We start from the raw sequence: 60,948 nt of genomic DNA on the forward strand, positions 1-60,948 counted from the left end.
TTTACCGCAGCAGATCTATCAGCCCATGACGATGCTGGTAAGAGTAACCACCTTCCAGCACCCAGCTCCCGGCTCCCGTCTCCACACCAAGAACATCCTCCACCTCTTGTCTGCCATTGTTTTAACTGGGGTAGATACAGAAAGTGGATTAGATAGAATTAGAGGGATATTAGCCAAACGCCAATGTCAAATCAACATAAATTTATTATCAAAGTGCATATGCATTGGCATATACTTCCTCAAGATTAATTTTCTTGCAGGCAGTTCCAGGAAAATGAAGAAATACAATAGAATTTGTGACAAATTATACATTTAACAAGGACTGACAAGCAATCAATGTGCAAAAGAAGACAAATAGTGCAAATAAAAAATAAATAATACTGAGAACGTGATTTGTAGAGCCTTTGAAAGTGAGACTGTAGGTTGTGGAATCAGTTGAGGGGGTGAAGTTATCCACTCTGGTTCATTGGTCTGATGGTTGTAGGGTATTAACTGTTTCTCTCTCGGAAAGGTCAGTACTGCGCTGTACCTCTATATAAATAAATAATGCCCACAACTCACTAACCCTCATTGTACATCTTTGGAATGGGGGAGGGAAACTGGAGCACTCGGAGGAATCCCACGGGATCGCAGGGACAACATACAAACTTGTTACGCTACCATGCTGCCACCCACCCCACACTACCATGCCGACCCCCCTCTGCTACCTTTCACACACAACGTTTTTATTCAAGGGCAGTTTTAAGTGATCTGGAAGTTAGGGCCAGATCTGCTGTGTGTTTTAGTTATTTAAGGTAACATTGGCTTTTGGTCCAATTTAAACATTATCATAGTAGAGGAACCTTCTGACCCGACTGGTGTTCTATGCTCAACTTGCTTTGGACCAGCTCCTCTCTAGTCAACTCTTATTAACATCTTAATTTTCAAGATGTACCTGAAAGGCTGCTGCCTGCTCTCTGCAGCATGTGGTTTCTGAACAATGTGTTGCAAAACCACGACAATGAGCTACGATTCCATTGGCTCAAACAGATGCTTGTAATTAGGAGACAACCAGTAAGGGCCCAGCTGTGGCTGAACCCTCCTGACCTGTGGTGAAGTCAAAGAGGAAAGCAGTTGGTGTGTGTGGAGTGTCTGGGTACAATGTTGATGGTCACTCTACTGCTTCTGGCTGGTTTAGTTCATTCAGATGGCAAGTAACTGGTGGTTCTTCTTTCTGTGACCGTGTTTTGCTTTGAAGTGGCTGTTTACTTGTGGAATGCTTTCTGAGCAGTAACTGAGGGAGAATTGTTAGTTGTGCATGCAACAAGTCAAAGAGGTAGCACTTTGCTCAGTAAATGTGTTGCTTGTACTCTCTGGGAGGATGTGGCTTCTGCTACAGTTTGAGTACAAGGGTGATATTTGGGATGGTATGCAAATGTAGGCTAGACTGAGCAACTTCTTCCAACAGTCTCTTGAGGACAAATGTTGTATCCAATTTACATGCAGCTTCTAAAGGCATTAAATAAAAACCTATGCTTTTTAAGGTAATAATGTCTTGAGACTGCCCTGCTTGCCTCTGTAAATAATCTTTAGTGTGGGGAAAATGATTTTTTTATATGAGGGAGAGATCTGGGGAGTATGTTGTGGCTGTTTTATTTATTTTTGTTATTTGGGGATCCAGCCCTACAAATTTCTGCTGCCCTATTACATGTATGTGACCAATTAACCAACTAGCCCTGTGTGTCTTTAGAATGTGGGAGGGAACCCATGTGCTTGTGGGGAGAATACACAAACTCTTTACAGACGATATTGGGAATTGAACCTGGGTTGCTGGTGCTGTGATAGCAGATGGAATTAGTTTAAATGGATGCTTATTGGCCAACATAACTAGCGTGGGCTACAGGACTTGATAGCGCTCTTCTCCCATCTCTCACTGCCCTGGATAATGGGACAAGGTGTCACAATTAGTTCAATTCAGTATGAGCTCCTTGTAATATTAGAAAAGTAGTGAAGTTTATTATTGTGCTTTTCCCCCCAATTCCATTTCATTTCAAGTTTAATTATCATCCAACCATGCATGAATACTCCTGAATACAGTCAAATGAGACAGTGTTACTCGGGTCAAGATGCAAAAGCACAGTACTGTACTGACAATAACACACAGCACAAAGCACGCTTGCCATGTATGAGATAAAGATACAGCCACTTAATAAAAGAGTCCAAACTCAAGCCATCCAACACCACTGAAATCTGCAGATGACCATACATCTGCTTCTGCTGAGTGAATACTGGGGGGGGGGGATGGGCAGCACCAATCCCACCCTGGACACTGCACCACACTGCCCCCGGTTGAGTGCATGTGTGTCTGTGTATACTATTAACTTTAATAGAAAATACACTTTGGAAAATGACACATTTTAATAACAATGTTGTATGGGATGTCATAACTTTAGCAGAAGAAATAAGTGTAGACTATTTTCTAAATGGAAAGAAAAGTCTAAAATCTGAGGTGCAAAGGGACTTAGGAGTCCTCATGTAGAATGCCCTAAAGGCTGAGTCAGTGGTGAGGAAGGCAAATGCAATGTTGGCATTCATTTTGAGAGGAGTAGAATGTAAAAGCAAGGATGTAATGCTGAAGCTTTATAAAGCACTGGTGAGGCCTCACTTGGGAGTATTGTGAGCAGTTTTGTGTTCCTTATCTAAGAAAGGATGTGCTGATATTGGAGATAGTTCAATGAAGCTTCACAAAAATGATTCTGGGATTGAAAGTCTTGTCATATGAGGAGTATTTGATGGCCCAGGGCCTCTACTGTTTGGAATTCAGAAGAATGGGGGGGTAACCTCATTGAAACAGATCAAATCATAAAAGGTCTTGATGGAGAGGGTGCTTCCTACGGTTGGGGAGTCTAAGACAAGATGACACAGCCTCAGAATAGAGGTGTGTCCTTTTGGAATAGATGAGGGGAATTTCTTTAGCAAGAGTAGTAAATTGTGAAATTTGTTGCCACAGACAGCTGCGGAGGCCAAGTCATATTTAAGGCGGAGGTTGATTGCTTCTTGATTAGTCAGGGCATTAAAGGATACTGGGAGAAGGCAGGAGACTGAGGCTGAGGGGAGGAAGTGGTTCAGCCATAACAAAATGGCAGAGCAGACTCGATGGGCCAAGGGCCTAATAGTTGAATGGGTGCAAGATAATAAATGGGATTAGTTTAAATAGATGATTATTGGCCGACACTGGTGGTGTGGGCTAAAGGGCCTATTCCTGTACTGTCTGACCATATCATGAAAGAGTTCTCCCACCCCATACTGCACTGGATCCTGAGCAAGGTGTTACCAATCAAGGACTTGCACCATTGAGCAGGAATCCTATAGCCTGGTGAAAAACTGTGTGAAGCAAAAAGAGCTGAGATTATGTCCAGAGGTAGAAGGAAGAAAGACATTGGTGTGTGAGGAGGCAAGTGTGGTGAATAAGCAGAGGCACTGAGCCATGCATTTGGTTATAGTGACTCATCAGTAAGTTCTATAATCTCTCTGGGTGCTTCCTGACACATTGTACTTTGTTTCTTTCTTATTGTCACCCCCACATCAATTTGACACAGTTCCTCCTTTAACTACAAATGTCTGTTATTTTAATCTATACCAGCATTCTTTAATCTTTATTTCAGTGGTGTTTACACTGTTTGTTCTGGAACTTAATCTAACTGCCTACAACATGAATGCTGTGGTCATAGAGAGGAAGTGGAATATCTAAGTAAAGTTTCACATAGTTTCACCCATCAACTGAGTGTTGCAATGCACTATTCAGATTGCTTGCTTGGATATATCCATTTGGTGTTGTGTTCCCATTTAATAGCACCATCCAAATCAGATGATTTTTGGCAACATGTTTCCGACTGTTTTGGCACTTTTATGAACCTTGCTGTTGCTCAGTAACACAAACACAATGCTGGAGGAGCTCAACAGGTCAGGCAGCATCTGTGGAGAGGAAGATACAGAGCTGTTTATTATCTCCCGGTGCTGCCTAACCTGCTCAGCTGCTCCAGCACTTGTGTGCTCCTCTGGATTTACAGCATCTGCAGAATCTCTTGTGTTTATGATTTACTGCATCGTGGGCAACTTGGCAGAGTGCCATTTGGCCCAAGTTCTAATACATGTACATGAAGTTGATGCTTGATCTGAGCTTGCCATAGATGACTTGCAGAAGAAGGCGAAAGGCTGTAGTGATACAATGATTCCAGCTCTTTAGGACCAGCGGTAGGCTGATCCAAGTCGCAGCTCTCTCAAGCCTCCAGGGTGAACCAGATGAAACATAAATGTTGCTCTTCCACTGCTCTCTCAGGCAGTACATTCCAAGTACTTGCTACTCTCTGGGTGAAGATGGTCCCTCCCCCCCCTTTCAGATCCCCTCTAACCACTTGCCCTAAATCTATCACCTCTAGCTTCATTATCTTTGAGGGAAATTTTTCCTGCAGCTTAACTTGTCCTTAGCCTTCATTTCATATTTCAGTTGCGTCCCCTTCCAATCTCCTCTGTATGCACTTACAGACAGACATAGCCACTCTCCAGTCTGTCCTCATAAATGAACTCTTCTATCCCAGGCAAATATCACAATGAATCTCCTCTGCACCCTCTCCAGCACTGTCACATCCCTTCTATAATGGGTTGACCAGAAATGCACATGGTCCTCTAACCGAGATCTGATCAATGTCTTACAAAGTCGGAGCAGGGTGTCCCTGTTTTTGTACTCAATGCCCCCTCCCCATTAATAAAGTATCCCAGTTGCTGTCTTAACCATATAATCACCTTGACCTATGAACTCCAAGGTCCGGCTGTTCCTCTATATTCCCCAAGACCCGACAATCTGTGGTATATGTCCTGGTCTCATTCGGGTTCCCAAAATACATTGTTGCACATTGAAAAAGATTGAACTCCATCTGCCATTGTTTTTTGATATCCCATTTCACCAACACATCAATATCACCTCATGGCCTTGGACTGCCCTCCACTCTGTCAGCAACTCCACCAGTCTTCGTGTCATCAGAAAACTTGCTAACCATGACCCCTAATTCCCTATCCATGTTATTTGTACTGTGGATTCTGATTAACTGGGACACATCTGGATCAGTAAATTTTAGTCTAATTAGCCAAAAGTTTTGTGGAAATAATTAATAGGTATAACAAAAGACAAACTGAGTATTAAATTAGGTATTTAAATGAAATACAGAACAAATTCGAACACTATCAATATTACTATAGCACGATAAAAGGCCTTGCTGAACTTGATGTCAACTGCTTAGTTCTGTCATTCTATTTTAATGTTACAAAACCATAAGACATAGGAGCAGAGTTCGGCCATGCAACTCAAGTTTTTTTTTTGCTTCTCCAATCCATCATGGCTGATTTATTAACCCTGTCAACCCCATTCTCCTGATAACCTTTGGTGCCTTTACTAATCAAGAACCTACAAGTCTTCACTATAAATCTACCCAAAGATTTGACCTCTGCAGCTGTCTGTGGTAATGAATTCCACAGAGTTGCCACCCTCTGGCTGAGCAAATCCCTCTTCATCTCTGTTGCAGAGAGATGTCCTTCTATTGAGGCTGTGCCTCTGGTCCTGAATTCTCCCACTCTTGCAAACGCCCTCTCCTCAACCACTAAATCTAGGCCTTTTAATATTCAATAGGTTTCAAAGAGTGAGATGTGAATTTATATCCGCATGTGCGGGTGTGTGTCAGTGGCCATGATTAGTGCAAAGAAACTCGAGCCTCGAGCAAAGAGTGGAAAATCACGTTATTTGTGAATTCTTGCTTGAGGTTTGAATTTTTGCTAAACTGAAAATGAACTGTTTTAGTGTCACAGCGAGGATAGTATCCTGAATTCAGGGCAAGGGTTCGAGCGAAACTTGTACTGCACAGATCAGAGGCTCTTTGTACCCACACTGGAAAGAGGGTATCTAATGCTTGCTGTTTTTTTTTAAACTGGAGATGCTGAAATTGAAAACAAAAATTGCTGGAAAAACCATAGACCATAAGACTCTAAGACAAAGGAGCAGAATCAGTTCCAATGAGTTTGCTCTGCCATTCCATCATGGCTGATTTATTATCCCTCTCAACCTCACTCTCCTGCCTTCTCGTAACCTTTGATGCCCTTACTAATTGAGAGCCTATAAACCTCTGCTTTAAATATACTCGATGACTTGGCCTCCACAGCTGCCGATGTCAGTGAATTACACAAATTCACCACCCTCTGGCTAAACGAATTCCTCCTTATCTATTCTAAAGGGACATCCTTCTATTCTGTGGCTGTACCCTCACTATAGGAAACATCCTTTCCACACCCACTCTATTGAGACCTTTCAATCTTCAATAGGTTTCAATGAGATGAAATACTCAGCAGAACAGTCAGCATCTGAGGGAAGAGGAAACAGTCAATGTTTCAAGTTGATGCAGACAGCAGTTAGCCCAATTGCCTTACAGTGGCAGAGATCACTGATCAGGATGCGATTCCCACCACTGCCTGTAAGGCGTTCTGTACGCTCTCCCAGTGACTATGTGGATTTCCTCTGGGTGCTACAGTTTCTTTCCACATTGCAAAGACAAATGGTTAGTGTTAGTGAGTTGTGGGCATGTTTTCTTGCCACCAGAAGTATGGTGACACTTGCAGGCTACCTGGTACAATCATTACTGAAATAATTTGATGAAAAATAATACAGTTCACTGTTTCAATGTGTATGTGACAAATCTTTCTCTTTGCACAGTTCAAAGTAAACTTATTATCAAGCTATCTATACAGAATACAACTGTGATTTGTCCTTCCACAGGCAGCCACGAAACAAACAAACACCATGGAACCCATTCAAGAAAACATCAAATGCCCAGCATGCACGGTAATGTAGTGGTTAGCACAACACCTTACGGTACAGGTGACTGGTTCAAATCCCACCACTGCCTGTAAGGAATTGTACAATCTTCCCATGACCATGTGGGTTTCCTCCGGGTGCTCTGGTTTCCTCCCACAGTCCAAAGACTAACTGGTTGGTAGGCTAATTGGTCATTGTAAATTGTCCCCTGATTAGGGTAGGGTTAAATTGGGGAATTTAACATGAACTTCAAAGTCCCCCAAAATGAGTCCACAGCCTTGTTGATCAATCCTAACAACTTGGATCCCAAGGCTCTTGCACTTTCCTCCAATTAGCATCTAGCAAGGAGGAGGGAAAACCAGTCAAACACAGGCATATGGCACCAAAAACCCACCAGTCCTCTGCTCTCATCCTAGTCAACTTCAACCTTGCTCGATGCCTCAAGTGGAAAGACACAGTGGAGTCAGTGATGGCTTTGCGCCTTGTCCCCAGGCTACCAGTCCTCCAGGCCACATACTTAGCTCCAAACCTCATTGAACTCCCCTGGAGACAGTAAAGCACCAGAACGCTCAATCAGCACCAAAACACACCATCAAAATGTAAATTCTGGGTTCCAATCATGCACAGCCTAGTCATAGAATCATACCTGGAGGAAGAGGTAGCTTCTGTGTAATCTGCTGAATATTTCCAACATTTTCTGTTGGTGATATCTAAGCTCTGATATCTGATGCAGTCATTTAATGATAAAGGGACTTTAGCAATCCCACTGGCATGCAGATCCTTCCTCCTCTCACTGCCGTTGTTTCTTGCAATGTTTCAGATGAACCAGGAGCCCCAAAAGATATCGACAAGGATAACCCAGGAGTTCAAAATGCCACCATATTAGCAATCTATGACTACAACAACCGATCAAATGACATCTACCTGTATAAAGTCCGGAAGATACAAAGAGCACAGATACAGGTAAGAAGGATCATGTTCAGATGTTAAGGGCTGTGGTTTTCTACTACATCCCTAACAATCCAATGGAAGACAGCCAGGCCATTCAAGCCATTAATCCAAGACTGCCCAAAAAGTTTTGTTTTGTTTGTTTTTTTTTATTTTTGCTTCCTTTTCTCGGCTCTTACTTGTGTTCTTGCGTTCACCCAGGCACCATTTGGTTTGCCTCCACTGCTAAGTACTTTATTTCCTTTTGTCCCTCTCAATCCTTGCACTTTGTTTATTGACTATCTCTGCCATGGAAAGTGGGTCTTCATGTTCACCCTGTCAGACTTTTTGTAGATCTCTCCTCCATCTTCTGTCTCCTCTTTCTTCCAAAGAAAACTAATTTCTCCAGGAGTCAAGGTTTTGCAACTCTTCCCAACTCAGAAGGCTTGGACCCTCCTTCAGTGAGTTGAAGCAAGGTTGCTGAGTCAGTCTTCCAGAACACCCAGGAATCCGTAGACCAATTCTCACTCCTCAAACCAATACACACAATCCAGAAATTTGCAGCCACACCACATTGATCCAATTTAAAGATATTGTTTCTTAACCTAAGATATTTAGCATGAAATAGCATCAACCTCAAAACAATATGCAGATCTAGACTAAGAATCCAAAGATGTAGTGAATTTAGTTTTTCCTTTGAGCCATGAGAATAGCAAATCTAGGTATTAATTCCATCCTTTGCCTCTCAGTTGTTTAGAGTAAATCCAGTCCATTAAGTGTGTCCCAAGGAGATACTTAAAAGGGGAATTCACTTTTTTTTGTTTTGTAGGTTGTTGCAGGACTTAAGTACATTCTGCACATTGAGATTGGAAGAACAGTTTGTCGCAAAGGAAAGCCATACAACTTCAAATTCTGCTCCTTTCAAACAAGCCCACCATTGATTAAGGTAAAACAACCTAGCTTTATTTTCTTAAGCAACACACAATGCTGGAAGAACTTGGCAAGTCAGGCAATGAATAAACATTTTTGGGGGGGGGCCTAGACCCTTCAACAGGACTGGAAATGAAGGGGAAGATGCCAGCATTTTAAAAAGGTGGAAATGGGAGGGGGGGGGATGAAGTAAGAGACTAATAAGTGATGGGTAGAAAAGGTAAAAGGGTTGGAGCAGAAGAAATCTGATAGGAGAGTGGACCATGGGAGAAAGGGAAGAAGGGCATAAGGGGGGTGATGGGCAGGTAAAGAGAAGAGATTTAGAGGCCAGAGTGGGGAATAGAAGGGGGAAGGAGAAATCAATGTTCATGCCATCAGGTTGGATGCTACCTAATTGGAATATGAGGTGTTCCTCCTCCACCCTGAGAGTGTGTCATGTGGCAGAAGAGGTCATGGATTGCCATGTCAGAACAGGAATGGTTGACCACTGGCAAATCCTGCTTTTTGCAGGTGGAGCAGAGGTACTCAACAAAGCAGTTCTCCAATTTGCATTGGGTCTCAATGTGGAGAAGGCCACATTGGAAACACTGGATACATAGACTTTTTTTTTCTTTGTGGTTGGAACATAGCTCTGAAACTTACACGTCCCTACATAATCAGACCATTTTTGCTCTAGCCTTTACCATATCCCTACATAAAACAGGAGTGCAGCACAAGAACAGACCCTTCATCCCAAGATGTTTTCCCAAACTAACTAAACTAATGGAATCTAATTAAGGTAAATCCCACTACCTGCACATGGTTCTTGTCCCTCTGTTCTCTGGACACTCATATGCCTCTTAAAGGCTTCTTCCACATCAGAAGAGCCTCCAGCACCTCTGGCAGTAAATTCCAACTACCCCTTACTTTGTTTAAAATAGAACTACCCTGCATACCTCCTCTGAACTTCCTCCTGCTCTGTTACTGGACATGTTGACCCTGGGGAAACACAGAAAATAATCCTCCTTGTAACACATGCCCTCTAATCTCGGCTGCATCCTGGTGAACCTCTTTTGCGCCTTCTCCAAAGCCTCTACAGCCTTCCAAATATCAGCACGGTTTCATTAAGGGGAAGTATTTCTTAAATCTGTTGGAATTTTTTTGAGGAAGTGACAGGTAGAATAGACACAGGAGAGTCAGTGGGTGTTGTGTACTTGGATGTTCAGGCCTTTGACAAGAAGCCACACGAGGCTGCCAAACAAGAGAATAACAGTAAAGGTACTAGCATAGATAGAAGGTTGGCTAGCAGAAGGTACATTGGGAATAAAGGGGAACTTTCCTGGTTGGCTGCTAGTCAGGTCACTTTTTATTGTCATTTTGACCATAACTGCTGGTACAGTACACAGTAAAAATGAGACAACGTTTTTCAGGACAGTGGTGCTACATGAAACAATACAAAAACTACACAACTATGTAAAACAACACAAAACTACACTAGACTACAGACCTACCCAGGACTGCACAAAGTGCACAAAACAGTGCAGGCATTACAATAAATAATAAGCAAGACAATAGGCACAGTAGAGGGCAGTAGGCTGGTGTCAGTCCACGCTCTGGGTATTGAGGCAACACACATCAAAGTTGCTGGTGAACGCAGCAGGCCAGGCAGCATCTCTAGGAAGAGGTACAGTCGACGTTTCAGGCCGAGACCCTTCGTCAGGACTAACTGAAGGAAGAGTGAATAAGGGATTTGAAAGTTGGAGGGGAAGGGGGAGATCCAAAATGATAGAAGAAGAGAGAAAGGAGAGGGATGGAGCCAAGAGCTGGACAGGTGATAGGCAAAAGGGGATACGAGAGGATCATGGGACAGGAGGTCCGGGAAGAAAGACTGGGGGGGGGGGGGGGGACCCAGAGGATGGGCAAGAGGTATATTCAGAGGGACAGAGGGAGAAAAAGGAGAGTGAGAGAAAGAATGTGTGCATAAAAATAAGTAACAGATGGGGTACGAGGGGGAGGTGGGGCCTAGCGGAAGTTAGAGAAGTCGTTGTTCATGCCATCAGGTTGGAGGCTACCCAGACGGAATATAAGGTGTTGTTCCTCCAACCTGAATGGTGGTAAGGGAGGAAGTGTAAGGGCATGTGTAGCACTTGTTCCGCTTACACGGATAAGTGCCACGAGGGAGATCAGTGGGGAGGGATTGGGGGGGACGAATGGACAAGGGAGTTGTGTAGGGAGCGATCTCTGCGGAATGCAGAGAGAGGGGGGGAGGGAAAGATGTGCTTAGTGGTGGGATCCCGTTGGAGGTGGCGGAAGTTACGGAGAATAATATGTTGGACCCGGAGGCTGGTGAGGTGGTAGGTGAGGACCAGGGGAACCCTATTCCTAGTGGGGTGGCGGGAGGATGGTTGCTACATCGACGACTGCATTGGCGCTGCTTCCTGCATGCATGCAGAACTCGTTGACTTTATTAACTTTGCCTCCAACTTTCACCCTGCCCTCAAGTTTACCTGGTCCATTTCCAACACCTCCCTCCCCTTTCTAGATCTTTCTGTCTCTGTCTCTGGAGACAGCTTATCCACTGATGTCTACTATAAGCCTACTGACTCTCTCAGCTATCTGGACTATTCCTCTTCTCACCCTGTCTCTTGCAAAAACGCCATCCCCTTCTTGCAATTCCTCCGTCTCCGCCGCATCTGCTGTCAGGATGAGGCTTTTCATTCTAGGACGAGGGAGATGTCTTCATTTTTTAAAGAAAGGGGCTTCCCTTCCTCCACTATCAACTCTGCTCTTAAACGCATCTCCTCCATTTCACATACATCTGCTCTCACTCCATCCTCCCGCCACCCCACTAGGAATAGGGTTCCCCTGGTCCTCACCTACCACCCCACCAGCCTCCGGGTCCAACATATTATTCTCCGTAACCACTAAGCACATCTTTCCCTCCCCCCCCCCCCCCCGCATTCCGCAGGGATCGCTCCCTACACAACTCCCTTGTCCATTCGTCCCCCCCCATCCCTCCCCACAGATCTCCCTCCTGGCACTTATCCGTGTAAGCGGAACAAGTGCTACACATGCCCTTACACTTCCTCCCTTACCACCATTCAGGGCCCCAAACAGTCCTTCCAGGTGAGGCAACACTTCACCTGTGAGTCGACGGGGGTGATATACTGCGTCCGGTGCTCCCGATGTGACCTTTTATATATTGGTGAGACTCGACTCAGACTGGGAGACCGCTTTGCTGAATATCTACGCTCTGTCCGCCAGAGAAAGCAGGATCTCCCAGTGGCCACACATTTTAATTCCACATCCCATTCCCATTCTGACATGTCTATCCACGGCCTCCTCTACTGTAAAGATGAAGCCACACTCAGGTTGGAGGAACAACACCTTATATTCCGTCTGGGTAGCCTCCAACCTGATGGCATGAACATCGACTTCTCTAACTTCCGCTAGGCCCCACCTCCCCCTCGTACCCCATCTGCTACTTATTTTTATGCACACATTCTTTCTCTCACTCTCCTTTTTCTCCCTCTGTCCCTCTGAATATACCTCTTGCCCATCCTCTGGGCCTCCCCCCCTTGTCTTTCTTCCTGGACCTCCTGTCCCATGATCCTCTCGTATCCCCTTTTGCCAATCACCTGTCCAGCTCTTGGCTCCATCCCTCCCCCTCCTGTCTTCTCCTATCATTTTGGATCTCCCCCTCCCCCTCCAACTTTCAAATCCCTTACTCACTCTTCCTTCAGTTAGTCCTGATGAAGGGTCTCAGCCTGAAACGTCGACTGTACCTCTTCCTAGAGATGCTGCCTGGCCTGCTGCGTTCACCAGCAACTTTGATGTGCGTTGCTTGAATTTCCAGCATCTGCAGAATTCCTGTTGTCTGGGTATTGAGGAGTCTGATGGCTTGGGGGAAGAAAGTGTTACATAGTCTGGTTGTGAGAGCCCGAACACTTCGGTGCCTTTTGCCAGATGGCAGGAGGGAGAAGAGTTTGTATGACGGGTGCATGGGGTCCTTCATAATGCAGTTTGCTTTACAGATGCAGCGTGTGGTGTAAATGTCTGTAATGGCGGGAAGAGAGACCCCGATGATCTTCTCAGCTGACCTCACTATCCGCTGCAGGGTCTTGAGATCCGAGATGGTGCTAGTGACTAGTGGTGTTCTGCAGGGGCCAGTGTGGGGACCATTTCTTTTCACCTTATGTCAATGATTGGGATAATGGAATTGATGGCTTTGTAGCCAAGTCTGCAGATACAAAGATAGGTGGGGGCCGGGTAGCGTTGCAGGGAGCCTGTGTTGTGATGTATGTCTTGTGGTCTTAATAGGGTGGCCTTAAATTTTTTTTTTTTTTTTGAAAAACACATACTAACTCAGCCGGTCTAGCGAATGGCAACACAAGCCTATCGCTGCTTTTTTTCCATTGAATTTGTGCTTAGCAAGTAATCACTAACCCTGGAAAATGTTGGCAACCTTTCCCTTTTTTTTGTGACACCATCTTTTGGCACCGAGCTCCAAGTTAAAGAGCGAATGTTCTTGGATCAGGAACAGATCTCTACTCTGCAGAAGTTTTGATAAGAGATTTCTCCTGTGAGAAGCTCCTGGCCTCCAGCCAGCAGATTCCAATTGTTGCCAAGCTGGAGGAAATCTTTAACACCGTTGAAACCAAGAGCGACTGATTTTTAAATTCACTTCACTTCCATCTGTTTCCCTTCATTTAAACTCAGTGTGCCTAAACATTAGCATTTCCGCCTTATTGAACTTTGCAAAAATAATATCTAAAGGGCCAACCATTCAAGGCAGCAATGGGAAGGACTCTTGTCCAAGAGTTGTGGAGACTCCACACAATATAATTATGATGGATATCAATAAATCATTTTTTTTTGGATTTTGGAGGAATTGAGGGAATATAGGATTAGTACCAGAAAGTGGAATTAAGGTAGAAGATCTATGTGAATGGAAGTGCAGACACAAGGGACCAAATGTTTCAGTTTCTGCTTTATTTCAACTACTAAAATCAATTTTTATGATTCAGTCAATTAATGGCCCCATTTACCTTTTAAGTGACTGCAAAAAAAAATATATTCTTTCATGAGGAACCTTTTGAACACTAATTTGCTTATACTGTTCTCTACTATAAATTTCTGTGCCAATTCCTTTTAAACATGCAATCATCTTAGTGAATTGTTTATTCACTCTATGCACGATCATCAGTAACTTTCCCAAAGCTGGTCTCTAAATGTTAATGACAACAAAACTGAATTATTTGTAATGCTTTGATGTTGCTACCCTGCCTTTCTTACCTTCCCATTGTGTTTTAAAGGATCCAATAATGTTGCTTTTAAAGTTTATCAATCTCTACTTTCTGTATCTGAATCCCATGTCTCCATAAGAGATAGGAACAGAATCATGTCATTCAGCCCATCAAGACTGCTCCACCTTTCAATTGTGACTGATCTATTGTTTCTCTCAATCCCATTCTCCTGCCTTCTCCCCAAAACTTTTGATAGTCTTGCCAATCAAGAACCTATCAAACTTTGCTTTAAATATACCCAGTGACTTGGCCTCCACAGCCATCTGTGGTAATGAATTCCACAGGGTCATCATCCTCTGGCTGGGGGAGAAATCCCCTCATCTCTGTAAAGGGATTCCTTCTATTCTGAGGCTATGTCCTCTGGTTCCAAACTCTCTTGCTACTTGTTTCTATTCTTTTGACCATCTTGTATGTTCTGGCCTTTTATTCTCTGAAAAACTATTAGTTGACAATCTTGCTATAGAAAGCTGTGATGGTAAATGGGGACAAAATTAAAGTTTGGAGTTCAGTCTAGAGCATTGGAATGGGGTTGGGGAAGGAAGGTGAAGGGAAATGGGAATTTTTAATACCTGGTGTGTTAGATTTAAAAGGTAATGCCTGTATTCAATTATAATATATCAGAAGTACTACATATGCAGTGCCACCAGGATCATCAAGGACCCCTCCAACTTTCCCACAATCTGTTTGACCTCCTGCCATCCAGCAGAAAGTACTGCAACATGAGAACCAGAACTGTCAGACCGGATAATGGCTTCTTCCCCCAGCCTTTTGGCTTCTTTACACTCTGTTGTCACCCATCACACATGTACACCCCATATGAATATCATGCCCTCCCGCTGCACAACTCTTAGACCCACTCTCATCCTGCACTGGTCACTTTACATCTTTGTCATTCTTCAGGCCCTGCCGCTTGGGGACCTGTGCTAATTTTATTTTGCGACTGCATGTGCTGGATCGTAACTGTATGTGCTGTGTGTGATTATATTTTTCCCCTTTAGCCCCAGAAAAAATGTTTCATTTAGCTCTATACAAGTGCATGGTTGAATGACATTAAACTTTATCTTGAATACAGAGGCCATTTCACCCACCTCATCAGATCCCACCAGACCAACTCCCTCATTTCCTCTTCCCTGTCGCTTGCTCTCTACCTCACCTGTCTACTTCTCTATACTTCATGCTCCTGCACTTCCCAGGGGTAATTCAGACAAATAGCTAATCAGCATGGCTTTGGGGTGTGAGACAAAACAGTTTCTGAAAGAAAGCCACATGATCATGGAGAGAATATGAGTTGATCCCAAGGTGCGAATCAAACCCAGGTCCCAGGAATCAATACAACCGTACTAACTGCTGTGACGCTGCTCTTAATGAAACCAGATTTGGGGGGGAGGGGGGGAATACTTAAAAGGGATTTGTACACTCAGTGGCCACTTGATTAGGTACTTCCTGTAGTGTATGTCTTCTGGATCACTTCAAGGTTCAAAATTCAGATGCTCTTCTGCACACTACTGAAACACATGTTTATTTGAGTTACTGTCTCCTTCATGTCAGCTTGAACCAAACTGGCCATTCTCCTCTCACCTCTCATTAATGAGGTGTTTTCATCCACAGAACTGCCACTCACTGGATTTCTTCTTTTACATCATTGTCATTTCTAGAGACTATTGTACATGAAAATCCCTGGAGATCAGCAGTTTGAGATGCTCAAATCTTCCCATCTGGCACCAATAATCATTCCACGGTTGAAGTCACATGGATCACATTTCTTCCTCATTCTGGTGTTTGGTCTGAACAACAACTGAACCTCGACCATGTCTGCATTGAGCTACTGCCACACAGTTGGCTGATTAAATACCTGCATTAACAAGCAGGTGTACAGGATACTTAATAGTGGCAACTGAGTGTGTACCTGAAGTAACACAAGATGCAGAATAATGGGGAGGGGATAGCTGGCAGTTGTCATTTCTAACATTATTGCTGCTTTCTGCAGTTTATAATTCCTTGTTAGACATGGGATCCAGGGAAGTTTGGCCAGGTGGATTCAGAATTTGCTTGCCTGCAGAAGGCAGAGGCTGGTGATGGAGGGAGTACATTCAGATTGGAGGATTGTGACTAGTGGTGTCCCACAAGGATCTGTTCTGGGACCTCTACTTTGTGTGATTTTTATTAACGACCTGGATGTGGGGGTAGAAGGGTGGGTTGTCAAGTTTGCAGATGACACAAAGGTTGGTGGTGTTGTAGATAGTGTAGAGGATTGTCAAAGATTGCAGAGGGATTGCAGAGGATGCAGAAGTGGGCTGAGAAGTGGCAGATGGAGTTCAACCGGGAGAAGTGTGAGGTGGTACACTTTGGAAGTACAAACTCCAAGGCAGAGTACAAAGTAAATGGCAGGATACTTGGTAGTGTGGAGGAGCAGAGGGATCTCGGGGTACATGTCCACAGATCCCTGAAAGTTGCCTCACAGGTGGATAGGGTAGTTAAGGAAAGCTTATGGGGTGTTAGCTTTCATAAGTCGAGGGATAGAGTTTAAGAGTCGTGATGTAATGATGCAGCTCTATAAAACTCTGATTAGGCCACACTTGGAGTACTGTGTCCAGTTCTGGTCACCTCACTATAGGAAGGATGCGGAAGCATTGGAAAGGGTACAGAGGAGATTTACCAGGATGCTGCCTGGTTTAGAAAGTATGCATTATGATCAGAGATTAAGGGAGCTAGGGCTTTGCTCTTTGGAGAGGGGGAGGATGAGAGAAGACATGATAGAGGTGTACAAGATAATAAGAGGAATAGGGTGGATAGCCAGTGCCTCTTCCCCAGGGCACCACTGCTCAATACAAGAGGACATTTCTTTAAGGTAAGGGGTGGGAAGTTCAAGGGGGATATTAGAGGAAGGTTTTTTACTCAGAGTGGTTGGTGTGTGGAATGCACTGCCTGAGTCAGTGGTGGAGGCAGATACACTAGTGAAGTTTAAGAGACTACTAGACAGGTATATGGAGGAATTTAAGGTGAGGGCTTGTATGGGAGGCAGGGTTTGAGGGTCAGCAGAACATTGTGGGCCGAAGGGCCTGTACTGTGCTGTACTATTCTATGTTCTAAGTTCCTGTGAGGTGGATGTGTACACAATTAATACATACATTTTTGTTCTTACTAACTCGTGTCACTTCTCTTTCAGACACTGGCTTGTCGCTTTGATGTATGGGTTATTCCATGGAGACACATTTGGAATGTGATCCTAAATAACTGCCAATAAAATTTGCTGGATCCATTTTTCTCTCCTAGTCCACTACATTTCAAATTTCCAGAATGGCAATGGCACTTTCCTCTAATCACACTGTAATTGCTATAGAAAATATGCAGATCAAAGATGATTCAGCTTTCTCCAGGGTAGAGGAAGAGTCCAGCTATTACGGTAATTTGTCTGCAACCTGGAGTTTAACTGCTAGTAACATTGGTGGCACAACTTTCACAATTGTATTCTCTTTCAAAGATACTGAGTGTCTTGTTTCAAATGTATTACCATCCTAAAATTAAATCTGCATTTATGTAGCACCTCTTTTATTCTTGTGCAATGATGTGAATAGCCACTGATTATAATATAGGGTATACAGCAGTTTGCGTAAAAGATATGATGAGATTTTGTATATAGCAGTTAAAATACATGTGGGGAACAGACAACTGAACAAAAACTTGCACCTATCCTTTTCAAAACAGTAATATATGCACCTAGGAGATCTGATTCCAAGGGTGGAACCTTGCACAATGCATTTTCTTCTGTGAAATTAGATTAGATTTCCAGTTTGAGGATTAAACTGCCAACCTCCTGCCTCCAAAGTAAAACTATCACCTATCATGCCATACCTAATGGTCAATAGAAGGTTATCAGCTAGAGTCTATAAATAAGAGTACAGACACAAGTAGAGAGATGTAGCTCTTGTAAAACTATGGCCTAATAGCTCTATAATCCTGTTACAGTTCTGGGGGAGGGGTAGTAAAAAAAACTTGTTTAAGAATCAATTACAAGAATGAGGAAACTAGTGAAAGCAGACTGGACCTTGGCTTTTATATTAAGAGGCACATTTTCAAAGCAAGAAGTCATGCACCTTCATACAACATTGGTTCAGCACAATTGGAGTGTTGTTCAGAAGGACAGTAAGAATTTCAGAATGATAATCACTGACAATGAAGTAAAAGTAATTGAAAACTAATATGCAAATACAATGAGAGGTTAAAATCTAGAAAATTGGAGGTTGCAAGTAATAAAGGATAATTCAATATACACCAGGTTGAAAAAATTGCAGGGCTGTAGGGAGAAGCAAGAGGCATATGTTCAGCTGGAATGCTCTTGCTTTTGAAAATGGACCTTAATTACAGTCATTCCTCAATATACAAGTGTTTTGTTCATCTAATGGGCTAGGCAAAATGCATTTTGGGTATTTCAATACACCAGGTTCCAGAGCAAAATGTGATGCACTTTATTATAACAAAAATATCTTGATAAATGTTAAGACATGCAGTCAAAAGAGCCATAGTGTTATGAATCAAGAAAAGTGTAGATATACTGGAGAAGGAGGAATTGTATCTTCTCCTAGAAATGGGAAATGAAGGGAATTTGAAACCCAGACAATTGATAGAGAGAACAGGCAATAACTGTCATAGAAAAGTACAGTGCAGAAAAGGGCTTTCAGCCCATCCGGTGCATGCTGAGCCATTTAAAATGCCTACTTCCTGCACCAGGACTATAGCCTACCATCCATGTATCTATCCAAATTTAATTGTTGAAATCAAGCTTGCATGCACTACCTGAGCTAACAGGTCATTCTACTCTCTCATGACCCTCTGAGTGAAGAATGTTCCCCTCCTGTTCCCCTTAAACTTTTCAGTTTTGACCATTAACCCATGACTCTAGTTGTAGTCCCACCCACCCTCAGTGCAAAAAGCCTGCTTGCATTTACCCTATTCTGACCCCTCACTTTGAACACCTCTATCAAATCTCTCAATCTTCTATGTTCCAAGGAATAAAGTCCTAACCTGTTCAATCTTTCCTTATAACTCAGGTGTTCCAGACCGGGCAACATCCTTGTAAGTTTTCTGTTCTCTTTCAACCTTATTTACATCTTTCCAAATTAGGCTTCACCAATGTCCTGTACAACTTCAACATAACATCCTATCTCCTGTAATCAATATTTTGACTTATAAAGGCCAATGTGCCAAAAGCTTTCTTTACCACCCTATCTACCTGTGACACCACTTTCAATGAATGATGGACCTCTACTTGTTCTACTGCACTCCTCAGTGCCCTACCACTCACTGTGTAAGACCTATCCTGTTTTGTCCTACCGAAGTGCAACACCTCGCACTTGCCTGTATTAAATTCCATCTGCCATTTTTCAGCCCATTTTCCAGCTGGTCCAGACCCTGCTACAAGCTTTGATGGTCTTCCTCCCTGTCTACTGCACCCCTAATCATGCTGTCATCCACAAATTTGCTCATCTAGTTAACTACATTATCATCCAGATTGTTGATATACATGACAAAAACAACAGAGCCAGCATTGATCCCTGCAGCACTCCACTAGTCACAAACCTCCGGTCAGAGAGGCAACCATCTATTGCCACTCTCTGGCTTCTCCCACAAAGCCAGTGTCTAATCCAATTTATTACCTCATCTTGAATGCCAAGTGACTGAATCTTCTTGACAAACCTCCAATGTGAGACCTTGTTAAATGCATTGCTAAAGTCCACTCAGACAACATCCAACATTCCTGGTAACTTCCTCAAAAAACTTTGAGATTGGTTAGACATAATCTCCCATGCACAAAGTTGTGCTGACTATCCCTAATCGGTCCGTGTCTATCCAAATATTCACATATCAGGTCCCTTTGAATACCTTCCAAAAACTTTCCCATTCCTGCTGTCAGGCACACCAGCCTACAATTTCCTGGTTTATTTTGAAACCTTTCTTAAACAGTGGAAGAACATAGGCTATCCTCCAATCCCCTGCTGCTAAGATGATTTAAATATCTCTGCTGGGGCCCCAGCAATTTCTGCATTTCCTTCCTGTAGGGTCCAGGGTTAAGCCTGATTTATACTTCTGTGTCAAATCGACGCTGTAGGTACGGCGTCGCCGCAAACCCTACACAGAGCCTACGTGGATCCCTACGCCGTAGCCTGACGCGCACCTCTCCCAAAATGTAACTACGCGTCGGGGCAACGCAAACCGCAACAACTGTGATTGGTCTGCTTGGTAGCATCGCATTTCCTCCTACACTGCAATAGCTTCCCACTGGGCAACTGAAAGGCAGGGAAGGAACTCTGGCTGCAATGCTTTCCATAAAGCTTTACAGACCTCTGAAATTATGGAGGACACAATTGTTGAGCGACGCAGACACACCAACGCACAAGTATAAATGTTCACAACGCGCGTAGGCCACTTGCGTAGGTTACGGGGTCAAGTTGACACAGAAGTATAAATCAGGCTGTAGTTACATTTTGGGAGAGGTGCGCATCAGGCTATGGCGTAGGGATCCACGTGGGCTCTGCGTAGGGTTCACGGCGGCGCCGTACCTACAGCGTCGCTTTGACACAGAAGTATAAATCAGGCTTTACACCTCATCAGGCCCTGGGGATTTATCTCAACACCGAACATTGCCTCTTCTAATCTGTATAGAGTTCATGAAGTTGATGCTGTTTTGCCTTGCTTCTATAGGCTCTATATCCATCTCCTGAGGCAGGTGCAAAAAGTGCAGTTAACATCTCCCCCATTTCGTCTGGCTCCACACATTCTGATCCACCAGAGGGCCAATTTTGACCTTTGCTATTCTTTTGTTCTTAATGTATCTGTAGAAGCCCTTGGGTTTCTCCTTCACTTTGTTTGCTAAGAAACCCATGCTGCCTTTTAGCCCTCCTGATTTCTTTGCGTTCTCTTGCATTTCTTATACTCCATAAGCACCTCATTTGTTTCTACCTACAATGCACCTTTTTTTCTTAACCAGGGTCTCAATATCTCTTGAAAATCCAGGTTCCCTACACCTGTTATCTAACCTTTCATTCTGAAAGGCACTTACAAGCTTTGTACCCTCAAAATTTCACTTTTGAAGGCCTCCCATTTATCATACACATTTGCCAGAAAACAGCCTGTCTTTGCACAGAGATTGTTCCTGATACCATCAAAATTGGCCTTTCTCCGATTTAGAATCTCAACCCATGGACCAGACCTATCTTTTTGCATAATTACTTTATCATTAATAGCATTGTGATCACTAGGAGCAGTTTTCTCCTACACAAACTTCTGTCACCTGCCCAGTCACATTCCCCAATAGCAGATCATGTATCACACACTCTCTCAGGACTTTTACATACTGATTAAGAAAACTTTCCTGAACACATTTGACAAACTCTCTCCCTTCTAGTCCTTTTACAGTATGTGAGACACAGTCAATACATGGAAAGTTAAAATCACCTACTATGACAACCTTTTGTTTCTTGCAACATTCTGCAATCTCTCTGGAAATTTGTTCCTCTAATTCACTGGGATTGTTAGGTGGCCTGGGTAGTCCCCATTAACATGATCATACCTTTCTTATTACTCAGTTCCACCTATAAAGCTTCACTAGATGAGTTCTCCAGTCCATCCTAGCTGAGCATTACCATGACATTTCCCTTAACTAGTAACGCCACCCCTCTTCCTTTAATCCTGTAACCAAGTCTTACTAATGATAAGTCATAATTCCAGGTGTTGATCCATTCCCTGAGCTCATCTGCCTTTCCTACGCTACTACTTGCATTGAAATATACGCAGTTCAAGACATTCATCGCACCATGCTCAACTTTTTGCTTCCTAACTTTGTCTGAGGTCTTAACATCTGTCTCCACAACCTCTCCACTATCTGTTCTGGCATTCACATTCCCATCCCCCTGCAGCTAGTTTTAGCACCTCCCCCCATAGCAAACCTTCCTGCTCAGATATTAGTTCCTTTCCAGTTCGGGTGCAAACTGTCTCTTCAGAACAGGTCCCACCTTCCCTGGAAGAGAGCCCAATGATTGAAAAATCTGATGCCTTAGCCACATGTAAAACTGTATAACACAAAATAATCTGCAGATGCTGGGATCAAAGCAACACTCACAACACACTGGAGTTACTCAGCAGGTCGGGCAGCATCCATGAAAACGATGAGTCGACGTTTTGGGCCAGAACCCTTCGTCAGGACTGAAGAGGAAAGGGGCAGAGGCCCTACCCCACCTTCCTTATAGGGCCTCTGGGAATTAAATGCAGCATCTCCAAGTATGCGGATGACACGAAGCTGGGCGGCAGTGTTTGCTGTGAGGAGGATGCAGGGTGACTTGGATGGGTTAGGTGAGTGGGTAAATTCATGGCAGATGCAGTTTAATATGGATAAATGTGAGGTTATCCACTTTGGTGGCAAAAACAGGAAAACAGATTATTATCTGAATGGTGGCCGATTAGGAAAAGGGGAGGTGCAATGAGACCTGGGTGTCATGAGACACGAGTCATTGAAAATGGGCATGCAGGTACAGCAGGCAGTGAAAAAGGCGAATGGTATGCTGGCATTCATAGTCATAGTCATACTTTATTGATCCCGGGGGTGGGGGGGGGGCAATGGTTTTCATTACAGTTACACCATAAATAATAAATAGTAATAGAACCATAAATAGCTAAATAGTAATATGTAAATTATGCCAGTAAATTATGAAATAAATCCAGGACCAGCCTATCGGCACAGGGTGTCTGACCCTCCAAGGGAGGAGTTGTAAAGTTTGATGGCCACAGGCAGGAATGACTTCCTATGATGCTCTATGCTGCATCTTGGAAGAATGAGTCTCTGGCTGAATGTACTCCTGTGCCCACCCAGTACATTATGTAGTGGATGGGAGACATTGACTAAGATGGCATGCAATTTAGACAGCATCCTCTTTTCAGACACCACCGTGAGAGAGCAAGGGGATTCGAGTACAGGAGCAGGGAGGTACTACTGCAGTTGTACAAGGCCTTGGTGAGACCACACCTGGAGTACTGTGTGCAGTTTTGGTCCCCTAATCTGAGGAAAGACATTCTTGGCATAGAGGGAGTACAAAGAAGGTTCACCAGATTGATTCCTGGGATGGCAGGACTTTGATATGATGAAAGACTGGATCGGCTGGGCTTATACTCATTAGAATTTAGAAGATTGAGGGGGGATCTTACTGAAACGTATAAAATCCTAAAGGGATTGGACAGGCTAGATGAAGGAAGATTGTTCCTGATGTTGGGGAAGTCCAGAACGAAGGGTCACAGTTTGAGGATAAAGGGGAAGCCTTTTAGGACTGAGATTAGGAAAAACTTCTTCACACAGAGAGTGGTGAATCTGTGGAATTCTCTGCCACAGGAAACAGTTGAGGCCAGTTCATTGGCTATATTTAAGAGGGAGTTAGATATGGCCCTTGTGGCTAAAGGGATCAGGGGTATGGAGAGAAGGCAGGTACTGGGTTCTGAGTTGGATGATCAGCCATGATCATACTGAATGGTGGTGCAGGCTCAAAGGGCTGAATGGCCTACTCCTGCACCTATTTTCTATGTTTCTTCCCCCTTCCCTTCTAAGTCACAGAGACAGAGGCTATGACTTTCCTCTGCTAGGTTATTCCCCACTCCCCCCACCCCAATAGTATCCAAAATGGTATATCTGATACTGAGGGGGATGGCCACAGGGATACTCTGCACTAGCTGTTTAACCTGATTTCCCCTTCCAGTCACCAGGTTTCCTGTGTCCTTTACCTTGGATGTAACAACCTCTCTATGTGCCCTATTATTCACACCTTCGGCTTCATGAATGATCTGGAGTTCATCCAGTTCCAGCTCCAACTTATTAACACAGAGTTAGAAGCTGCAGCTGGATGCACTTCTCGCAGATTGTAAGGGACACTGAACGTCTCCCTGCTTTCCCACACCCCACAAGAGGAGCATTCCAGTAACCTGCCTGGCATCTCTATTGTTCCTAACTGAGCAACTGTAAAGAAAGAAAAGCTATAAACTGTAAGTGAGGGGGAAAAAACTCTAACTAAAGCTTTTTCCTTTTGCCTCCTCTGACTGAAGTCATTCTGCAGTGAAGCCGCTGCGAAGAGTTAAAGCCACAGAATCTCCATTCTAACTCTGACCGTTCCAACAATGACCGGTCTGCTGTCCCTGCCTTACTTTAATTTGTTCTTGTCAATCAATCCCATACATCGATTGGTGCTGCTCAAAGCTCCAAACTGTCGCGAGTCACAAGCTTTTTCACTCGATTGGCAAACCTGAGTTACATTTTCACTGGCTTCAGATGGGCACTGCTCAAACTATCTAGAACCAGTGAATAGAGAATGATGGCAAAAAGCCAAACCACTGATAGAATTCAAGCAACATCTGTGGAGTCTGTTTTGCATCGAAACCCCAATCAGGCCTTAAAATATGGGATGATAGTGACTGATAACGAAGCAAAATTAAATCAAAACTAATGTGAAAACAGTGAAAAAGGATGGAAGCACATTGGTTTAAATCTGGAGAATTGAAGGTTACAAGGAGTAGAAGGGTAATTCAATTGACACCTAGTTGAAAAGCTGCAAGGCTTTGGGGAAAGGGGAGGGGCATAGGGTCAGCTGGATTGCTCTGCATAGAGTTGGCATGGACAGATGGACCACCTGTGCTCAAAAATGCTTTTTCACACAGGATTAGATAATACTCCTGTGAAATTCTGCAGGGGAACGCTCTTCTACCTTGTAATGTTGATACCATGCCCTAGAGAGTGGTCTTGGGCAGTTGCAAGGAAAACACTTCACCCACTCAACATTCTGAATTTGAGTGAAGCCAAATGACTGAAAGTGACCAGAAACACATCCTTCCCCAAACACTGCATCCTTGCAATTCCTGATCTTGGTACAGAATTCCAGTAAATGTGCAGTGCAGACCATATTTCTGCACAAATATTAACAATTCTCTAAATGTATTTCTACACCAATGAACACAGAAAAGTGAAAAATGAAACTTCTCCATTCAGTTCAGTCTACTGTTTTAATGAGCAATGTGGCGTGTACATGCCATAGTCTTACAAATTTACAAGCTTGGAACATTTGAATAGAAGTACAATTCTGCAACGTCCCATCATAGAAAGACATACTTGAGAATGCAATTCATATCATTTGGGAATACAATTAGTGAATACTTCTGAGTTTTAACCTGCTATTTATACAATTACAAAATTTGAAATGAATGGAATTAAGCAAAATAAATTCAGATCTACAGTGCACGTGGCAACCTTTTCACAATAGTTTACACAGTTTAATTATATTAGCAATTCACTTTCCATTCATCCTTCTGTGCATATGACCTGCTGTACTTTAAGGGACACAAGTTTCAAAATATTTTCAGCATAATTTCTAAAATAGTTGTTGAAAAGGCTGCTGGTCTGCCGTTGACCTAATGGTGCCTACATGAGCAATTGTTCTGAATCACTTGCAAAGCTAGAACATTCAACTGCCCAACTATCTGGGATCTGAGGGAGACAGATTTATGCATCTGAAATGCTGCTGAATGCTACAATTATGAAGGCAGTGAGTGGGCAAAAGTTTGGAGAAAGGAAAAATGACCATTCAGCTCATTAAACGTGTGATATGATCTACCACTTGGCAAGAGGGTAGAAATTACTCCATAGCTATGCCATACCCTAATTAGATCACACAAAGACAATTCTGGAAATCATGTCCTGGGAAGGAATTGTTGACCTTGGAATATCGAAATGATACCTGGATTCCAACCTTTACATAACACAAGGGTTGTATTCCTTTTTGAACTTTTTATTTCACTATGATAAGGATTTTTTTTCCCTTCTCTCTTTCTTTACCAAGCAGCTTCAATCTTGGTAGTGGGTTTAGATTTTTTGTCTATATAATAAAATTATCATATTTAATTTAATTTACATGAATATAGAGTAATGAGGTTGCAAGTGTGATTCAAATATGTATTGGTATTATTTTATCTTTTTTTTGACTTATATACTACTTGTACTCTATATTCTTTATGTTGTAATAAATAAAAATATCGAAAAAAAAGTTGGTCTTCAGAATATCCCAAAGTCCACAATGTTCATGAAGTAATTTCATCAATTAGTTTATTTGACTATACCTACTTTTTAAAAGATACAATTCCATTTTTAGTATTTTTTTTAAAGCCCATCAGCTCAGAGAAATACAAGAACCTTTCCTCTTCACCTGCCTTTAACAATTAGCAAAGGAAGTCTAATCTTCAAAAGGACAAAATAAATCGTGAACACTTACACATTTTATGATCTTTAAAGCAGGACGACCCTCTCAAATATGTTGGTTTAAAATCAGCTGGCAGGTGGTCTAAATTGGCAGCTGCATAATGACCAAGAAAGATATATTTTGTACTGTGTTAAGGGAATATTAAACCTCATTGATATTCAGCTGACAGAAGGAAGGGGAGTAGTAGGAACCCAGGTACAGGTACCCATTGTGCTCACTGGCCTCAGAAACTGAAGGCACAACCACTCCGTGGGGATCATGAAAGCTCCTCCTGACAGATCCATCCTCATTCAGTTCCAGTACGAGGCCATACTTGGGTATAAACTTCATAATAATCTCTTGACTAACCAGCTGAAGACAAAAAAAAAAAAAAAAATTCTGTAACCATTCAAAAAATTTGAGAATAAAAGACACTGGCATCTCCTTCACAAAAGGGCTTTAAATCGTATACTGGTGTTAAGGATCTAAACAGTAAATAAATTAAACAACATTACATGGTCAATCACCCTGGAAGGTAAGTAAAAGGTGCAGAAAGTACAGTTCAGCATATTTGTATTTTATGAGACCTTCCTCTATCTAACTTGCCATACTTCCAAATTTCAAGACAAGAGACTGCAGATATGGAAATCTGGAGCACAAACTGGGTGGATTTCAGCCCAAAAGTTCCCCAGCAGATTGATTGTTACTACAATTATTTTAACTTTGTACAACTCTGATCACTTCTTTGGAAGCAGTCAGTGGTCATTCAATTATTTTTGGAGATGTACTGAGGTCATGAAAATCACTTACAAAATTTTATTGAAAATCAGATGCTATACAGGGTTTCTACCAACTTGGATTAAACCAATTGGGCCATATACTCCAGGAATAGGCAGGTCTGATCAATGTTCACAGATGTGCATCCTAGACAGAGCAGTCATATTAGACTACATCATTCACCTAACCCTAGCCAAAGATTGTGCACGGTACTGGGAGAAACAAGACACATTGCCCAGAAATCATTTTCCAGGAATCTTGAATAGTGAATCAAGACGCAGAGGTGTCAATTAGGTAAATTGATTAATAGATTAATCAGAAAGAGTGATAGATTAGGTTATCACCCTGGTCTAAATGTGCTGAGAGGAGTGCACACAAATAACTTGGAAAACAAGCAGGATTTCAGGACAACATAGCATAATCTTTTATACTACACCAATTTTTTTTTTTTTTTTTTATATACTCCAGTCACTAGAGTGAGAATCAAATCCGCAATACCCCTCAAAATACAAGAATGCTACCATAGAGATCAAGAATTTAGGAATTTACAGGTGCACAAAACTCTAGATTAACACGATTTAAGAATACTACATTCAGGCCCCACCACCGTATCTCAGAGGAAAATCACTCAATGGAAGATTCATGGAAAAAGATAAAAATGATTCGAAGTAAAAAGGTAAGATGATTTAAAGATACTTTAATTCAAAGAAAAGCAACTGCCACTGAATCTCACACCATACATTACCCAAAAGCCCTCAACAGTTATAGACCAGGCTAGTTAACATTGAAAGGTATGCCCACCTGTTAACATTAAAGTTAAAGTTAAAGTCTGTCCCAAGCCTTGTGGCCCATCAGGCTGGTGCTTATGCCAGTTTCTGTGGCGTGAAGCAACTGAGAGTACGAGACTCCCCCCCCCCAGATAGAATGCCAGTCTATCGCAAGGTTACCCCTTAACATAGAGGGGTGCAATGTTGTTAGAGGCTGCAGGCCATCAGAACTAAAGTAATATGCCTCACTGAATTTATCCAAGCAATGCACTGAGAAGGCACTTAGTTTTAAATAAAGTAAAAATCAAGATCAAGAAGAGTTCACATGAATCATCTGCCAGGTTTGGCAATTAAAATTAAGTGCAATATAAATGAATATGCAAATGCAAGGGAGTAAAGGCAGTGGATGTCTTCTTACTGGCTTCCATATAGATAACAAAATACTTAAATAAGATGGACTACAAAATTCCGTGGCACTACAAAAACATAACAAACTGAAGTAACATTGCTGCATTCTTATCCTATTATCATATTTTGATCTATTATTGACTTGCCTTGCAAATCATTTTAGCCAATGAATTTCTTACCTTCAAAATTAAATTCTTAAGCCAAGGCCTAGGAGCGAGGAAATCCAGTATAGAAAATCCAGGATTAGGTCGTGGCACAACTATGCCTACCCAATAGCCTCCTGAACTACTTGGTCTGATATTATCAGGGAGACCAGGAAGATTGTCAAAGAATATGTCATGTCCCCCTTTTCTCAGTCCAGAGATATGATATCTGGAAAGGATATAGAATACAAGTATCAGTACACAGCACCATCTCAGCAGTGCCAACAATGAGTCAGCTTGCAGCACAACGCAAAAAAACAAGAGCAGGAGTAGGCCACCAGGCACCTCAGGTCTGCTCTACCGAAACTGATTATCTAGCCTCAACTCTTCTGTGCCAGTTCTCTGGAGCCCTCAGTTCCTTGATCTTTCAAACATAAGTGCCAGTAGTTGACTATCACATCCCTCCCTATCATTATTAGTGTCTAATGAGGTGCCACCTCAAGAGAACAGTGCCCAGAGATCTCTATCATCTGAGCCATGCCATCTTCTTACAGCTACCATCAGGCAAGAAGTATAGAAGCCTGAGATTTCACACCATCAACTGCTTTTCTTAAATCATACGAGTTCTTGAATTTCAATCCTACTTCAGTATAGCAACCCTATGACTACTTTGAACCACAATGGACTTTGTTTTTATTTGTTCTAGTTGTTTCTTTTCTTGTAATTTATGTGTAATTGTGGCGGCACAGTAGCATGGGCAGTTGGCACATTCACATGATGATACCAACGATCACCAATTAAGGTATGATTCCTGACACTGTAGGGAGTTTGGATATTCTCCCCATGTCTGTGTGGTTTTCCTCTAGGTGGCCCAGTTTTCTCCCACATTCCAAGTATGTACAGCAAGGGTTGGTGAGTTATGGTGTTGGCAGAAGTATGGCGACAGTTGCGGCCTGCCACCAGTGTAATCCTCAGACTGCATCGGTCATTATATTTAAAGTTTAGCATAGATATAACTCTGCCTGCTCTCTAAGGTCTGGAGGATTTTCATCTGTCTTAAGCTTGGGTGAGATGGAATAGATCAAATGTAAAGATATTTGCACTTAAGTGTGAAGATGTCTATACCATCCAGCTACAAGTATTATTGATGGAAATTTTTTTTTTTTTTTTTTTTTTTTTTTTACATATCCTGATTGCCTTGTGGGTTTCGATTGATTGGGAAGCGTCAGAAATTCCCCCAAGAGCAAGTGTCCAATATTTTTGAACCCAAGTTTTTCATCCAGATTTTGGCCTGTTTTAAGAAGCAGATGGAGAAAGTGATATTTAGTCATCATTCTTCAGCCATTATGATGCATCCCAAACCTGGTGGATCTATTGGCCTTTGACTGCTTGTCTATTTCAAATGCAAACAAACACTGAAAAGGAAAGATAATCAGGCATCAAAGCTGATAACATGTCAAACTGATGAAATAAAAATATTATTATTTATACCTACAGCAGATTACACTCGATAGACACTGAATCCATTAATGTCTTTCGAATTTTTATTAGGCCAACAAGCTAAACGTAGGGTAGATGACAAATCCAAAGCAGTTTGGCTCCAGTTACTATCTCCACGAATCAGCTCTTCAAAAAAAGTAATCTGGACTAAAAATCTAACAATGATTGACAGAAAATGTTGTGAAGTGTATGATGTTCAATACCATGAACCTTTGACGTCATTGCACCCCAATCCAGTGATCTTGTCCACAAACATTATCATTTTTTCCCACCTTCTAATTCTGGCCATGGTGGTCTCAGAAACCAGAACATAATCCTCAGCAGGGGAGAGTTGTACTCCATTTGCAAGCCTCAGGTCATCCATTAAAACCTCCACTTGCTGAGTTACTGTGTCATATTCCATCAATCTGCAAACAGAACAGGTGTCACCAATAAGAACAGTTTAACAATTTGAAATACTGTAAAAGGCTAAATCTACATTACTTTTCACATAAGGCTATTTGTTCTGCTTGCATCACAGACAAAATTGGGAGTAAATTGTGCATTTGACCAATTTTGAGTTAGAAAGACATAGTTTTACAACTCACTACACCCATCACACTCACTTATTCAAAGCCCATTTATTAGCAATTTTCTGTGGCCTACAATGCCCTTTCAATTCAAGTGCTTGTCCAACCATTTCTTAAGTGCTGTGAGAATACACTTCTACATCTTCTCAGGCATATTCCAACACTCTCTTGAAAAATTCCTCCACAGGTTCCTTCTAAATCTCTTGCTCCTCACTTAATATTTCTAACCAATTGCTATCTATACTTTGTAAATTTTGTATAAGTTTTAAAGATATCATTAAACTGGAAAGACTACAGAAAATATTTACAGGAATGCAATCAGGTGTTAAGGGCCTACTTTATAGGGAGGGGTTGCACTGGCTAGGACATGATATGAATACATAGGGTGAACGCAGACTTCTCCCCTAGGGAAGAATATACAGATTCAAGGATAGAGTGAAAGAATTAAAAGGGACTAGAGGCGCAACATCATTATGCAGATTGTGGTGAGTATATGGAATAAGCTGCCAGAGGAAGTGCACAAACAATAACTTATTTAAAAGACAGTTCTATAAGTATTTGGATATGAGGGGTTTAGGAGGAATATGAGGCCAACACAAGCAATGGGACTAGCTTGGTGGGCACCCACGGTCAGTATGGACGAGTTAGGCCAAAGAATCTGTTTCCATGCTGTGTTATTCCAATTCCACCCCTACCAGGGTGCTCTTTCAGAAACTTCTAGTCTACGGAAAACAAACAGCCTATCCCGCCCATCTATATCAAGAAACATGCTGGTGAATCACCTTTACATCTTCTCCAGTGCTATTGTGTCCTTAGTTTGGTGACTGAAGCTGTGTGCAATATTTCAGCTAAGGCTCATTCAATATTTTATGAAGTTGCAAAGTCAATGTTTTATAAAGTTGCACCAAGGTTCCCTGTTTTCACACTCTACACCTTGGCTAAGGAAGACAACTCTCTATGCCTTCTTCACCACCCCATCTATCTCATTGCTACCTTCACAGATCTTTGGACTTGTATATTAAAGTCACTTTGCTCCTCAATACTCCCTAGGAACCTACCCCCAAAATGTATCACCTCATAATTAACAGACTAAATTTCACATGACATTGCTCTACCCATTTCACCAGCTGACTATTATATCTGAAGACTATTCGCTTCACTATCAACAATTCATTTAATTGGAAACTTAATCATATCTCACATATTCACATCCAAGTTGTTACCTGGATTCTTTCTGCCTCCTGTTACCAAGCCAATTTAGGACCCAACACCATCATTCTTTGAATCCCATGGGTTCCAATATTTTGGACCTGCCTTCTACATGGGGCCTTGTCAAAAGGCTGTACAGAAGTCTATGTAAGCAACATAAACCCCACTCCCCTTCCAAAGTTACCACTTCAAACAAAAACTATTAGTCAGAAAAAATCTTGGGCCAAATATCCTGACCATTTGGCATCTTTCTGTGTAGGTTAATTCTAATAAATTTGCCTACTGATGTTAGACTAACTGGCCTATAATTTCCCATCTTACCTTTGCTGCTCTTACTGAAATTCACTGAAGAAATAGCATGTCCTGTGGATAAATTTCCAAAAGGCATTTGACAAGGTGCCACATCAAAAGTCCTTAATTACTTGGTAAAACACAAACACTTAACAGACTAAAACTACAGTTTCAAAATTAAAGATTAAATTCTAGACATAGTACCAGAATAAAATCAAAGTGCATCTTCCATTGGTTTCTTGGTGTAATACCAAGAGCAAACAAAGAAAGACAGAATCAGAAAATATAGTTACAAGAACAGAAACCGAAATGAATGAGGCTGCAAAAGCAGAGGGTGTGAGACAGAGAAGTCAGTTGGTGGAGTACTCCAGCTGAATGCTGCTTTCCTAGTTTCTGGTCTACACAAAAAAGACTTTACAACATGCATGTTGACCAAATACACATACAATAACCAAAGGTAGAGGATGAAACTAAACATAGTAGAGCTCAAAGCTGAGGGTTTTGACAGTATTTGCAAGGGCACAGACCTGCAACACTTGCAGGCAAAGTTTCTGCAAGAAAAGGAAGCACATTTAGATTGAAGGTGGTGGACTCAAAACTGCCTATGTCAGCTGATAAATACAATGTCTAATGTGGTAATGAATTATACTGAAAGGTTGCAAGTTTCAATCACTGGCCCATGGAATACAAATCTCTGTGCTGATGATGATTGGGAGGTGGGGGAAAAGGAGAAAGATTAGGTCCAAATTCTGGATATTCATCTTCCCACTGACAAAAGATCACCTGGGGATCAGATTATAGTTAATTCAATTTATTGGCAATTACTGCAACTATAAAAAGAGCTTTCATCTAGTACTTGCAACACACATCAAAGTTGCTGGTGAACGCAGCAGGCCAGACAGCATCTGTAGGAAGAGGTGCAGTCGACGTTTCAGGCCGAGACCCTTCGTCAGGACTAACTGAAGGAAGAGTGAGTAAGGGATTTGAAAGTTGGAGGGGGAGGAGGAGATCCAAAATGATAGGAGAAGACAGGAGGGGGAGAGATAGAGCCAAGAGCTGGACAGGTGATTGGCAAAAGGGGATACGAGAGGATCATGGGACAGGAGGTCCAGGAAGAAAGACAAGGGGGGGGGACCCAGAGGATGGGCAAGAGGTATATTCAGAGAGACAGAGGGAGAAAAAGGAGAGTGAGAGAAAGAATGTGTGCATAAAAACGAGTAACAGATGGGGTACGAGGGGGAGGTGGGGCCTTAGCGGAAGTTAGAGAAGTCGATGTTCATGCCATCAGGTTGGAGGCTACCCAGACAGAATATAAGGTGTTGTTCCTCCAACCTGAGTGTGGCTTCATCTTTACAGTAGAGGAGGCCGTGGATAGACATGTCAGAATGGGAATGGGATGTGGAATTAAAATGTGTGGCCACTGGGAGATCCTGCTTTCTCTGGCGGACAGAGCGTAGATCTTCAGCAAAGCAGTCTCCCAGTCTGCGTCGGGTCTCGCCAATATATAAAAGGCCACATCGGGAGCACCGGACGCAGTATATCACCCCAGTCGACTCACAGGTGAAGTGTTGCCTCACCTGGAAGGACTGTTTGGGGCCCTGAATGGTGGTAAGGGAGGAAGTGTAAGGGCATGTGTAGCACTTGTTCCGCTTACACGGATAAGTGCCAGGAGGGAGATCAGTGGGGAGGGATGGGGGGGACAAATGGACAAGGGAGTCCTCTGGGTTTCCCCCCCCCCCCCCCCATCTTTCTTCCTGGACCTCCTGTCCCATGATCCTCTCGTATCCCCTTTTGCCTATCACCTGTCCAGCTCTTGGCTCCATCCCTCCCCTTCCTGTCTTCTCCTATCATTTTGGATCTCCCCCTCCAACTTTCAAATCCCTTATTCACTCTTCCTTCAGTTAGTCCTGACGAAGGGTCTCAGCCTGAAACGTCGACTGCACCTCTTCCTAGAAATGCTGCCTGGCCTGCTGCGTTCACCAGCAACTTTGATGTGTGTTGCTTGAATTTCCAGCATCTGCAGAATTCCTGTTGTTTTCGTCTAATACTTGCTGGTTTATGCACACCACTGGATGCTTCATCCAGGAGAGAGAACTAAAAAGAAAAAAGGTGCTAAAGTCAACTAGCTATGAAAATAATTCCAAATTAGCCACAAAACTTTCATACGAACTTTAGAGTACTCACCGCCCGTCAGCTGTACCCTCCATCACAAGATATCTGTTGTCTCTCCTCTGCCATTTGCTGCTAGAATCTGTAAAGTAGATCTTTCTACCATCTTGAGTGATGCTGAGGTCATTCACAAATGCCATCCTTTTACCCTGTATAACTTTCTGGGCAGAGACCAACATCTTCACTTCACCTGCAAATTGTTTTATACAATACCCAAAATGAGAAGTATAGTGTACAATAAATACCTTTGGCCATGTGTTTTCCCTTGTGACGCACAGCTGGCAGAATGTACCTATCATTTGTCTTCGGAAAGTACATTGCCTTTCAGCTGACAAAGCACTGCAATCTTTTATTTTGATTCAGCACCATCTGGTGGCAGGATCAAGACTCAATACTGGAATTGCACAGGCCCGCAGCAGAAAATCAAAGCCAAAGTAAATTTATTATCAAAGTGTGTGTGTGTGTGTGTGTGTGATATATGTCACCATATACATTCTAACTTGAGATTAATTTTCTTGCAAGCATTTACAGGAAAATAAAGAAATGCAAAATAATTTATGAAAAAAAACAAATCAGCACACCAAGCAACTAAATTGTAGGTCCTTTAAAGTTCTTTCATGCCCAACCCCACAAGACTTTAATGTTTTGAACTGTATCATTCATTTTGCATCTCAGAGCTAAAATTAACCCAATTTCTGCTCTTTATAATGTTCTACCGATAGGAAACTTGGCCAGCAAGACCTGAATACTGCATCATTTACATTTATAAACATTTTCTAGAACTTTCAACTTCCTCTCATTTCTGCCCTGCACCTATACCAGATTGTGCACTGTTCAGATAGGAACACAAGGGGAACTAAAGAGAAATTCAAAAGGACCCTCCTGTGATACAACCACCCAATCAGAGGAAATGGTGATAATTTGTGCATTTTCCTTCATTCCATCCTTATTGGAGAGATTTCTACTGGAGGAGTGTATAAAAACAATTCATTAGTTATTGACTCCACATTGAAAGGTTAAAGCAAGCAACTCAAACTGTCATTTCATTTTCATTATTGGCTTGAAAGCTTCCCTCATCCTATTTACAGAGGGGTACAATGGCTTATCTTCTTCACTCCTCCAAAAACAATGATGAACACCTCTCTTCTTTGCTCCCCAGATAAAAGAGAGAAACTGAGGAAGCCCAGGCTGGTGAGTCTACTCTGCAGACACACAAGAGAGCATGGAAACAGGCCCCTTCAGCCTAATTCATCTATGCTGACCAATATGCTCACCAAATTAGTCCCTCATGCTTGCATTTGGCCCATATAGTTCCAAATCCCTCCTAATCATGTACTTTTCCAAGTATCTTCTGAATGTTGTACTGTACCTACCTGAATCCCTCTCAGGTAGCTCAATCTAGATACGCCACCCTCTGCTTGAAGATGCCCTTCAATTTCCTTTTAAATCTTTCACCTCTCCTGTTAAAGCTATGTTTCCTACTTTTAGTTCTCACTCCCTGGGAAAGAATATAGATTGTCTATTCCTATGCCCCTCAAATGGATTGAGTAACAAAGTTTCAGCTGTAGCAGCTTCGCCTCCTAGACTAATACCTCCAGGACCAGGCAGCGCTATTGGGTATTTCCTTCACATCATGACACTGGATTTCAGAAACATACAGGATTCCAACAAATAAACAATTCTCAGGCTTCTAGCCGGGTACAGGTATCGATTATAACTGATGTTTCGATCCCTGATGAAGATGGCAGAGTTTGTCATCAAAAAAATTCAAAGGTGGACTCAGAACCTCCTTGAAATATGCCACATCCCTACTTGACTCCTGTGAATCCTGATCCATAACTGTTCAAAGTGAATAAGGAACATGTGAGATGGCATTGAGACAGCCTCCCAGCATAAATAGCAGAAACAATGTACCACCTCAAACAACCCACCATTTAACTGCCTCATTTGTGAGGGAATTTGAGTCCCACATTGCCTTTAGTCACCTGAGGACCCACAGAAATAGAAAGGAAACATGCCATTCTCAGTCTGAAGAGAACCACCCAAGGAAGGTGCCAGCACACGTCATGATTAAAAAAAAAATACAGACACCTCATCTCATTTGTTTTTCCAAAGTACATAGGCTAATCTCTGGAGTAATGAAAGTAAACAAGGCGCATAACCTGTATGTACATAAAATTATGTTGGACCTGCAATTTTATGTTCAGTTATATTGACAGTAAATAATCTACCTGTGACTGGATTAACTTCAAACAGCCCATAGTAAGCATCTGCCACAAACAGAGTGCCATTTGGGCCAAGTCGGATGCCCAAAGGTCTTCCACATGTTGGTTCATCTTCCCATGTTCCTAGGTGTAAGACATAGGTACCAGTAGTGTCAAGAATGGTTGCATGTCAATTAGAAGCCAAAGTAGCAGCAAGGGTATTGAAGAGAGTTTTTAAAAAAACTAATGTACCATGGGAAAAGCAAATTGTAATTATATAAATCACCTGAACATTTAAGACTTGGAATTTGCATGTATGTTTAAAAAAAATCTTGCTAAAGATGATGTTACTGCAGAAATATCTAAAAATCTATCCATATGTCATATCAAGAAAATCTTACCACAAGGCAGTTTGCCAATTCTGGCCAGGGTGTGTATTTTTCCATCACTTATTTTCAGAATCCGGCCATCAGCTGTTCCAGTGAATATCACATCTGCAGAGATCCCACACAGAATTCAGTTCACTAAATAGTATCCTAGAAAAACAAGCTGGATCAAATTTTCAGCTTTAATTTTTCAGAAACAGAAAGCATGCATTGTATATTTTTCACGTCTTTGGAAGTCCTAGAGTTATTTAGAAGTAATTGTGCACTTTTAAAGTGTAGGGAAAGCTTTGCTGCCCATTCATATTCCAAAAAGTTCTCACAAGAAGCAAAGTGATCACAACTAGATAATTTTCCCAGAGTGTTTTTGGTTAGAAAGTAAGTTATTGTCTTAGTCAACCAAGAATAAGTGAACTCTTCAAACTTTGCCAAAGGAATTTTTATATCAACCGGCGTGGTTAGGTATGGCTTAACAATTTAAGAGCCCATCGTATTACAGGAAAGACACTACCCTGGATAAAAGCAGTGGCTGATTGGCAGGAGGCAAAGAATGGGAATAAAGGGAGCATTTTCTAATTGACTGCTGTTGACTAGTGGTGTTACACAGAGGTCTGTGTTGGGACTGCTTCTTTTCTACATCATAGGTCAATGACTTGGATGATAGAATTGATGGCTTTGTTGCAAAGTTTGCAGACAATACAAAGATAGGTGGAGGAGTTGGTAGTTTTGATGAAATAGAGAGGGGAAGGACTTAAGACAAATTAAGAGAATGGACAAAGAAATGGCCGATGGAATATAGTGTCAGGAAGTGTACAGTCATGCACTTTGGTAGAAGAAATAAAGTGGTAGACTATTTTCTAAATGGAGAGAAAATTCAAAAATCTGAGGCACAAAGGGACTTGGGAGTCCTTCTGCAAGATTTCCTAAAGGTTAATTTGCAAGTTGAGTCAGCAGTGAGGAAGGCTAATGCAATATTAGCATTTATTTCAAGAGGACTAGAATATAACAGCAAGGATGTAATGTTGAGGCTTTATAAAGCACTGGCGAGGCCTCACTTGGAGTATTATCAGTAGCTCTGGACCCCTCGTCTTGGAAAGCATGTGATGACACTGGAGAGGGTTCAAAGGAGGTTCACATAAATTATTCCAGGATTGAATGGCTTGTCATATGAAGCACATTTGATGACTCTGGGCCTGTATTCAGTGAAATTCACAAGAATGAGGGATGACCTCATTGAAACCTATCAAATGTTGCAAGGCCTCAAAAGAGTGGATGTGGAGAGGACGTTTCCTATGGTGGGAGAGTCTAGGACAAAAGGATACAGTCTCAGAATAGAGGCTGTGGAGGCCAAGTCTTTACATTTATTTAAGGCAGACGTTGATATATTCTTAATTGGTCAGAGCATGAAGGGATACTGGGAGAAGGTAGGAGATTGGGGCTGGGAAGGAAAATGGATTAGCCATGATGAAATAGCGAAGCAGACTCATTGGGGCAAATGGCCTAACTCTGCTCCTATATCTTATGGTCTTAACTCATGCATTAGACAGTACCCTTGGCACTGCAACTCCAGGGTCTGCATGAAGTGTGTACACAGTCTTTGAATAGGATTCAAACCAATAAGGATGTGAGAACATCAACTAATGAGTCAAAATTAAGATATGGGCTCTCTTATCCTCAACTTTAAAAATATTCTACATTTAACAAGTACAAGTTTGTACAAGACATGATGTATATGGTGGAAATGAATCCCAAACCTAAGGAAATATTTTTAAATGTGAAGGATGATAAGCAGAATTGGATAGAAAAGGGTAAAATAAAATAAACTGAGAAAAAAAATACAAAGAATGTTGCGAATTCAATAAAATGTGGGTTAATGCCTTCAAGGAAATTCACATCGTTATCTAGTTCTATATTATGTACATTTAATGAAACTTACATTTTATGTCCAGTTGCAAAGGAAAATAGGAGAGGTCTAAGCAGTATAATTCACATCTCAAATAAGCTTATAGAGTCAAAGTACAGAAACAGGGTATCAGCCCACCACAATCATGCTGACTATCAAGTATCTATTCTAACATCACCTACTCGTAATCTGTATACCTCTGCACCTAGGTGATTCAAGAGCTCATCTAGATACTCCATAAATGTCGTGAGAATACCTACCTCCACCATCCATACAGGCAGTTTCTTTCCAATTTGAACAGCCATAGTGAAATAAATTTTCTTCGTTTCCCTCTAAACCTCTTACCCTGAATCTATACCCTGTAGTTTATAGACAGTTCCTTTGTAATGAAGTTGGCTTCCCAAAAATTTTCCTTCCCTGTAACTTACTAACCTTAACTTTTGACAAATGGATTTAGAACTGGACATTAAATCCTGTCTATAATATGCTACTTCAGCCACCAAGTTGACCTTTGCAAAATTTATTCCAAATTTCTGTTAAGCAAGCTGCTAGAAAGAAAAGTCAGAGTAACACAGGCTCCAAACCTTTTCCGTTATGAACGAAGTAAAAATTAATCCGATAAAAATGATGCCCTGTAATGTGCAACACCTTATATTTAAGCAATCTATGTGGTGAATAGTTAATACAAGTGAAATCTAATCAACATTTTAAGAATTTGCAGGTTCATTAATCGCTTATTACCCCAGCTTTAAAAAATCCATATTCAATTTAGACAAACACCAAAAGGAGAAATGTGAAAAGGAAAAGGCTATGAAGAGAGAAAAGGGGAGCTCTGAATTGACATTGAGGTGAATAGTGGCTTATTGTACTTCAGGAGTCAAAGAAATATGATTCCCAAGGCTGAGATATGATTCTAATTTTAATTATGTATTTGATATAGAACACAGAACAGTATAGCATGGCCCATTGGACTATGATGTTGTGCTGACCCTCTAACCTACTCCAAGATCCCCATCCCTCCAACATACCCATCCATTTTCTTTTCATCCACCTGCCTTTCTAAAAGATTTTTTTTTTAAAATAAAATGTCCAATCTAGTGGTCACCAACCAGTCGATCGCAATCAACCGGTCGATCTCTGAGACTTTCCCAGTAGATCCCGAAAAAAATGAAAAATAAATACACAAATACATTATGCCTGATAAACCTTTTGATGCAAAAAGCAAATTTTACCCCTAGAGCACATATGTGAGTTGTTTCTAGCCCACACTTAGTTGCTTTCCTTGGTTATTGTGTTTCTCTATTTTCCACTGCCCAGTGTCATGCATCACATGTGCGCTGACATCAAGTGACTTATTGCTGGTGTCTGTCAAATTTCCATGGAGCATGGGAGAGCTTTGTTTATCTTAAACATAAACAAACAAACAGGCAAACTGTCCAATGGCGAAAGAAAACAACACGTGTGGATAAAAATGACTCACTTATATATTCATGATTTAACTAAAATTTGATCAGCTTTAATTGGTTTTGGCTCTATTATGCTGCTATTTATATTACGTCAGTTATGCAAAAGTTTGATCAGTTGTACTGCTCTTTCTTTCTCTCCAATTTTTTGCCTTTGATAGCGTGAATTTACGTTTAGCATTTCGGATAGTGTGCTAGTAATTAGCATTAATTTTAGTTTTTACTGAAAAGTTAGCGCCTCTCGCTCTCTTTGATTTAGCTGTTGTATTTTTTTTCAGCATAGCTTGTGCTGCATCAAAGTGACCGATTAGATAAGAGTACAGACTGTCGCAAACATCAATATACGGCACTCGCTGGTGATATCCTGCAAGGTAGGTAGCTAGCATGGCGGAGGCTCCACGAAAGGCGGCGAAAACGTACAAATTCCATCCAGAATGGGAAAAATAATTTCTATTTATCTTGGTGAAAGACAAGTGTGTATGTATGTTGTGCCATCAGACACAAGCACTGACTAAAAGAGGGAATCTGGAGTGGCACCACAACACCAACCACCAGAAATTTAAAGACACCTACCCCCCAAAGAGCGCAATCCATGCCAGGAAAGCTGAAGAGCTGAAATCGTGGTTCAAGGCCCAGCAATCATTTTTCACAAAACATGCTGCTCAAAATAAGGCTGCTATTGAAGCATCATTTCGTGTAAGTCACCTTTTGGCTGAACACAAGAAGCCTTTTACAGACGGTGATTTATTCAAGGAAGCAATGGCCATTACTGCAGAGACTGTTTTTAATGACTTTAAAAACAAAAACGACATCAAAACCGCAATACATAATATACCGCTTGGCCCTGCAACAGTGACAAGGAGGGTGCAGTCACTGTCAGAGGACGTGGATGGACAAGTGTTAAAGGACTTGTCACTGTGAATATTTTTCACTACAGTTCGATGAATCCCTGAATGTAATGCAAACAGCTCAGCTTGTTGTATTTGCCAGAATGGCTTTCCAGGATTTTACAACAAAGGAGGACTTTCTCACTCTTTTGCAATTAAAGGAGAGAACGAGAGATGAGGATATTTACAATGAGTTTAAAAAAATACGTCTGTGAAAATGACATCCCCATTCATAAACTGGAGGCAATTACTACTGATGGAACCCCAGCAATGCGCGGTGTGGGCGTTGGTTTTATAGCACTGTGCTGTAATGACCCAGATTTTCCCCGACTTCCTGAATTATCACTGTGTGATTCATCAGCAAGCCTTGGCTGGGAAGGTAGTGGACTTTTCTCATGTAATGACACTGGTGGTCCAACTGATAAACTTGATTCGAGCAAAAGCGCTTCAGCACCGCTTATTCAAGGCGTTATTGGATAAGCTCGATGCCGCTTACGGAGACATAATTCTTCATGCTGATGTTCGGTGCTTGAGTCACGGCAAAGTGCTGCAACGACTTGTTGACTTGCTGCCTGAGATAAAGACTTTTCTGTCCAAAAGAAACGAGAAGCACAAGGAACTGTCAGGTGATGCGTGGCTACTGGATTTAGGGTTTCTGACAGACCTAATGGCTAAATTAAACGCACTTAACGAGTTCATGGGAAAAGACCGACACCAGCCCCCCCATGATAAGCGCAGTAAATGCGTTTAAGGCCAAGCTCAGTATTTGGATTTCAAATTTAAAGAACGGGAGGCTGACACACTTTCCCAGCTTGGAGAAAATGTTACAGGCCATCAAGGAAAAAAATGCTTTTCGCCCTGAGCAGTACTGTGCTTACCTAGACAAACTGGCAATAGTTTGATCGGCGTTTTGGGGTGTTAAACGTCATGAAAGATATTGCTGCATCTATTTCAAACCCATTTCTGCCCATCGATATAGAACAGGTAGCAGCCAAATTCCAGCAAGTATTTGGTGCGCCAAGTGATATCGAAATGGAAATAACTGATCTGCAAAATGATATCAAGCTTAAAACAAGATCAAGGGATGGTGACTTTTGGGGGCTTGTCAGCAGGGAGAAGTTTCCTCATCTCACCACATGTGCACTAAAAGTCAGTGCCTACTTCGGGTCAACTTATCTGTGTGAAATTGCATTTTCACAGATGAAAGTTATTAAATCTAAGTACAGGAGCTGTCTTACTGACAGACACCTCACACACTGTCTCAGACTGGCTGTCTGTAGTTATGAGCTAAATTTCAGGGAACTAGCAATAAGTATTCAGCCCGTCATCACACTGAGTGCAACAGTCAATTTTTATTCATTATTTTTTGTGTTGAAATAAAACTAAATAATGAAACTTAGAAATAAAGGTGTGAAGTATTGTAATATTCTTAAACAAAGACAGCTATGGCCTGTTTGATATGCTAGTTACAGTGTTTTCTTGGTTGAACTAATTTGAAAGTTTGACAAAAGCATTTTATGTAATTCAAATACAATTAGCCCAAATAAAAGGTTTCAAGTTGGAAGTACAATCTGAGCTGTTTTTTCTCTAAGCGATTTAGTAGGTTGATCTTGCCTTTCACTAAGGCCGAGGTAGGGGATCTTGGGCTTAAGAAGGTTGGCAACCACTACTCTAATCTATCTGCCTCTACCACCGGCCCTGGCAGCATGTTTCATGTCCCTACCACTGTGTGAAAAACCTACCTCTGTCATTCCCCCATACTTTCCTCCAATCACCTTAAAATTATGCCCTCTCATATTAGCCATTGGTCCTGGGGGAAAAGGCACTACTGTCCACTATCTATGCGTCTTATCATTTTTTACACCTCTAACAAGTCACCTCTCATCCTCCTTTGCTCCAAAGGGGGAAAACCCTAGCTTGCTCAACCTATCTTCATGTATGCCCTCTTGTCCTGGCAGCATCCTGGTAAATCTACTTTGCACCCTCTCTTAAGCTTCCACATCATTCTCATAATAAGGCGACCACAACTGTATACAGTATCCAAGTGTGGTCTGACCAGTTTTATACAGCTGCAACATTAACTTGTGGTTCTTGACCTCAATCCCCCAACTAATAAAGGCTAACACACCATACATCTTCTGCAGTAAATCATATTTTAATCAGCATTAGATTTTTAAAAAACTCAAGTTCTGCTCATCTAAAGACTCATGGAATATCAAACCAGAGCCAGAGAGGTGCAAGATGAAAACAAGACGTTCAACCCAAAAAAGCATACTGACCATCATCACTAATCCCACAACTTCCAGATTCTACCATCTACCTGCACACCAAGGAAAACTTACAGGGACCAACAAACCAGCCAACCCAAATGTCTTTGGAATGTTGGAAGAAATTAGAGCACCAAAAGTAAACCAACTTGGTCACAGGGAGAAAATATACTTGCTAGTTTAAGCAACACACACACACAAAATGCTGGAGGAAAACAGCTCAAGCAACATCTATGGAAAAGAGTGCAATCAACGTTTCAAGCCGAAACCCCCACAGATGGATAACTTGCAGAAATGGCCTTTTCTGACGCACATGGAAAGCTTGTTACCTAATTAAAGTATTTTGACACCGAGTCAGGAAGATTGCAATATGTCTCGGCAGATAAGGATGTGGATGCTCAAACTTACATGGGCCTCATTATAACTGTGCAGGCACAGATGCAAGGGTCAGTATACGAATGGGATAGTGAATTAAAATGGTAGGTAGCTGGAAACACGGGGTCACACCCACACATTAAATGCCACTCGTTCCACATTTAGTTTCTTCAACCTACAGGAGACCACATTGTAAACAAAGTATGCAGTACACTACACTGGAAGAAGTACTTTACCTGTAAAGACCATTTGATTTAATGCTTGGTAGGAAGGAAAAATGAAATGATAAGTGATGCAAATTAGCAATCACATGGGAAGAAAGTGCCACAAAATAGAATGGTCAGTGGAGATGAAAGCGTGAACCAGAGTTGCAAAGGGAATGATCTTTTCCAGATGCTGAAGGGGGAATTGCACAACAAGTGGCAAAACCCTTGAAGAACTGTCAGACATTATGAAGGATGATCTGTTGAACATGGAGGCTAGTGAAATGGAACTTACAAACTAGGGGAACTTTGTTCTTGCTCTACCCAGGAGAGAGGGTGAGAGATGAGGTCCAGAAAATAGATGAGATACAGTCAAGAATTCTGTTCCTGATGGTAGAGGGAAGCCACCGATCAGGTCTATCACAGATACTGCCTGATTTACTTTGTTTTTCCAGCATTTTGTTTCAGATTTCCCACCTTTGCAGTCTCCTAATAGTAATTTAGAGATCATATTCTTTAACTTTAAAAGTCAAGTATTTTTTTCTTCAAAAATCTCCTCATATATGAATATTCAAGGCTGGTCCATACCTCCAAGAACTGTAATTGATTCTGGTCCAATAAGCTGCCCCTCATACAAGCATTCAGCTTCTCTCAATTTAAGATTTGCTTCCAAAGGACCAATCAGCAGAGGAGGCTCCTTATAACTGAAGGTGAGAGGGGATGAAAATAAAATTAAAAAGATCAACACTTTGAAGTCAGATTACTTCAGGAACAAAGAGACTAAAATGGATGGAATCCTCTATAAATCTGGAAATTATAATCAGAAAATTATTAAAATGTAAATTTATAAATAGCTAGGAACAGCCATTTACAAACATTTACAAACAGCAGACTCTTATAAATTGCAGTGGTAGAACTCCCAGTGTTGTATGTAATCTAAATCTGTGACATCAATTACTGGAAACTACTTTTAAGCTATTTTCTTGAAATTTATGCAATTACATAGTCAACAATATACTTATTTTATCTATTAGATCTTAGGAAGCATTGATTGCAGAAATTGATCACTGCTAAGATTATAGTCTATTATTAATTGAATTTATTAAGAGTAATTTTAAGGAAAAGCAGAATTGCTGAGCAAGTTGATCCTTACCTGAAAGTCTGGGAATTTATTGGAGACTGCAGCAGCAATGCTGCCAACAATAACGGAACCACGAGCATCACAACTAGAGTTGTCAAGGTTATTCTGAAAACTTTCCCACTATATGCACTGAAAAATAAACATTCTGTAATTTGTAATGCTCATTATAAATTGTAGGACAGGAGAATAATTTTCATTACTTTTGTGAGCAACCTGCCAGTGTCAAAGCATGCTTCCTTTACAACACATAAGCCACCAACATTTGGAGTGTCAAATCTGCAGAATGAGGTCAATTGGTACAAAAGTACATGAGATGCTCTGCAGATGGCAACGACAGTCCAAACATTTTAAATGGAAAACAAAATGTATTGTGCTCACGATCTTCTACTAGCAAAGGGCTCAGAAAGTCAGATGTGGAACTTTCAGCCTTACCATCTTCAGGTTGACATAGGAAGGGGAAAGAGAGGCATATGAGCAAGCCTACATTGGGATGTACATACATTTCAACCTGGCCTTATAAAACATGAATTCAACTGACTTAATCAATCAAATGACTAAAGTTTTGAACAAGGTAATCCCACTAGGGACTGAGGCAACAGAGGACAAAATCCACAATTACAAAGAAAGAAATCTTAGTAGTAATTGTATTTATGCTGGACTCGGAAAGGAACAATGTACAGTAAGTGCTGGAAACCCTCTGCCATAACATTCATGCGACTTTTCCCAACCCCACCATCTCCAAAAATTTTAATCTAGATGAAACTAAAATGTATATGTTTCCCTTAATGCTGCCATATTTGATAAGGATTCGCTATACAAATCTAAACAGATCTACTAATATATTTTTGTTTAAAAAAAGATAAATATTAAATACTATTATACCATTCCCTTCCCCCTCTTACAGTCTAACGGGATCAAAGATAACTTGTTTCCACGCTGTTGTTAAGGGTTATGAAGTGACTGAGATTAATGTAGGAAGCGCAGATTATCACACAGACGAAGCAAAAGATGCCCAGTATGTTCAGGCATGTGGATAATTATGAGGCGGTACACACTGAATAGTGTTTCTGCATGCTTCCAATACGTGAACTCATGGCTCTCAATAGCATTTTGAATTTCTCTGATTAGTCATGAGCCAGGGATTCCTGACAATTAGTGAGGCAGCTGCACATTTTTCCTTAGCAAGCTTTGAATACATCATTGATTCCTTATCTCTGACTACTTGGTAATTTCATCTTGTGACACAGCTTAAAAAAAAATAATCACTTCCAGCACACCAGCTCAGAGTCTACTTTGCAGCTTTTCTGGTGATGAATCTGTACATTTTGCAAATGACTAACCAATGAACAAATGGAACACTGGCCACATGCAGGGCAAACATGTACTAAAAAAGCAGCAAATATTATTTCTAAACATTGCTGCTATATTTAACTTTTGTAGGTGTGGAGATTGAAAATTAATCTTAAATTATTAAATAAGTATCATTTTAATAATACATCATGATAGTGACAAAAACTGAAACTACAATTTATGTGTATTAGGCTGTATTCACTGCTCAGGCAAGATCAAAAGCTGATTCACTGAATCTCCAGTTACTTACTGTTTTATTTCTATCTGATTCCAATTTGCTCATCCCTGATGTTTCTCACTGTTGCAATAAAGTTTGATTATGAAAGCTCAAGAACATCTCTAATTCCAATTACGCCTATTGTAGGCTCTGAGACACAATATGGAAAGCCAATGTCCAAATTCCCTTCTCCATCTCCACACACCCCCCCCCCGCCAATAATAGAATTATTACCAGTGCCTGCTATTTCAAACCTGGCCAACTACCTTACATTTTGCATTGACACGTTATCTCATTTCTCATGTGATATTTCCTGCTTTCTCTCCTAACAGACCTTACTTTTGTTACTCTTGCCCCAGTTTCCTTGAGCATTATGTAAGCTCAAAACTTCCACCTACAACATTTTTCGGTTTTGACAAAAGGTCACAAACTGAATCATGAACCTTTTCTCACATCCTCTGTATAGATTGAGTTTCTATAATAAAATGGCAAATAACAGCCAGAAGTCAAAAGAATATAATGGAGACTGCTGGCAATTTCTTCTTCTTGGTAGACTAGTGGAGTGGATATTGTTTCGCCCTCAATGTAGTTTGGAGAGGATGGACAAGCAAGTTGTTTAGCGTATACCTTGCTCATTCTGCTCTTTGCCTCAGCCCACGCATACTCCCACTGTGGAGACTCGACATGGCCAGTGTCCTCATAGAGGCAATTTGAGCAGTCAACGAGAATGTTCCTTCTCTACCCCAGCCCCATGAAGAGTTTAGAAATGTCCTTCAAGCACCTTTTGTGATTCCTGGAAAACTTCTTGCCATTAGAGCTTGGAGTGTTTGTTTTGAGTGCCGTATCATACATCCAGACCAAGCCCACCCATTGGGATGACTAAATGTGATCAGAGTTTGCTGCCAATGGTTTGTTTATGCTGCTCGAGACTGAGGATTTTATCAAGACAGTGTCAATGACATTTCAATGCTTCAAGTTCAAAGTAAAATTTATTATTAGCATAATGTCACCACATAAAACCCTGAGATTCTTTTCCTGCAGGCATACTTAGCAAATCTATAGAGTAATTGTAAACAGGATCAATGAATAACAAACTGTGCAAATGCAAATATAAATTAACAGCAATAAATAACAAGCATGAAATAACAAGATAAAGAGTCCTTAAAGTGAGACCATCGGTTGTGGGAACACCAGAAATAGAATAAGTGTAGTTATTCTCCATGTTCAAGAGCCTGATGTTTGAGGGGTAGTAACTGTTCTTGAACCTGGTGGTGCAAGTCCTGAGGTACCTGTACCTTTTACCAGGTGACAGCAGCAGCAAGAAAAGAGCATGGCCTGGGTGGTGAGGATCTTTGATAATGGATGCTGTTTTTCCACGGTAACGTTTCATGTAGATGAGCTCAATAGTTGGTAAGGTTTTACCCATGATATACTAGGCTGAATCCACTACCTTTTGTAGGATTTTCCACTCACAAGGCATTGGTGTTCCCATCCCAGGCAGTAATGCAGCCACTTTCCACCACACATCTTTAGAAGTTTGCCACGGTTTCTGATGACTCGCCGAATCTCCAGACTCCTGAGGAAGTCAAAGTGCTGTTATGCTTTCTTTGCATTTATACAAGGGATCCAGGATATCTGAGACAGTGACACCCAGGAATTTAAACTTACTGACCCTGCCCTCCTCTGATCCTTCAATGATTACTGACTCATGAACCTCTGGTTTCTCTCTCCTGAAGAACACAATCAGTTCCTTTGTCTTACTGGCATTGAGTGAGAGGTTATTATTACACCACTCAACCTCCCTCCTGTATGCTAATTCATCACCACCTTTGATACAGCCCACAACAGTGGTATCATCAGCAAAGAGATATTTTAGTGCGATTGAACCATCTATCACTGCTTAAAACCTATGGAAGCAATGCCGATTGTGGCTGTACTTTCTCGTCGGACTCCTTGAAGGAAACGTGGCTGCCGGTCCAAACTACAAGTGTGTACAGTCTCTAGTAAATAAAATTGACAATATCAGAGCTGGGGTGTTGTATCAGAGGGTTGTTAGGGGCGTGTGCGACGTCTGTTTCATGGAATCCTGGTTAACCTCTTCCATACTGGATGCAATTCAGATTGACAGGTTCACTGTATACCATCAAGATAGGACTGTTGAGTCTCTCAAAAGCAGAGGTGGTGGTGTATGGCTCATGATCAATTTCTCTTGGTGTACAAATGTGTCAGTGATGTCCGAATTCTGCACACCAGACCTGGAGTATCTCACAATGAAGTGTCAGCAATTTTACCTGCCGTAGGAAATTTCAGCGTCATCTTGAGAGTGTACATTCCACCTCCGGCCAGTGTCAAACAGGCTGTAGATGATCTGAGCAATGTGATCAACATGCGTGAAACAGCACACCCTGATGCCTTCATGACAGCACCGCCATGACACGCTTTTTGCACTGATCTTTTTGGTATGCTCGTCTTGGGCATCTGAAACCTGGCGGAGCCCATCCCTCTCCAGGTTTTTTTTTTAATAAATGAGATCGAGTTGTTAGCTCAACACTCAACCCAGGCACGGTTGGAGAGCGTGCAAGGGAGCCGGCCGGATTCGAACTCGGGACCTCTCGCCACTATGCCACCAGCCAGCATACTAAATACTTACCATTAACAAATCACCTGAGTACCATCAACACACTGGACCACTGTTACACAACCATCAAGAGCGCTTACCATGCTATTCCACCTGGTCTGATCACTTGGCTGTACTTCTACTCTGAGTATAGGCAGACACTGAAGACTGCAGTGCCAGTAGTGAGGACCAAGGAGCTCACAAGACTGCTTTGAATCCGTGGTCTGGACTTTATTCAGGGATTCATCTTCGAATCTGGATGAGTATGCCACAGTTGTTACTAACTTCATTAAAACCTGTGTGGATGAGTGTGTGCCAACAAAAACTTGCTATACATTCCCAAACCAAAAGCCATGGATGAACCAGGAGTTACATCATCTGGTGAGAGCTAGATCTATGACATTTAAGTCTGGTGACCCAGATCTGTACAAGAAAACCAAGTACGACTTGCAGAGGTCCATTTCAAGAGCAAAGAAACAATTCCGAGTGAGATTGGAGGTGACATCGGATGCACGTCATCTCTAGCAGGGTTTGCAGTACATTACTTCCTACAAAGCAAAATCCAATAGCATGAATGGCAGCAATGCTTCACTACCAGACAAGCTCATCATCCTCTATGCCTGCTTTGAAAGGGAGAATAAAACTACAGCTGCACCCGGTGACCCTCTGATCTGTCTTAGAGGCCGATGTCAGGCTGTCTTTCAGGAGGGTGAACTCATGCAAGGCAGCAGGCCCTGATTGAGTACATGGTAAGGCTCTGAAAACTTATGTCAACCAGCTGGCAGAAGTATTCAAGGGCATTTTCAACTTCTCACAACTACAGTGGAAAGTTCACCATAGAACCATAGAAACTACAGCACAGAAACAGGCCCTTTGGCCCTTCTTGGCTGTGCTGAACCATTTTCTGCCTAGTCCCACTGACCTGCACACGGACCATATCCCTCCATACACCTCCCATCCATGTATCTGTCCAATTTATTCTTAAATGTTAAAAAAGAACCCGCATTTACCACCTCGTCTGGCAGCTCATTCCATACTCCCACCACTCTCTGTCTGAAGAAGCCCCCCCTTATGTTCCCTTTAAACTTTTCCCCCCTCACCCTTAACCCATGTCCTCTGGTTTTTTTCTCCCCTTGCCTCAGTGGAAAAAGCCTGCTTGCATTCACTCTATCTATACCCATCATAATTTTATATATCTCTATCAAATCTCCCCTCATTCTTCTATGCTTCAGGGAATAAAGTCCTAACCTATTCAACCTTTCTCTGTAACTGAGTTTCTCAAGTCCCGGCAACATCCTTGTAAACCTTGTCTGCACTCTTTCAACCTTATTTATATCCTTCCTGTAATTTGGTGACCAAAACTGAACACAATACTCCAGATTCGGCCTCACCAATGCCTTATACAACCTCATCATAACATTCCAGCTCTTATACTCAATACTTCGATTAATAAAGGCCAATGTACCAAAAGCGTTCTTTACGACCCTATCTACCTGTGACGACACTTTTAGGGAATTTTGTATCTGTATTCCCAGATCCCTCTGTTCCACTGCACTCCTCAGTGCCTTACCATTAACCCTGTATGTTTTATGTTGGTTTGTCCTTCCAACGTGCAATACCTCACACTTGTCAGTATTAAACTCCATCTGCCATTTTTCAGCCCATTTTTCCAGCTGGTCCAAGTCCCTCTGCAGGCTCTGAAAACCTTCCTCACTGTCTACTACACCTCCAATCTTTGTATCATCAGCAAACTTGCTGATCCAATTTACCACATTATCATCCAGATCATTGATATAGATGACAAATAAATGGACCCAGCACTGATCCCTGTGGCACACCACTAGTCACAGGCCTCCACTCAGAGAAGCAATTCTCTACCACCACTCTCTGGCTTCTTCCATCGAGCCAATGTCTAATCCAATTTACCACCTCTCCATGTATACCTAGCAACTGAATTTTCCTAACTAACCTCCCATGCAGGACCTTGTCAAAGGCCTTACTGAAGTCCATGTAGACAATATTCACTGCCTTCCCTTCATCCACTTTCCTGGTAACCTCCTCAAAAAACTCCAACAGATTGGTCAAACATGACCTACCACGCACAAAGCCATGTTGACTCTCCCTAATAAACCCCTGTCTATCCAAATGCTTGTAGATTCTGTCTCTTAGTACTCCCTCCAATAACTTACCTACTACTGACGTTAAACTCACCGGCCTATAATTTCCTGGATTACTTTTCGATCCTTTTTTAAACAACGGAACAACATGAGCCACTCTCCAATCCTCCAGCGCTTCACCCGTAGACAGCGACATTTTAAGTATTTCTGCCAGGGCCCCCACAATTTCAACACTAGTCTCCTTCAAGGTCCGAGGGAACACTCTGTCAGGTCCCGGGGATTTATCCACTTTAATTTTCCTCAAGACAGCAAGCACCTCCTCCTTTTCAATCTGTACAGTTTCCATGGTCTCACTACTTGATTCCCTCAATTCCATAGATTTCATGCCAGCTTCCTTAGTAAATACAGAGGCAAAAAACCTATTTAAGATCTCCCCCATTTCCTTTGGTTCCGCACAAAGCCGACCACTCTGATCTTCAAGAGGACCAATTTTATCCCTTACAATCCTTTTGCTCTTAATATACTTGTAAAAGCTCTTTGGATTATCCTTCACTTTGACTGCCAAGGCAACCTCATGTCTACTTTTTGCCCTCCTGATTTCTTTCTTAAGTATTTTCTTGCACTTCTTATACCCCTCAAGCACCTGATTTACCCCGTTTCCTATACATTTCATACAACTCCCTCTTCTTCTTTATCAGAGTTGAATATCCCTTGAGAACCAAGGTTCCTTATTCCTATTCAATTTGCCTTTAATCCTGACAGGAACACACAAACTCTGCACTCTCAAAATTTCCACTTTGAAGGCTTCCCACCTACCAATCACATCTTTACCAGAGAACAACCTGTCCCAATCCACGCTTTTTAGATCCTTTCTCATTTCTTCAAATTTGGCCTTCTTCCAGTTCAGAACCTCAACCCTAGGACCAGATCTATCCTTGTCCATGATCAAATTGAAACTAATGGTGTTATGATCACTGGAACCAAAGTGCTCCCCTACACAGACTTCTGTCACTTGCCCTAATTCATTTCCTAACAGGAGATCCAATATTGCATCCCCTCTAGTTGGTCCCTCTATATACTGATTTAGAAAACTTTCCTGAACACATTTTACAAACTCTAAACCATATAGACCCCTAACAGTATGGGAGTCCCAATCAATGTATGGAAAATTAAAATCCCCTACCACCACAACTTTATGTTTCCTGCAGTTGCCTGCTATCTCTCTGCAGATTTGCTCTTCCAAGTCTCGTTGACTATTGGGTGGTCTGTAATACAATCCCACTAATGTGGCCATACCTTTCCTGTTTCTCAGCTCCACCCATAAGGACTCAGTAGACAAGCCCTGCTTCAAAAGGCCAACCATTAAGCCGGTGCCCAAGAAGAGCAGTGTGAGCTGCCATAATGACTATTGACCAGTAGCACTCACATCTACAGTGATGAAATGCTTTGGGAGGTTAGTCATGGTTAGAATCTACTCCTGCCTCAACGAGGACCTGGATCCACTGTAATTTGCCTATTAACACGATCATTCCCACAGCCCTAATCGATAAGCTACAGAACCTGGGCCTCTGTACCTCCTTCTGTAATTGGACCCTCGACTTCCTAACCAGAAGACCATAATCCGTGTGGTTTGGTAATAATATCTCCTCCTTGCAGATGATCAACACTCAGGGATGTGTGCTTAGCCCACTGCTCTACCCTCTAAACCATAACTGTGTGGCTAGGTATAGCTCAAATCTATAAAATTTGCTGACGATACAACCATTGTTGGTAGAATCTCAGATGGAGATGAGAGGACGTATAGGATCAAGTTACACCAGCTAGTTGAGTGGTGTTGAGGAAATGAGGATATAAAAAAAAATCATTTTGAACCTATGTAACCTCTGGCTAAAAGAATAATTGGAACTGAATAGGAATTTTTGAACTGAAGTAAAGACTGTCTTCAGCAGTTAGCTAAAACCGGCTTATACTAGTTCTCCCCAGCTTGCAGAGAGACACTGAGAGTTTGATTACATTGTACCCTCATTTGAGTAGGGGAGGAGGACTCACCGGTAAGGACAGGAATGAACATCCATCTGTAATTAAGTCAGGGCCTAGCAAAGGGAATAACTGATAAGGTCTCGACAGCACATCCATCTGTAATTAAGCCCTGATTTTGCAGACTCTCTTATCTGTAACTAAGTTTTGCACAAACAGACTTGGTGGGCGTACCAATTCAAATAACATATTGCAACAGTAATGTATGGGGCTTACTATGTATAAAAATACGGCTATAGCCTGACCAAGAGGGTCCACCTGTCCGATGGTGGCAGTACTTACGTGCTTTCTCTTTGACAATTGGGTCTCAAACTGCTGCAGGAGGGTGCACAATAAACTGTGGTAACTATAAGAAGCTGGTCTCCCGAGTTTGTGGGAAGAGTTCAGTGATGAGGCAAGTGAAGTTATCCCCTCTGGTTCATAAGCCTGATGGTTGAGGAATAACAACAGTTTCTGAATTTGGTGATGTGTCTCCTGAAGCTCCTGTATCTTCTTCCTGATGGCAGCAGTGACGAAGAGAGCATGGCCTGGATTGTGGGGGTCCTTGATGATGGGTGATGCTTTCCTGCAACAGCACTCCATGTAGATGTGCTCAGTGGTGGAGAGGGATTTACCAGTGATGGACTGGGCTGTATCCACTACTTTTTGTGGGCTTTTTCATTCAAGGGCATTGGTGTTTCCATACCAGGCTGTGATGCAACCAGTCAATATAATCTCCACCACACATCTATAGAAGTTCACCAGTTTTAGGTGTCATGCTGAATCTTTACAAATTTCCAAGGAAATAGAGGTGTTGCTGTGCTTTCTTCATTATGGCATTTACATGCTGAACCCAGTACAGATCCTCTGAAATTATAACACCAAGAAATTTAAAGTCCTCTCCACCTCTGATCTCTCAATGAGACTGGCTCATGGACCTCTGGTTTCCTCCTCCTGAAGTCAATAATCGGCTGTTTGGTCTTGCTGACATTAAGTAAGAGGTTGTTGTAGTAACACTACTCAACCAGATTTTCAATCTCCCTCTTATATCCTGTTTCGTCATCACCTTTGATTTGGCCATCAACAGTGGTGTCCTCAACAAACTTAAATATGGCATTGAAGCTGTGCTTAGCCTCACAGTCACGAGTATAAAGTGAACAGAGCAGGCGCTAAGCACACAGCCTTGTGGTGCACCTGCACTGATGAAGATTGTGGAGGAGATGTTGTTGCCAATCCAAACAGACTAGGGTCTGCAAGTGAGGAAATCGAGGATCCAATTGTACAAGAAGGTATTGAGGCCAAGGTCTTGAAGCTTATTGATTAGTTTAGAGGGGGTGATAGTATGGAATTCCAAGCTGTAGTCAATAAACAGCATCTTGATGTTTGGAACTTGATGGGTGAATAGTTTAGCTCATGGGGGAGCGGGGGAGCTGTGGAGCAGACTCAATGGGCCGAATGGCCTACTTCTGCTCCTTTGCCTTGTGATATCTTTGCTGTCCAGGACGTTCCAGGGTTGAGTGAAGAGCCAATAAAATGGCATCTGCTGTGGACGTGTTGTCCAAGTAGACCAGTTGGAGTGACTCCAAGTCACTTCTCAGGCAGGAATTGATATGTTTCATCATCAATCTCTTCATCACTATGGATGTAAGTGCTAAGGCACAATAGTCAATGAGGCAGATTACCATATTCTTCTTAGGTACCAGTATAATTGAAGCCTGCTTGGTGGGTACTTCAGACTGCCAAAGTGAGAGTTGGAAGATATTGGTGAACACTCCAGCTGGTTGATCAGCACAGGTCTTTAGTACTAGGACAGGTACTCTGTCTGAGCCCGATGCTTTCAGCGAGTTTACCCTCCTGAAGCACACTCTCACGTTGGCCTCAGAGACTGAAATCACAGGATCATTGGGGGTTGTGAGAGTTTGTGAAGGTGCCCCCGTGTTTTGATGAGTATAAAAAGCATTGAGCTCATCTGGCAGCAAAGCCACCCAACAGTCCAGTTTGCCAGCACATCCTGCCTTTCAACCCTCCTCAAAACATACCACATATTTTACATTAGCTCCCTCTCCAGCATCATGAGCTTAACACTCTCTGCACACTATCTTTACCTGATTAAACTAAACTGTTCCCCATCTGACAAACTCCATTGCACCATTAACCAATAAGTTATATTTACTGTATTAATTAGCTCTTCTGCAACAAGATACCTGGTAAACACACAATGAACTAGCTCATCTCTCTGGCCAACAGTTGCACCACTCCATTAACCATTTCCACATTAGCTCCTCAATTTAATTGACAAAGAAAAAAACAAAATCACACTGCCTTACAAGCAAATGCATAGAAAATTCATTAGAAATGTTTAATGGATTATGTTCGCAGTTCTTAATCAGATATAGATAGCATCTTACCTCTGCAAAAAAATCCACTTGCAGAACCCTATAAAGCCAATCATTTAGAGACTAGAGTCTAAATGATACATGCAACACACATAAAATGCTGGAGGAACTCAGCAGGCTGGGCAGCATCTATGGAAAAGAGTACTGTCGACATTTCGGGTCTTGCCGAAGGGTTTCAGCCCGAAACGTCAACAACACTCTTTTCCATAGATGCTGCCTGGCCTGCTGAGTTCCTTCAGCATTTCAGCATGGCAGCCCAACCCTCTCCAGCATACACCCCTACGTTCACCCAATGGATCCAGACCAAGGTCCAAATGGCCGCAGTCACCGCTCAGCCCCTACCTGACACGCTTGGTCTCTGCATCCCGCGACTCGTCGGAGACGACCTGCGGCTGCTGGAGCCGGCGATGCCGCAGTCCCTCACTCTCCTTCATGGTCCAGCCGCACGCATATGCCAGCAGCGCGAGACCGCCCCGCCCCACCCATCTCGTGACAAGTGACGGCTCGCGGTCGCGATTGGAACCGCCCTCGAGGTCACGTGCCAGAGGCAGGGGCGGGGTAATGACGTCAGTTCGCTGTTTACCGACCAGCTGTGAGTTCAATGCAGTTGGTGCGAGATTACTTGTCAGCAATTATGTCACTGATTTACCCTTCAGCATTAGTTTACCGGTTAAAACAGTTTAGCACAGGAACAGACCTAATTAAACTGGTATTTAAGCGCATAAGCATACAGGAGGGAGAATGAACATCTGGTTGAACGGTGCCACAACAACCACCTGTCACTCAACGTCAGCAAAACCAACTATAGGGGGTAGTAGGTCCATGAGCCAATCTTTATTAGGGGATCGGAGGAGGAGACGGTCAGTAACTTTAAATTCCTGGACATTATCAATTCAACACCTGAGTGCCATTACAAGGACGGCATGGCAGCGCTTCTACTTTCTTAGACGTTTGCGTAAATTCGGCATGTCATCTAAAACTTTGACAAACTTGTATAACTACACAATCTAGAGTTTCCTGACTGGTATGAAATCACCAAAAAAAGTGGATACAGCCCAGTCCATCACAGGGAAAGCCATCCCCACCATCAAGCACATCTTCAACGAGCGCTGTTCCAGGAAAGCAGCATTCATTATCAAGGACCCCACCATCCAGGCCATGCTCCCTTCTTCACTGCAGCCATAGGGATGGAGGTACAGGAGCCATAGATTCCACACCACTATTATCTCTCAGCCATCAGGCTCCTGAATCAGCGTGGACAACTTCATTCACATCAACACTGAACTATTCCACAACCTATGCACTTAATTTCAACTCATGTTCATTACTTATTTATCCATCTATCTATTTATTTATGTATTGCTGTTTTTGTAATTGCACATATCTCAGGTAGTATATGTACTTTGATAATAAATTTATTTTGTCCTTAACTAAATAAATCCCTTCAGCCTACACATTATCCATATTCCCCCATTCTCTGAATATTCATGAGTGCCTTAAAGGCTTCTTTTATATCAGACACCACCCCCAGCTGTGCCATTGCCTTTCAGTCACAGATAAGCCTCTGTGTAAATGACTTGCCCGCATACCTCTTTCAACGTTCCCCTTTTCCCTGGGAATAAGCTACCAGTTGCCTCTCATAATCTTCAAAAATATATCAAGTATCCCCTCACCCTATGACACCCAAGAAGCTGGTTCCATTGTTTTATTGCACATGCCTCTAATCTAGGTAGCATCCTGCTGAACCTCTTCTTCGCCCTCTCTGTAGCCTCCACATCCTTCCAATAATGGACAACTAGAATTGAATGTAATAATCCTGATACAACCTAACCAAAGGTTTATAAAGCTGCAATTTAACTTCCTGACTCTTGAACTCAAGTGCCTTGACTGACAAAGACAAGCATACCACACGACTGCTTTACCACACTGTGAACCTATGCAGCCACTTTCAAGGAGCTAAGGCTATGGACCTTCAGATCCCTCTATACATTAACACTGTTAAGGTTCTTCCATTAACTATTCCTTTACACTTGATCTCCCAAAGCGCAACACCTCAAAATCAGAATCAGAGTTATAATCACAAGTCAAAGTACATTTATTATCAAAGTAAGTATACTTTATACAACCTTGAGATTCATCTTCTTACAGGCAGCTATGAAACAAAGAAACCCAATATAACTCGTTAAAACAAAAGAAGACCATCAAACACTCAATGTGCAGAGAAAAAAAGAAAGAAACAAAATGTGCAAACAATGAAAGTAAGCAAATAGCATTCAGAACTGAAGGTCATGAAAGTGAGTTCACACTATGATAGCTGCAGGCCACTGCCACAGTCGGTTGCAGAAATGAGTAAACCTTATATGGAGTAACAAGTTGAAGTTCAGCTTGGAGACAAGTAAACCTCACGGAGCAGTGATTTGAACTGACCCATGAGTGCCTGCAGCCCCGGCACTCTGTCCTTTTCAACCTGGTTTAAATCGTTCAGACCCTGCCGCTTCGATACATTCTTGGGATATGCTTCACAATATATGTTGTGAAATTTGTTTTTGTGACAGCAGTAGTGCAAGACAGAAAAAAATTGCCGCGTTACAGTAACTGATAAAATTTTAAAAATAGTGCAAAGAAGAATAGTAAGGTGGTGTTCATGGATTCGTGGACCATTCAAAAATTTGATGGCGGAGGGGAAGAGGCTGTTCCTAATCCACAGCAAAGAAAGCCCAGCAGCGTCTCTACTTTCTGCGAAGGCTGAGAAAAGTCCATCTCCCACCCCCCATCCTCACCACATTCTACAGAGGATGTATCGAGAGCATCCTGAGCAGCTGCATCACTGCCTGGTTCGGAAATTGCACCATCTCAGATCGCAAGACCCTGCAGCAGATAGTGAGGTCAGCTGAGAAGATCATTGGGGTCTCTCTTCCCATCATTACAGACATTTACACCACACGCTGCATCCGTAAAGCAAACAGCATTATGAAGGACCCCACGCACCCGTCATACAAACTCTTCTCCCTCCTGCCATCTGGCAAAAGGCAAAAGTATTCGGGCTCTCACGACCAGACTATGTAACAGTTTCTTCCCCCAAGCCTTCAGACTCCTCAATACCCAGAGCCTGGACTGACACCAACCTACTGCCCTCTACTGTGCCTATTGTCTTGTTTATTGTTTATTGTAATGCCTGCACTGTTTTGTGCACTTTATGCAGTCCTGGGTGGGTCTGTAGTCTAGTGTAGTTTTTGTGTTGTTTTACATAGTTCAATGCAGTTTTTGTATTGTTTCATGTAGCACCATGGTTCTGAAAAACGTTGTCTCGTTTTTTTGCTGTGTACTGTACCAGCAGTTATGGTTGAAATGACAATAAAAAGTGACTTGATCTTCAGGCTCCTGTACCTCATCCTTGGTAATAGTGATGAGAAGAGGGCAGGTCCTGCATGGTGAGCATCCTTATTTCTGGATGCCGCCTTCTTGAGGCACTGCCTTTTGAAGACGTTCTCAATGGTCAGGAGGGTTGTGTATAAGATAGAGCTGGCTGGATCTACAGGCCTCTGCAGCCTCTTTCAATCCTGCACAATGGAGTCTCCATACTAGGAAATGATGTAACCAGTCAGAATGCTCTCCACAGTACTTCTATAGAAATTTGCAAAACTCTTTGGTGACATATCAAACCCTTAATGAAATATAGCCAGTGCCATGCCTTCTTTGTAATTGTATCAATATGTAGGGTCAGGATAGATCCTTTGAGGACCAAGAACTTGAAGCTCCTCACCTACCTTACTGTCCCCTCAGTGAGGACTGGTGTGTTCTCCCAACTTCCACTTCCTAAAGTCCACAATCAACTCCTTGGTCCTGCTGACATTGAATGCAAGGTTGTTGTTGTGACACCACTCAACCAGCCAATCTATCGTACTCCTGTACACCTCCTCATCACCATCTCTGATTCTGCAACAACAGCAGTGGCATTAGCAAATTTATAGATGGTGTTTGAGCGCAGAGAGAGTAGAGCAGTAGGCTAAGCTCACCTGCTTGAGGTGCACCTGTGTTGATAGTCAGCAAAGAGGAGATGTTATTAGTGACCTTCACCAACTGTGGTCTCCCAACGACGAAGTCAAGGATCCAAAAGCTGGGTACAGAGGCCTGGTACTGGGGGGAGGGGGGAGCGGGGGAAGATGGTGTTGAACACCAAGCTGTAATCAATGAACAGCAGCCTGACATAGGTATTGCTGTTCACACCTCACATTTGGCTGGGTTAAACTCAATCTGTTATTTCTCCCCAAACGCCAATCCCACATAACTACAACTGATCTATATCCTGCTGTATCCTTTGGTAGTCCTCTACACTATCTACGATGTCATCAATCTATATTGTCTACAAACTTGCTAATCCACCCATCCATGGTTTCATCAAACCCCAGTACAGATCCCAGATCCCTGCAGAACACTACTGCTTTCCAGCCGAAATAAGCCCCATCACTAACTACCCCTATCTTCTAAGGGCAAGCCAAGGTCAACTTCTGAATCCATATAGCTAAGTCACCATGGATCCCATGTATCTTAGTCTTAACGAACCTACCATGATGGACCTTACTAAAATCAATGTAGACAACATCCACAGGTCTACCTTCATCAATCACCTTTGTCATTTCCTTGAAAAACTCAATCAAATTAAGAAATTACATGTCTTGATTTCTGTCTGTCCCTAATTAGGCCAATGTTTTCCAAATAGTCATAATCCTATCCCTAAGGATCCACTCCAGTAGCTTCCCTACCAATGATGGGACACTAACTGATTTGTATTGTGGGCATGCATTATTGGTGCCAGAAGCAAGGCAATTCATGCAGGCTGCCCCCAGCACACTTCTCGCTGACTTGATTTGATGCAAAATAATGCATTTCACTCAATGTTTCGATGTAGATGTGAAAAATAAAGCTATAGTTTCCAGGACTATCCTTATTTCCCTTCATGGGACAACATTAGCTACTTACCAGTCCTCCAGAACATCACCTAAGGTTAGAGAAGACACAAAGGTCCCAGCAATCCTATCTCTTGCCTCTCTTAGTTACCTGGGATATAACCCATCAGATCTGGGAACCTAACCACTTTAATCTTCTTCAGGAGATCCTACACCACCTCCTTCTTAAACTCAAAATGCCCAAGCATTTAAGCATGCTGCAAAATGATCTCACTGTTGAACTATCGATGGGAGTTGACTAATCCATTTGCAATGATCTATTATTGATCTGTTGATGGGAGTTGACCTGTGAGTTACCAGATACTGAACTATTGATGGGTGTTGGCCTGCTTGTTTTCAATTGTCAAATAAGGGGAGTTAATTTGTGAA

General features: G+C 42.1%; 2 protein-coding genes across 5 annotated transcripts; one reads left to right on the forward strand and one right to left on the reverse strand.

The window, feature by feature from the left end:
• Positions 1–1,084: 1,084 nt before the first annotated feature.
• On the forward strand, positions 1,085–17,512 carry LOC140202240 (cystatin-F). Of its 3 annotated transcripts, XM_072267110.1 has the most exons (5): positions 1,085–1,193; positions 6,804–6,865; positions 7,659–7,801; positions 8,595–8,711; positions 17,147–17,512. In XM_072267110.1, exons 1-5 carry the CDS (start codon positions 1,141–1,143, stop codon positions 17,222–17,224), a joined length of 453 nt encoding a protein of 150 aa, XP_072123211.1. In that variant the 5' UTR covers positions 1,085–1,140; the 3' UTR covers positions 17,225–17,512. The 3 variants fall into 3 exon arrangements, with proteins under 3 accessions (XP_072123211.1, XP_072123213.1, XP_072123212.1); XM_072267112.1 differs by lacking the exon at positions 8,595–8,711; XM_072267111.1 differs by lacking the exon at positions 6,804–6,865 and having other exon boundaries at positions 1,085–1,189.
• Positions 17,513–24,997: 7,485 nt separating this feature from the next.
• apmap (adipocyte plasma membrane associated protein) lies at positions 24,998–56,096 on the reverse strand. Of its 2 annotated transcripts, XM_072265660.1 has the most exons (10): positions 55,955–56,096; positions 47,917–48,042; positions 44,912–45,028; positions 44,347–44,462; positions 36,679–36,771; positions 36,305–36,421; positions 34,089–34,263; positions 30,108–30,242; positions 28,372–28,564; positions 24,998–26,612 (listed from the first exon to the last, which is right to left on the reverse strand). In XM_072265660.1, the coding sequence occupies exons 1-10, from the start codon at positions 56,044–56,046 to the stop codon at positions 26,403–26,405; spliced, it is 1,374 nt and encodes a 457-aa protein (XP_072121761.1). In that variant the 5' UTR covers positions 56,047–56,096; the 3' UTR covers positions 24,998–26,402. The 2 variants fall into 2 exon arrangements, with proteins under 2 accessions (XP_072121761.1, XP_072121762.1); XM_072265661.1 differs by lacking the exon at positions 47,917–48,042 and having other exon boundaries at positions 55,955–56,095.
• Between the last annotated feature and the right edge of the window lie 4,852 nt (positions 56,097–60,948).

The sequence above is a fragment of the Mobula birostris genome, chromosome 8 (assembly GCF_030028105.1).
Source record: "Mobula birostris isolate sMobBir1 chromosome 8, sMobBir1.hap1, whole genome shotgun sequence".
Lineage (NCBI taxonomy): Eukaryota > Metazoa > Chordata > Chondrichthyes > Myliobatiformes > Myliobatidae > Mobula > Mobula birostris.

Coding starts and splice junctions, on each gene's coding strand:
- LOC140202240 (XM_072267110.1), top strand. CDS start 1,141: ATGTTGATGGTCACTCTACTGCTTCTGGCTGGTTTAGTTCATTCAGAT. Junction 7,802..8,594: donor TACAAAGAGCACAGATACAG/GTAAGAAGGATC, acceptor TTTGTTTTGTAG/GTTGTTGCAGGACTTAAGTA. Junction 8,712..17,146: donor CAAGCCCACCATTGATTAAG/GTAAAACAACCT, acceptor CTTCTCTTTCAG/ACACTGGCTTGTCGCTTTGA.
- apmap (XM_072265660.1), bottom strand. CDS start 56,046: ATGAAGGAGAGTGAGGGACTGCGGCATCGCCGGCTCCAGCAGCCGCAG. Junction 28,565..30,107: donor ACCATGGCCAGAATTAGAAG/GTGGGAAAAAAT, acceptor TATCCTTTCCAG/ATATCATATCTCTGGACTGA. Junction 26,613..28,371: donor TTAAGAATTTAATTTTGAAG/GTAAGAAATTCA, acceptor TTTTGTCTTCAG/CTGGTTAGTCAAGAGATTAT.